The 60948-nt window shown below is 43.9% G+C and overlaps 3 protein-coding genes across 9 annotated transcripts; all 3 read left to right on the top strand.

The window, feature by feature from the left end:
- Positions 1-475: 475 nt before the first annotated feature.
- On the top strand, positions 476-14460 carry LOC309345977 (sulfotransferase 2B1-like). Of its 3 annotated transcripts, XM_081869517.1 has the most exons (8): positions 480-656; positions 2499-2644; positions 9772-9980; positions 10332-10458; positions 11190-11284; positions 12144-12324; positions 13106-13257; positions 14257-14460. In XM_081869517.1, the coding sequence occupies exons 2-7, from the start codon at positions 2515-2517 to the stop codon at positions 13213-13215; spliced, it is 852 nt and encodes a 283-aa protein (XP_081725643.1). In that variant the 5' UTR covers positions 480-656; positions 2499-2514; the 3' UTR covers positions 13216-13257; positions 14257-14460. The 3 variants fall into 3 exon arrangements, with proteins under 3 accessions (XP_081725644.1, XP_081725643.1, XP_081725642.1); XM_081869518.1 differs by lacking the exon at positions 13106-13257 and having other exon boundaries at positions 476-656; XM_081869516.1 differs by lacking the exon at positions 14257-14460 and having other exon boundaries at positions 481-656; positions 13106-13319.
- Positions 14461-22727: 8267 nt separating this feature from the next.
- On the top strand, positions 22728-39869 carry LOC309345938 (sulfotransferase 2B1-like). 4 transcript variants are annotated; one of them, XM_081869445.1, is made up of 7 exons: positions 22764-23015; positions 25260-25397; positions 28368-28576; positions 28934-29060; positions 29685-29779; positions 30241-30421; positions 30919-31131. In XM_081869445.1, exons 1-7 carry the CDS (start codon positions 22919-22921, stop codon positions 31026-31028), a joined length of 957 nt encoding a protein of 318 aa, XP_081725571.1. In that variant the 5' UTR covers positions 22764-22918; the 3' UTR covers positions 31029-31131. The 4 variants fall into 4 exon arrangements, with proteins under 4 accessions (XP_081725572.1, XP_081725571.1, XP_081725574.1 ...); XM_081869447.1 differs by having other exon boundaries at positions 22767-23015; positions 25252-25397; XM_081869446.1 differs by lacking the exons at positions 28934-29060; positions 29685-29779; positions 30241-30421; positions 30919-31131 and adding exons at positions 37328-37454; positions 38087-38181; positions 39534-39869 and having other exon boundaries at positions 22728-23015.
- An 8964-nt stretch (positions 39870-48833) lies between these two features.
- LOC309345976 (sulfotransferase 2B1-like) lies at positions 48834-56044 on the top strand. Of its 2 annotated transcripts, none has more exons than XM_081869514.1 (7): positions 48834-48956; positions 50171-50319; positions 51537-51745; positions 52394-52520; positions 53215-53309; positions 54887-55067; positions 55830-56044. In XM_081869514.1, exons 2-7 carry the CDS (start codon positions 50187-50189, stop codon positions 55937-55939), a joined length of 855 nt encoding a protein of 284 aa, XP_081725640.1. In that variant the 5' UTR covers positions 48834-48956; positions 50171-50186; the 3' UTR covers positions 55940-56044. The 2 variants fall into 2 exon arrangements, with proteins under 2 accessions (XP_081725640.1, XP_081725641.1); XM_081869515.1 differs by lacking the exon at positions 48834-48956 and adding an exon at positions 49281-49299.
- Positions 56045-60948: the final 4904 nt, after the last annotated feature.

Genomic DNA, 60948 nt, shown 5'->3' with positions numbered 1-60948 from the left:
GCTTAATTGTGCACCCTTCCTCAAATTGCCTTTATCCTGTGGTGTGAGAAGGACGGTAAGTTTCTTTCACGTATGAACTGACAGAAACAGCAGCTTCATGTCACCATATATGTCATCTACTCCATAGTCTGGTACTTGATTCTGGCTTCCCTGACAGGGACCCATTTGCTGAACCTATGAGTTTCTTCAGGGAAAGAAGATCAGAGCGGAGTTGAATCTTTGCACAACAGCTGGTGAGCAGCAGATTTGGCCTGGAGGGCTGCAAAATGCTCCTTCACAAGTGCCTCTCCCAGCAAGATTGAACCTCCTCCCCATTTATGAATTGGGGAGGTGGGGGGGGGAGAGAAAACACATTGCCTGCTGACTCAGTATTTAAGTCTTGCTCTGTGAGCCAGAAAGAGAAGGAAGCTCCAGACTCAACTGTAGTGATCATGGCCTGTGTCTTTCAGAAGAATGCCTGGAATACAAACTCCCCTCTCTGGTTGGCAGTGGTTTCATCCAAAGTTCATTGGTACTTTCATCTCATCTATGTAGGAAGTGCATGCTATGCTGGGTTGTTGATCTTCTGCTGACAGAAAAATATACCTGCTGAAGTTTCCCTCATTCCTCCTGCTTCCTGATATTACTGCAGACTCTTTGCAAGGTTTCCTCACACAGTAAGTATCTTTCCCTGACCCACAGGATGCTCCAGTAGCTGCTGGATAATAAAGACTGCTCCTGTTTCCTTCCTGTATTCAAGGTTGGATTACGTTCTTTCAGATCATCTCAACCTCCTTTTTCTCCCTTTGATGAATTCTTCCCCAGTTGCCTTCTCCCCTTTTCCAGATTCCCTCTTTCCTTTTCCAGATTGGAACATGCCTGGGTTTTAAACTAACTGCTATATTCTATAAATGTAGCAGTGGAAGAAAGACAGGACAACAGGTCCACCCACTGGCTCTCCCCCTGCTCCTTTCCTCCCTGCTCTTTGCAGTCCTCCACATGTTGGCAGCTGTGAGAGAGAAGGGAGAGCAATGCCTCTGCTGAGAGACCCGCTTCATTTCACTTCTCTTCTTCCCAAACAGATTCCATGCAATTTGGTAATCAGTTTCAGATCTTTGAAGCTTTACATATGGGTTTTCTTCCCCCTTCCCCTTTGGATTGTCTTTTGAGATTTTAAGGCTCTGAGTGGAGACTCTTTGTTCTGCTCTTGGTTTACCGCTATTGCATAAAGCTGTTCTGCAAATATTTGCAGCTGCTGAGCAAGTTGAATGCTGTAAATAAATGAGTATCAAGGGTTCCATATAGGGACAAAGGTTCGCCTTCCCTTGCCTCCTAGTCACAGAAGCAGGGAAGAGGAAAGACTATTTTGCACTTCAGGTAAACAGTGTGAGAGTAGCCCCAGAAGCAATTGTGCATGTGTGTGTACGGAGGGGTGTGTGTCTTTTTTTAGGCAGGTGTGGCTGTGATGTAGCACTCCTTTCTTGCGTAAACTGATTTTCCTCCAGTTAATGCATAGTGGCAGTGATCCAGAGGAGGTGAATGGGGCCTATTTACTCATGGAAGTGAAGGTGATTGGAGTTTATTGTGTGACTATTTTGTTTCCAAGATCTTACTGAGATTTGAAATCCTGATATGATGTGCACTCAAAACCGAGTTCATTGGATTTTCCCACCACCATACCTGGAGGCACCATCCAGACACCTATTAATGGCCCTGCAATTCCTCCTGAACTCTTCCTATTCTCTGCTGAAGCAGAGAAGGGGGGGGGGGTCAAGAAGTTGTTGAAGAATCACGGGAATGGCCCTCTCTGGCTGCAAGAAGCTCCTCCCGTATCCCGGTCTCAAAGAACACGCAGAGAAGAAACAAGAGATACACAGAGACTATTGGAGACTGCTTGGGCAACATCCGGGAGAGGAGGCGCCTTAGAAAGTGTGGAAGAAAGGGACATTCAGTCCCGACAACAGCTCTACAGTGGTACCTCGGGTTAAGTACTTACTTCGTTCCGGAGGTCCATTCTTAACCTGAAGCACCAGTTTAGCTAATGGGGCCTCCTCCCTGCTACCGCACCGCTGGAGCATAATTTCTGTTCTCATCCTGAAGCAAAGTTCTTAACCCGAGGTACTAATTCTGGGTTAGCGGAGTCCGTAACCTGAAGCATATGTTCCCTACTGTATAGGGGAAAGACGTACCAGGAAATATTGCTGAGTTGTTTAACGTTTCCTTGAATAAAGCATTCATTTCACTGACAATGGACTCTGCCACTTTGTGCTGAACACTATCTGACCCAGCAATGATAGAAATGACATGTACTCAGAAGTGAGTTTCTTGGGTTTTTTCCACCACACCTGGTGGCACCACTTGAGCATCTACTGATGGCCCATCACCACCTCCTGAACTCTTCCCTTCCTCCTGCTCCCCAGCTATTCCCAGAGTTTTTCTAGAACAGTAGCTGCACGAATGTCCCTAAGGATGTGGCATAATTTTTCTCTCTCCTTCTCTCTCTCTCCCCTCATCTTCAGTTTTTCAGTATCACCAATGCCTTATTTCAAATACAAGGAGACCCCATTTTCTTCAGAATTTTTTTCAGAGGAAACACTCAGCTATGTGGAAAACGACTTCCAACTGTTGGATGATGATATATTGAACGCCACTTACCCCAAGTCAGGTCAGTGTTGCAATTAGGAAAATAGATTTTGGATTTAGTGGACAGAGTGCTAAACTTGCCAGCCATAAGTTTGCTATTGACATAAGTCATGAACAACCACCATGTAGCTGCATAGAGGTAGAATTGTATTGCAGTATATAGGACCATCTTAAACCAGGTCCATTCCTGGATAAAGATTTGTCAAGGAGCAACAAGCAAATAAATTATAAGACATTTACAAATGAAGGAAGATAGACAGAAAATAAGTTGAATATCTGCATAGAACTGTCTACCTCATGTGAAAGTTACATGTTTTTCACTTTCTGAACTACACAAAGTGAAACACAGGCAATCCCTGATTTTTGCAATGAGCTTCTTCAGCTAAGTAATGTGTACAAAAATGCATATAAGTGTACATAAAATGCATACTTTAGTGGAAAAAAACATAGAAATGCATTATATTGGGAGGGGGAAATGTTTGTAAAAATGTGCAAGAAATTTCACAAACTGACATGGAAATATGGAGAACTGATTTTAAGATTGCAATAATGATTATTCAAAATAGAAATATTACACAATCCCTAGCCACTGTTGATGTTCACAGAAGGAAGCAAAAGAACCCTTGAAATTCCTGGGGAAGTCAAGAGACCTTGAAAAAATGTGAGATTTCCAAATCATTCTGTCTTTCTAGAATATCTTAATCCAAATATTTACAGCGCTCATGAGCTGAACTGAGAATATTCCCAGGAGAATCTTATATGTAATGGCATGCTTCTGTCATGTCACTAGGAAGGCTGTCAGTGCTGGATATGGGTGGTGTGGGTGGTTCCCTTGCAAAGGGTCCCAAGCCGAGGGGGTGCATAATCATAATCACAATCACAATGAAACCTATACTTATATGGTTACCTACTGATATTTATTAAAAAAGAAGTTGTACCTAAATATATTATTGTGAAAATATTTTGCGGAGGTGAGGGGAAAATTTTGTCCTTGGTCAGGACACTACATTACCAAAGTCTATCTCTGATGCTGTGTCAGGATAACCATCTCTACAGGTTGATTGTATATAGACGAATAAGCCACCTTTCTGGTATAGTCATTTTCCAAAAATCCTCATAATTAACACCCAGTTAATTTAATGACTGAATTAAAACAACATGGATTGACAAGGGCACAGCAACGTGACTGTCCACCAGGATAAAGATTCTGTGAATACCCACAACGCAGGAGCTAAATCCTAGGGCTAGGAAGTCCATAGTAAAGCTACTTAGCAGGAGAATTCAAGGAACCACAGGAATCTAGACTAAGAGCCACACAAGTACATCACAAATCTAGCAAGCAGGAAAGTCAATGGGTAACTAAGTTAAAAGAAGCAAATTATCAAGACCAGCAGGGGTGTGGGGTTTTTGCATTGTTTTGCACCCTCTGCCATTTGTATGAATATCTCCCCATGTGTATGTCAGAAGTGCCATGAGTTTCAGGCTCTCAGGGAACAAGTTCCTTCCCTCGAAGCCAAGGTTGTAGAACGAGAAAGTGTAGGAGCCAGAAAAAGTGGCCAAGGAGACCTTCAGGGATGTGGTAGCTGGGTGGCCCTCCCACAATGACAGTTCTCCTGCCGTCAGGAAGAACGAAGGTCCTGAGAAAGGAGAACATCACTTTGAAGAAGAGGGAGGCATTCCCTTAGAAAGGACCCATTTCTTGGAAGTTGGTATAGGGACCTGTGCTTTTGTAACTTGTTCATAAGTGATCAAGTAATGAGGTGGCCAGGTTTGCTGACACTAAAAATAGATGGTCAGTAAAATGGTGAATGAATTTAATGTAAACAAGTGTGAAGTGATGGATGTTGGAGCAAAACATCTCAATTTCCCATACACGCTCATGGGGTGTGAAATGGAGGTGATGGAGCGAGAGTGAGACCTTGGAGTCATCTCAAGGAAGATCATAGAATCATAGAATCATAGTGGTGGAAGAGACCACAAGGGCCATCGAGTCCAACCCCCTGCCAAGCAGGAAACACCATCAGAGCACTCCTGACATATGGTTGTCAAGCCTCTGCTTAAAGACCTCCAAAGAAGGAGACTCCACCACACTCCTTGGAAGCAAATTCCACTGTCGAACAGCTCTTACTGTCAGGAAGTTCTTCCTAATGTTTAGGCGGAATCTTTTTTCTTGTAGTTTGGAGCCATTGCTCCGTGTCTGGTTTTCTGGAGCAGCAGAAAACAACCTTTCTCCCTCCTCTATGTAACATCCTTTTATATATTTGAACATGGCTATCATATCACCCCTTAACCTCCTCTTCTCCAGGCTAAACATGCCCAGCTCCCTTAGCCATTCCTCATAAGGCATCGTTTCCAGGCCTTTGACCATTTTGGTTGGCCTCCTCTGGACACGTTCCAGTTTGTCCGTGTCCTTCTTGAACTGTGGTGCCCAGAACTGGACACAGTACTCCAGGTGAGGTCTGACCAGAGCAGAATACAGTGGCACTATTACTTCCCTTGATCTAGATGCTATACTCCTATTGATGCAGCCCAGAATTGCATTGGCTTTTTTAGCTGCTGCATCACACTGTTGGCTCAAGTCAAGTTTGTGGTCAACCAAGACTCCTAGATCCTTTTCACATGTACTGCTCTCAAGCCAGGTGTCACCCATCTTGTATTTGTGCCTCTCATTTTTTTTGCCCAAGTGCAATACTTTACATTTCTCCCTGTTAAAATTCATCTTGTTTGTTTTGGCCCAGTTCTCTAATCTGTCAAGGTTGTTTTGAAGTGTGATCCTGTCCTCTGGGGTGTTAGCCACCCCTCCCAGTTTGGTGTCATCTGCAAATTTGATCAGGATGCCCTTGAGTCCATCATCCAAGTCGTTGATAAAGATGTTGAATAAGACCGGGCCCAAGACAGAACCCTGTGGCACCCCACTAGTCACTCTTCTCCAGGATGAAGAGGAACCATTGATGAGCACCCTTTGGGTTCGGTCAGTCAGCCAGTTACAAATCCACTGAGTGGTAGCATAGTCAAGTCTGCATTTTACCAGCTTCTTTACAAGAATATCATGGGGCACCTTGTCAAATGCCTTGCTGAAATCAAGGTAGGCTACATCCACTGCGTTCCCTTCATCTACCAGGCTTGTAATTCTGTCAAAAAACGAGATCAGGTTAGTCTGACATGACTTATTTTTCAGAAATCCATGCTGACTATTGGTGATCACAGTATTCCTTTGTAGGTGCTCACAGACTGTTTGCTTAATGATCTGCTCCAGAATCTTCCCTGGTATTGATGTCAGACTGACTGGGCGGTAATTATTTGGGTCCTCTCTTTTCCCCTTTTTGAAAATAGGGACAACATTTGCCCTCCTCCAGTCTGCCAGGACTTCGCCTGTTCTTCAGGAATTCTCAAAGATGACTGCCAGTGGTTCTGAGATCACATATGCCAGTTCTTTTAATACTCTTGGATGCAGTTCATCTGGCCCTGGAGACTTGAATACATCTAAACTAGCCAAGTATTCTTGTACTATCTCCTTAGTTATTCTGGGCTGTGTTTCCTCTGCTGAATCATTTGCTCCAAATTCTTCAGGTCGGGCATTGTTTTCTTTATCGGAGAAGACTGAGGCAAAGAAGGCATTGAGGAGTTCAGCCCTTTCTGTGTCCCCTGTTTGCATTTCACCATCTTCTCCTCTGAGTGACTCCACTGTTTCTTTGTTCTTCCTTTTGCTACGAACATACCCACAAAATCCTTTTTTGTTGCTTTTACCGTAAATTTCGCTCCATAACACGCAGATTTTTCCTCCTAGAAAGTAAGGGGAAATGTCTGTGCGTGTTATGGAGCGAATGCCTACAGATGGCGGGGGAATCTGCTGCAGTTGTGAGCAGTCCGTGGCTCGCTTTGAAACAGCAAAGCAGGTGTAAGCGGCTCCTGTCAGCGAGCCGAGCTGGGGAGGAGGGAGAGAAGCAGAGCGGGGTTGGCTGCTTTAAAACAACCCCATGCTCTCTGTCCCTGCCTGCAGTTTTTTGCTGTCCGATTTTGGATTAGCCACTGTAGGGGCTGTGTGTGTGTGTGCTTGAGCTATTGTTCTCCTCCTCCTGCTTCCCGTTCACTCTCCCTGATCTCTCCCTCCGACTTTAGAATTGACACTCTGTGTGTCTGTCTGTGTGTGAGAGGGCTCCTTCTCCTCCTCCTGCTTCCCGTTCACTCTCCCTGCGCTCTCTCTCCGACTTTAGAATTGACACTCTGTGTGTCTGTGTGTGTGAGAGAGGGCTCCTTCTCCTCCTCCTGCTTCCCGTTCACTCTCCCTGCGCTCTCCCTCCGACTTTAGAATTGACACTCTGTGTGTCTCTGTGTGTGTGAGGGCTCCTTCTCCTTCTCTTGCTTCCCGTTCACTCCCCAGCGCCCCTGCGACTTCCAGCGCCCTGCGACTTTAGGGCCAGTTCTCTCTCTGCGTGTGTGTGTTTTGACCTCACTGCGCTTGTTGGGGGAGAGTGTTGGTCGCAATTTTTCTTGATTTGTCTCAGAGTGGTTACTATCATGGTTTCCTTGCCAGGGAGGAGGGAGAGACGCAGAGCCTGCTTGTTCTAAAGGAGCAAAGCCGGAAAGGAGCCTCTCCTGCATTATCAGCAGCATCCTTCTCCACCCCCCCCACGCGTGCTCCTTGTCCCTTGAGTTCTTTTCCTTCCCTCCCCACTTAAAACGTGGTTACAAAGCACAGATCCACATGGATCCTCAGGATTTTTGCACTAGGTCACCCCAAATTCACCATCAGATCACATAGCATATCCATGACTACAGCCTGCACCAAAAAACACACGCACCCACTGTTTCATGGGGCCGCAATGGCACAAAAACGTGGTTACAAAGCATGGATCCACATGGATCCTCAGGATTTTTGCATTGGGCTACCCCAAACTCACCGTCAGATCACATGTCTGTGGCCACAGCATGAACCACAAAAATCATACATCCACTGTTTCGTTTAGAATATTTTTTTCTTGTTTTCCTCCTCTAAAAACTACGTGTGTGTTATGGTCAGGTGCATGTTATAGAGCAAAAAATACGGTAACCTCTCTAGCAAGCCTGAGTTCATTCTGTGCTTTAGCTTTTCTGACTTTGTATCTACACGTGCTGGCTATTTGTTTGAATTCCTCTTTGGTGGTTTCCCCCCTTTTCCATTTTTTGTACACATCCTTTTTTAATCTTAACTTAGTTAAAAGTTCTTTAGATAGCCACCCTGGCTTCTTTAGGCACCTTCCATGTTTCCGTCTCATTGGTATTGCCTGAAGTTGTGCTTTTACTATCTCCCTCTTAACAAACTCCCAGCCATCATGAACTCCCTTTCCTTTTAGTATTACTGTCCATGGGATCTCACCCAGCACAAGTTTTATGAAGTCGGCTTTCTTAAAGTCAAGAAATTGAGTCCTAGTATGCTTGGCTGCTCCTTTCCGCTGTATAGTAAACTTCAGAAGAGCATGATCACTCGTGCCTAATGATCCTTCCACTTCTACCCCACTAGCCAGGTCATCAACATTAGTTAGGACCAGATCTAAAATGGCTGTTCCTCTTGTTGCTTCTCCCACTTTCTGGACAACGAAGTTGTCTGCAAGGCCAGTGAGGAATCTGTTTGACCTTATGCTCTTGGCTGAGTTTGACATCCAGCAAATATCCGGGTAATTGAAGTCCCCCATTACTACTATCTCCCTTCCTTTTGCATGCTTGGCCATCTTTTCCAGGCCATCTTTTCCAGGAAGGCATCATCTATGTCCTCCGTTTAGCTTGGGGATCTATAGTAAACCCCCACAGTGAGGTCACTGTTATTCTTCTCTCCCTTAATTTTGACCCAAATGCTCTCACTTTGGCTTTGAGGTTCTCTTCACAGGTATACACATCCCTGACATATAATGCCACTCCTCCTCCTTTCTTGTCTGGTCTGTTTCTCTGAAATAGATTGTATCCCTCCATTATTACATTCCAGTCGTGGGACTTATCCCACCAGGTTTCAGTGATGCCTATTATGTCATATTTAGTTTGCTGTACCAAGAGCTCAAGCTCATCTTGTTTATTACCCATGCTTTGCGCATTAGTGTACAGACATTGAAGTCCATTAATCATTCCCCTGTGTCTCTTATTTAAGGATTTTTTCCTCCCACCACTAGGTCTGCGTGCTGTTTGCTCCATTTGGTCTATGACATTTGGATGATCATCTTCATCAATTGATAGACTCCTACCTTCAGGAGCACTGTCTCCCTCCCCCACATTAGTCAGTTTAAAGCCCTCCTGATGAGGTTTCTGAGATTTTTGGCAAAAACATTCCGCCCAACTGTTGTGAGGTGCAGCCCATCGCTTGCCAGAAGTCCATCTTCAAGAAACTGCAGTCCGTGATCTAAGAATCCAAACCGTTCCTGTTTACACCATTTGCAAAGCCAGCTGTTCACTTCCACTATTTCCCCCTCTCTCCCTGGGCCACGTCGTTCAACTGGGAGGACAGATGAGATGACAATTTGTGCATTTAATTGCTTCAATTTCCTGCCCAGAGCCTCATAGTCTCTTTTGATCTTCTGGAGGCTATTGCTTGCAGTGTCATTGGTTCCCACATGAACCAAGAGGAAGGGGTATTTGTCAGTGGGTTTTATGATTCCTTGCAGTCGTTCAGTTACATCTTGGATCTTAGCCCCGGGGAGACAGCACACTTCCCGAGACATCTTGTCAGGCCCACAGATCACTGCTTCTGTTCCCCTCAGTAGGGAATCCCCTATCACCACTACACGCCTCCTCTTAGATGTTGACCCAGTGTGCAGTGGTTGTGAGAAAAGCAGATTCCATGCTGGGGGTCACTAGGAATGGAATGAAAACAAAACTGCTGGTAACATAATCTTTCTCTCTAGCTTCCCACAGGCTTCTGGGAGAAACAGGATGCCAGACTCAATGACCCATTGGCGTCATCCAGAAGGCTATTCTTCTGTTCTCACTTGTGCCACACTCAACGAAAAAATATAGTCAGTTTCACCACAGTAAACCGTTCCCGAATCTGGGTGTCTTGCCCCATAGGAGGGTGCTGAATAGGTAGAAGAGGAAGAAGATTCATTGAAATTCTTATGTTCCTCTAATTGCTTTTCAAGGGCCAGGTATTAATGCACAATGATGGACTGGTGGATTTCCTCCTAGGTACCCATTGGATGGCAGAGGTCTTGAGCTTAATCCAGAGCCAAGGGGACCCCTCATGGGTTCAGAATGTACCACTGGGGGAAAGGGCACCCTGGATTGAGATTGATGAACATTTGAAGATTGCCTTGAAAAATCCTCCCCCCAGACTGTTGACAACTCATCTGCCATTCCAGCTTTTCCCCAAGTCCTTCCTCCACTCCAAGGCCAAGGTAAAAGAGGAACAATGGACACATCAAGACTGCCTTTGACGCTTGTCTTTTTGGCACACAGATGTGGGGGATTCTGGAACACTTGACACAGCCTCTTTACAGGAGGATGCCATTTTCTGTACTAGAGAATGCGGAGAAGTACTGGGAATCTCCTTAGCAGTTTCCTGATTGTGGAAGAACTTTAAGTGTACATGGTCCACATGCATGGTCAGCCCAGGTTCTCCCTGGAGGCGTCCCCTGTTCCCATGTCAGGTTTTAGTTATCATGCCTTCAGTTTGCTGCCACACTCTGCCTATTGATAGTGTTGGGCTGCCTGGACCCTTCTTCAATATAACTCTTCCTCTGTTACAGGTAGTCTATACTCTGCGTAACCCCAGAGATGCTATGGTTTCAAGGTACCACTTCATCAAAGGCTTTAAAGTACTGAAGGACCCTGGAACTGTGGAAGAGTTCATGGAGAGATTCCTGAGAGGGGAAAGTATGGAAGGAGGCAAATCAGCCACTCTTGTTTGCTGTGATCCAGCACCAGTGATGTCCACCACCAGAAAACATTTATTATTAGCTAACTCTACAGTTCTATCAGAAAACTATAATTCCCAGTGGGATACATGGAGAAGGGCAGAAATGTGGCAAAGTCCTACATTTGTCATTTGCTTTCAAAGAAAATCAATAAATGTCCTTTCAGATGGGTGAGATTGGCATTAAATGAGAATAGGGTGAAATTTAAGGAAAGTCCTTAACAGCTGGGTGAGATTAGCACCAACAAGACAATAGATCAAAATCGAAGATACTAGACATTCTCACTGCTGGCAGAAAGAAAAAGAAACCTTAATGGAGAAAGCCCAATAAGGCGTAAGATTATTGACTCATTCAAACCTCTACCTCTTCTGTACGTGGATTATGTCAGTAGATAGATCAGTCAGCAGGTCGCATTGGACTCAGGGTAGCATAGAAGTCTCCTGTTACTGATTTTGTTTTTAAGGGATAATGCAGTTATTTTCCAAGTTCCTGACTGGTGTTTCCTCTAATGTCAGTACACAGAGAAGTCAGTAGGCACTGGACATAGGATAGCGTTGAAGTCTCCTGTTACAAGCAACTCATTTTGTTTTAAAGTTCCGGACTGGTGTTTCCTCTACGTCTACAACAGCATTCTCTGTTCCCTCCCATAACTCCTTACATTTCACCATTGCTTCCTCTTTGCTCTTTCAGTTGATTATGGTTCCTGGTTTGACCATGTGAAAGGCTGGGTGGAGATGAAGGAGAGAGCCAACATCTTCTTCATCACCTATGAAGAACTACGGCAGGTAAAGGTCCAATTTTAACTGTGTTGACCTGCAGCCCCAATTCTGACATTATTCACACATGAAGCTGGCTTCTTTTTTGAAAGATTCTACTAATATCTGCTAGAAAGGGATTCTGAGCATGTGCAAAATTCGGTGCTGTATTGGGATAAAGGGTTTCTTGTGCGTAAGCGCCAAACCGCTCCAAGTTGATTAGTTGGCTAAAACTTTCCCTAACCGGACAGCCCTTACTTCGTGGCTGTCTTAATCACTGGCAGAATCCGTCAGTGAGCTTTCCTGAACTTTTTTCAACATAAAAGCTCCTTGACAGAGAGTCTCCGCCTGGATTCCCTGCGCAACAGCTTTCTGCGCAGAGTGGGCGTCCCAAGGGGAGGTCCTGAGCTCTCTCCACTGGTCTCTCTGGAAGCGTCCCTGAGCCTTTCCTTCGACTCCTCCTCCTTCCCTCCTTCCTCAGCGGAAGCTCTCCCTCTTTCCCTGCTGGTTCCCTCCCCAGCATCCGGGAGCCTCTCCACCCCCCTGAGCTCCAATGGCAATTCCCTGACAGGTGCTACCTCTACATACACAGCATATCATGTGCAGAGTACATTTCCTTTCTTCTGCATTAGAGCAGATGTGCCAATAAGCTGCTTTTCTGCCTCAAAAGCAATGTCTAAAATGCCCCTGGGTGCTTTGCTGGCTGAGGGGAGGTGGAGACACAGTGGCTTCTGCATGGTGATAACAGCAAATTCTACATCTTCAAGGCATCCATCTGACCCAGTGCACATTGCATACTGGTACTCATGCTCTCTGTGTGCCTCCTGATGAAGGGCAAGTTTTCTACATCACATGAGGATTCACAGCCATTTGCTTTTGCTTTCTGCAGGACCTTCAAGGCAGTGTGCAGAAGATCTGTCATTTTCTTGGCAAGGAGCTAAACAGCCAACAAATTGAATCTGTGGTGGAAAATGCCTCCTTCCACAAGATGAAGGACAACAAGATGTCTAACTGCTCTACAATGCCAGAGAACATTTTTGACCATACAAAAGCAACGCTCATGAGGAAAGGTAATAACATTGGAGTGCCAAGGAAAAAAGCCACAATGCTGCATGCCAGAGGTGAAGAACCTCTTCTTTTTCTGTGGATATTTGAATGTCTCACAGAAAAAATCTATCAGCAACCAGTCAATAGATCGTGGAGTCAGAGCTAACTGTCAACACAGTTTGCAGGTCCAGAAGGGGGTACAGTTTGCAGGATTGTGTACCTTCCTCTCTGTGCAACATTCCATCTAAGTCTATCTATTTCATGGGTGTCCAGATCTAAATAAGAAATTATTCTGAAAGAGGCAGTCTGGAGAACAAAGGTGTTTCTGCACAATTTTGAGACCTGGATAATGCTGGGGACTCCCTGAATATAGGTTGCAGGTTCTCCGGGGCATCAACACACAGTAGTTGCCTCAGAGTTGTTTATGCTAGATTTGGCAGGTTCTGTGTCTTTCACATTGATTTGGAAAGCAAGCAGAAATTCAGCAGACAGAGCAACAGACACACAGGTCATGGAGATCTCTATGGTGCAATAAGAAAACATGTCTGGATGAGACACCCAGCTGGTCCAGGCACCCAACATGCATGCATTAGTGCTGCTGGAAAGCCAGATCAGGAGGGTGGGAATGGTTGGGGAGGGGCTCAGGGCAAACAGTCAGGGGGCATGTTCTTTCCCCCCTAACATCAGCTACCTGAGGGGTTGCCTGCCTCACAGCTGAGCACGAGGAAGAAACGTCCCAATTTAAGTTTACGTAATTTCAGGTGAACATCTTGGTGGTTGCCACTTGCTCTTGTCTTGTTCTAGGGATCTGCGGGGACTGGAAGAATCTCCTGACAGTGGCACAGAGTGAACGCTTTGACCGTGTTTACTGGGAGAACATGCGTGGTGTGAATATGACCTTCCCTTGGGAATGAAGAATCCCAGATTGTTGCTCCTGATGTTCTCCACATTCTTATGTATCATATGGCTTGGCTCTTTTCTGCTACCACTGTGCTAAATAAACACACTTGATCAGGAACAGTTGTTCTTTATTTTTTACCAAATCACAAAGTGTCTTTAGAGCTTGAAGGTCTCATTGCAGCAGCTACAGGAGAAATGCTGAGACCGAGACGCCCCTTGAACATCGCCTTCATAGACCTGACAAAGGCCTTCAACCTCGTCAGCCAAAAGGGACTCCTCACACTGCTCACCGTAGCTTCACGAAATGATTGTGTTCTTTCATGATAACATGCCCGGCAACTTCCAATATGACGGCACATCCTCAGATGCTTTCCTTGTTCGTGTTCTTTTCTCAAATGCATGAATTGCTCTTATGAAAGTTCCTCTTTGAATGCTAAAGTGCAGGGTAAAATTAATAAATTTACCCTTAATGGCCTTGAGGAAAGCTTTTATATCATGTGCAGTCTGAGGTGGTACCATCCTCTAACAAGAATGGACCATGCCAGAGACGGCATGTTTGCCTCATCATCAGAAGTGGTAAGTGCGTAGAGAGCAAGCAGGACCCATTGCATTTTCCTGCCAGATGTAGAAGGCTACAGTTCTTCATTCCACATACAGATGCTGACAGGATTTGCTGCTGCATCTAAACAGTGAAAGAACAGTGTCCTCCATTTCACCTGAGGGCAACAGGCTTTTAAGGGGCAGACATTGTAGCTTTACAGCTCAGCACTGCTTACTAACGGCTCTTTTTGGACGCTCTCTGTGATGCAATTGGAAAAAGTGGCTGGAAGAGACACCTAGCTGGGCCAAGTCACCAACACGCAAGCATTAGTGCTGCTCGAGTGCCAAGTCAGGAGGGGGGCAAGCAGTCAGGGGGCATGTGCTTTTCCCTCTAACGTCAGCCACCTGAGGGAGCTGTCGCATGCCTGAGCATGAGGAGGAAAAGTTCTAATTTGAGATAAACTCATTTCAGTCAGACTTCTTTGGGGTTGACATTTGCTCTTGTGTTATTCCAGGGATCTCCGGAGAGTGGAAGAACCTGCTGACAGTGGCGTAGCGTGAACGCTTTGACCATGCTTATCGGAAGAACATGTGTGGTGTGAATATGACCTTCAAATGGGACTGAAGAATCCCAGATTGTTGCTGTTCTCCACATTCTTATGTATCAGATGGAATTGGTATTTTCTGCTGAATAAACAGATACCTGATCAGGAATGGTACAGTTGCTTTTATCCTGCAGTGTGAGAAGTACGGTAAGCTTCTTTTGTGTATGAACTGACTGAAACAATGGCTTCATGTCACTAGACACATATATGTCATCCACTCCATAGTCTGGTACTTGATTTTTGCACCACTGGCAGGGACCCATTTTCTGAACCCTAAGTTTCTTCAGTGAAAGCACTGGGGGAGCAGATCTGAGCAGAGTTGAATCCTTGCATAACAGCTGGTGAGCAGCAGATTTGGTCTGGAGGGCTGGAAAATGCCCCTTCTCAAGTGCCTCTCCCAGCAAGATTGAACCTCCTCCCCATCTATGAATGTGGTAGGTGTGTGTGTGTGGGGGGGGGAGAGAACACGCCTTCCCCCCTGACTGAATGTTTAAGTCTTGCTCTGTGAGCCAAGAAAAGAAGGAAGCTCCAGACTCAACTGTAGTGAGCATGGCCTGTGTCTTTCAGAGGCATGCCTGGAATACAGACTCCCCTCTCTGGTTGGCAGTGGTTTCATCCAAAGTTCATTGGCACTTTCATCCTATCTATGTAGGAAGTTGATCTTCTACTGAAAGATTTTTTTTTTAAAAAAAATATTTATTACTTTTAAACACTACAAAAAAAGGAAAGAGAAAAGAAGAAAAAGAAAACAATACAATACAATATAATATATAAACATTGCACAACACAACACTAACACAATAAGCTAAACAAAACCAAACAAAAACAATTTAAAACACACATCTTACCATTTCAATTTCTTACCTTTCATTCACTTGTTTCAGCGACCTCCTCACACCTCCCTTTTTGTATTCCACTTCTATTATTTGTTTCAGCAAATCCTTTTCATCTTCCTCTATTTTCTGTCATATAATTATCTTAACATATTTTAACCTTATTTTCCCTTTAATACTCTAATAATCTATTTATACTTAATTCCTTATAACATTTCTACTAGAGCCGTATAACTTCATTCCAACATTTTTCTAACACTCATTAATTTAACATTATTTCTATAAATAGTCTTTAAACTTTTTCCAATCTTCTTCCACCGTCTCTTCTCCCTGGTCTCGGATTCTGCCAGTCCCTTCCGCCAATTCCATATAGTCCATCAACCTGGTGATCTTCTTTCCGAGGCTCTTAACTCTTTTCCAAGTCCCTTCTGCAAGTCTTCTTCGTGCTTATACAAGAACTTTGCTTTGTCTTCTACTGATCTTATTTTTATTTTCCTTCCTTTGAGGCTGAAGAGTAGATCTCGGGGAAACTCCCTCCTAAAGATGATTTTATTCCTTCTCGACAGGGCAACCAAATCTCCATAGTTAAATCTAAGATCCAAAAGGTATTTCAGGACGTCATTAAAAATTTCCTCTCTTGACTGTTGTTCTTCTACGTTCTTCTGGTAGTTCCAACAGTCTCTTATTTTGTTCTTCTCTTTTTTCCCGCCTCCTCCAAGTCCAAAGGCCCTCACAATTTTAGACTCTTCTTGACCCAAGTCCAGGTCCCAAGAAACAGCAAATTCCTGTGTGAGGAAGTCCATCAAACCTTCCCTCTCCAGTTCAGGCAGGGCTCTGATACTCAAAATCTGTTTTTCTTTAGATTCAATCATGACAGGCATCAACTTATGATCATCAAGTTGCGTCTGTGAGGCTGGGACTCTTTCTCTCTCCAATTGTGTTACTTTAGGTTCAACGACAACAGCTTTCTCCCTAGCCTTCTCCGCAGTTTGCCATGTCAAAGTAGATTCCTGTGTCAATTTCTGGATAGTTTCTGTATTGATGTTCACCTTTTGTCCCAAATTATATATACTTTCTATATTTAAATCCAGCTTCCTGTGAAGCTGTTCCAGCGAGTCATTAATCTTACATAATGCAGCCACCAAGGCCTCCTCTGTCAACATTCTTGACCAATTCAAGGTCAGTCCCAAAATCTCACAGCCCCTTATCTTACAGCTGGAAATTCCCCCAGCTCAGCTCCCACAACAGTTTCAAAGGCTTCCTCTAGAGGGAAACAGTTTCCATTAGTATTAGTCCTTTTAAGCACAGTTCAAACAATAAAGTTAGTTTCAATTTTTAGTTACTTTTACTCCTTTTTAAGAGCAGACGGAGAGAATGGAAACAATGTATCTCTCTTATTTAGCTAGCTGTCAGCAAACGTTCTATTCACTATCAATGAACAATCCAAAAACGTCAGTCTTACTAGCAGCCCATTTCCAGGTTCGGAATGGTGGTATTTTAACTTTCTTCACTCTCTCCTGCAGGCACACACAATCCAAAACTTCCCCCCTCTTCTCCTGCTTCCAAGGGGGGTTTAATGTTTTCTACCGATGGAAATTAAGTCCTTTACAGTAGGCTTTCCAAGACTTTAGCTTACAGCCTCTTTGCTTCAGTCTATTTACAAAAGGGGAAGGCGGACTTCCTGTTTTGAACCTCCCCATTTCGGTGCCAAATTAAGACATTTGAAAATCCAATTCTCCCCTCTACTCACGGGTAGTTGCTTTAAGATCAAATTGTCCACAGGAAAAAGTCAGCACTCTCCGGCAACAGCTATGCGGCTTCGCTCCGTGGAAGAAGCAGTCAATTCGAAGCACCGCGCCACTCACCCCACATCACTCCGGAACCCCGGAACTGGGTTTCCCCGCGAGTGGGGGAAGCGCAAAAGGTGCCAGCCGAATCCCACGTTCACAGGCTTCACCTGCCTGTGATTTTTGATGGGTCTCCACCTTTGCTGTGGCGGCCAGACCCAGATTTCCACGAGGCAAATTCCTCCCGAACAGAGGAATTCAGCCATTACTGGAGGCGCCAACCCGGAAGTCCCTACTGACAGAAAAATATACCTGCTGAAGTTTCCCTCATTCCTCCTGCTTCCTGATATTACTGCAGACTCTTTGCAAGGTTTCCTCACACAGTAAGTATCTTTCCCAGACCCACAGGATACTCCAATAGCTGCTGGATACCGGTAATAAAGACTGCTCCTGTTTCCTTCCTGTATTTAAGGATTGCTTACGTTCTTTCAGATCATCTCAATCTCCCTTTTCTCTCCTTTATGAATTCTTCCCCAGTTGCCTTCTCCCTTTTCCAGATTCCGTCTTTCCTTTTCCAGATTGGAACATGCATGGGTTTTAAACTAATTGCTATATTCTATAAATGTAGCAGTGCAAGAAAGACAGGACAACAGGTCCATCCACTGGCTCTTCTGAGAGACCTGCTCCTCCTGGCTCCTCTCCTCCCTGAACTGTCTGCTCTTGGCAGTCCTCCACCTGTTGACAGCTGTGAGAGAGAAGGGAGAGCAATGCCTCTGCTGAGAAACCCGCTTCATTTCACTTCTCTTCTTCCCAAAGAGATTCCATGCAATTTGGTAATCAATTTCAGATCTTTGATGCTTTACAAATGGGTTTTCTTCCCCCTTCCCCTTTGGATTGTCTTTTGAGATTTTAAGGCTGTGAGTGGGGACTCTTTGCTCTGCTCTTGGTTTACAGCTGTTACGTAAAGCTGTTCTGCAAATGTTTGCAGCTGCTGAGCAAGTCAAATGCTGTAAATAAATGAGTATCAAGAGTTCCATATACGGACAAAGGTTTGCCTTCCCTTGCCTCCTAGTCACAGACTAGGGCAAGGCCACAGGGCAAGGCCAATGACACTGAAAGCTCAGTTTCTTGTTGTCAAATGAGACACACCAACTTGGGGGACAACTGAAGATGCTCTTGCAGATGATCTCAGTGATTGGGCTGGACTAGAATTCTGGACTCAAAGAAAAAGAAGAAAAGAGGGAGCCTGTGGCGGAAAGTTCCTCACAAGTTGAATTGCAGACTGATTCAGGCCTATTTCAGTGATGGTGGGGGCAGGGATCTAGGCTTAGGCTGAGTCAGGTTGAGGCAGCCCAGGATTTCAGAGAGCTCCATGCCTGTTACAAGATGTGGCGTTGGGTGGGGAGCCTGAGGGGTCTGCTTTGCTAGTGTGTTCCTTGCAGGAAATTAGAGGCATACCTAGGGCCCCTTATGCCCTTGGCAAAGAGCTTCATTGTGCACCCTTTCCCAAAATTTCCTTTATCCTGCAGTGTGAGAAGTTTGGTAAGCTTCTTTCACTTATGAACTGACAGAAACAACGGCTTCATGTCACCAGACACATATATGGCCTCCACTCCACAGTCTGGTACATGATTTTTGCTCCATTGGCAGTGGCCTGTTTCACCAACCCCTAAGCCTTTGTTGGGAAAGCTGACATCATGGTGACATCATGAGGGGGGTGACAGTTGGGGTGCTGTCTGCCTGCGGGTGTGGGCGCTGTTGCCCCTGCTCCTGGCTGGAGGAAGCAGGCAGGGGAGCGTACAAGCTGCTTGGCTTTGCTGGCAAACCGTGCAGCTCCTCCTCCCTCCTCTCCATGGCTCTGTGTACCGGCTCACGAGCGGCAGCATGGCTTTTCTCTCGGCTGCGTGCAGGAAGCTCTCCAGTTTTCTCACATATTCTTCTTTGTAACTGTACTAGGACGGTTGCTTTTCATTGTCTCTGTTCCAGTTGCTTTAACACAGAGATTGGCTGAAGTTTTCCCAAAGGTGGAGAAAGCTCAGGGCACCTTTGAGCCGCCCTTCCCCTTCCTTAGGCTCGCTGTAGGCTTGGGGGGGATGACGTTACCCCACCCCCTCTGCCCTAGGAGGAGGCAGGCAGGGGAGACGGGTGTCATCCCTGTCTCCAGCTGAGCACACCTCTGCACAGAAGTGAGATCCTCTGGTTTCAATAGAGCTCACTCCCAGCAGGGGACTGCACTTGGTCCACTTTACTAGCCGGCACAGTAAAGGTTTCACAACCAGTTAGAATAGCTGGCGATTTGCTTGACCATATGGTTTTTGGGTTATCCAATCCCCCCCCCCCCGTCTCTTAACTGTGCTGTTTCCCTTGCCCCCTCCAGCTAATCTCTGCCCTGCTTGCCTCATTTCTTTTGTGTTGCTGCTGCTGATTGTTTATGGGTGCAACTTTGTCTCCTATCTGCGGGCATTAACTTGGAAGGAAGTCTCTTTGCACTTCGTGGGGTGTGCTGCTGAGTTGGAGTGCCTGAGACTAAGGAACACAGGCTGGAATATCCTTTATTTACTTGTAGGATCGCTGATCGGCAAACGCATTTGCCTTGCCCACTTTCCCCCTGGGCAGGAATCCCTGAGCAGCGAGGCCACATAAGGGTTAAGGGGAGCGAGAGAGCAGCCCAGAAAAGGCCCCCCTCTCCTTCCCGTCTCCTCTCCATGCTTTTCTCGGGAGGCCTCTGGGGCGATGAGAGTTTTGGGCAAAGGGGAGGCTGTGGGGCGATGAGGGGGGTGCAGAGGAGGCTGTTGCAGGGCTGAGAGATGAATGGGAGGATCCCCTGGGTGGGTGGGGGGAAGGGAAGCCATAGGACCCAAGGCCTCTGAGGTCCCAGCACTCCCCAGCCACCCACGACCCCCCCCGGGGGAGAGGGCTCTTTGGGGGGCTCAGAAGTGGGCACCCCTTGAGAAGGGGGGGAACTCCAAGTGGGGAAAGAGTGTGGGCACCCATCTCTGTCAGATGCTTTCATTGCGACCCCTGCATTGCAGAGGGTGGACTAGATGACCCTCGGGGTCCCTTCCAGCTCTGTAGTTCTCTGGTTCTGTGGGGTGGAGCAAAGGAGGCAATTCCTTGAGGCTGTGAGGGCTTTAGCCTCCAACATGTGTGCACTCGCCCTGGCTGAACGGTTCATTTATCCAGTCTGTATAACGTTTATTGCACATGTAACTTGTTAAGATACAGTTGTACATTTATCCACTCCATGTTTACACTATTTCCAGGCTTTGTTTTGCACATGGCACCTTAGTATGTTTGTTGCTTGAATGGTTACAAGTCTATCTCTATTCTAGCTATTATTCTAGTAAATTTGGTTTTATACTTATAAGCCAGTTTGTGGTGTTGTTGTTTTGTTGCATTATTATTACTGTCACCACATTTGATACTTTGTGTATATACTTTGCACTCACCATGGGCCTTGTTTGGTCCTTACAACCTCCTTTCTCTCCACCATACTGTCCCTCTCCACTGTGATAGGAATTTTATGGTCTTAGATATATGGTAATGTTCATAACCGCACGTACATAGATCAGCACAGGAAGACCAACCTGGAACCATTTTGATTCCTAAACTGACCAAATGTTTTCTCTGCAAGGTCAAAGTGGAAAAGCCTCCCCATTGTCTTTTCCTTCACAAATCCTGTCTTAAGGGTATGCCTGTGTTTGAATAAGGGTGTGAGCCTGTGACCTGGCTCAGGAACTAAGTATTTATCATTACAAAAGACTGGCCAGGCTCCTCAGGCAATCCAATCAAGTAACCTGCCAGACAGGAAATAAACAAGGACAGGAGAAAAACAATATTGAAATTTCTGTTTTAAGACCACCTTTTCTGTGATGTATCTGAGGGGTGGTCTTAGGTTACACCCCTTCTGTGATGTATGTATGATGTTTCTGGGGGGTGGTCTTGATCTACAGGATGGGAATTTCAAAAGCCTTTATAAGCCCTTGCACAGCATTTTTGTGGGTCCTCCTCCTTTCCTGCATGTGAGGGGAACACCCTGTTGCAACAGATCAATAAAGATCAAGCTTACTAGCTGCTTTGCTTCTCAATATTCTCTGGTTGGCCTCTGTTATTTTCTCCTACCAATAGGGAACCTATGTGAGGACTCTATATGGGCTCTGGGATACCCCATAAGGGAAAAGGGCATATTTTTATTTACAACACCACCATACTGTCCCTCTCCTGGGTGACTGCGTAAGTCATGCAGAAGCTTCCTGGGCTTTGGGAAGGAGGCGACAGGGGAACATTTAGGGGGCTAGTCCAGTCCCCCTAGTCCACTGGGCCAGGGCAAGTACCATTATGTGGTGGGGAAGCTTACACTTTGATAACTGGGTGGTGGTCTTTCTGCTTACACCCCCATGCCCCTTTTAAACTTTAAACCAAGGCAAGCTACTCACTTTAGAAATCTCTTAAGAAAGGTCCTGGGAAATACTCTAGGTGGTGATTTTGAGGTGCCCAGTGACACTGACCGCCGGGGACAGATTTTAACTGGAATTTTTGTTAAGCAGGAAAATGTTCCTTGAAATAAAACAACACATTTCTGCATTTCTTCTGGGGGGCCCTGATTTTGAAAGTGCGGCGGCTTAAGCAGGGTTGATTTCCAGCCACAACTCACCTTCTGGCCCCTCTCAGGTGGGTGCCATTGCCATCTGGAAAAATAGCACGGGCTCAAGTATTTAAAGGCACACCTCATTTCTTGCTTTGAGGAAAGATTTATGACCTCCCTTTTCACATGTTTCCAGGAACTGAGGTGTCTTGGGATACAAATGTACCACACCTTATTCTTTTCTTGCTTTAACCACTTGGAGACACTCCCCGATTTAAGGAGAGAGGCTACCAAATGGCAAGGCTGTGGGACGCCCCCTCCCCCTTGAGGTGTGTCTGACCCCCATCATTGTGTACATTTTGCTGTTTAGCCAAGGGATATCTTTTTGCACATGCCTTGGGGTGGAATGTGAGTCCAATGTACCACTCCCCCTGCAGAGTTGCCTGCTGGTTTTGCCTGCTGTTTGACACACTTTAATAGTAGGATAGTTTGGGGTTGCTACACACTGGGATCCCTTGTGCCCTTGGAAAGGAGATTTATCGTGCACCCCCCCCCCAATTGCCTTTATCCTGCAGTGTGAGGACGGTAAGCTTCTTTCACATGTGAACTGACAGAAACTGTGGCTTCATGTCGCCAGACACATTCCGTGTATAACATGGCCCCATGTATAACATGCCCCCCCCTATTTTGGGGGACTCAAACTTAGGAAAATGGGGGGAGATTGCCCAGACTTGTGAAGCTTTTCCCTGTCAGCTGTTGCCTCGCCGCCAGAAGTCGTATTGACAGCAAATGCACACTAGCACTTGTTGCAACCACCAATAACACAACTCCCATCTCAGCCTAGCGGAAGCAACATTTTTAAATGTTAGTTTTGAGGACAAAAACTTGGTCTATTACATGGACAAATACGGTATATGTCATCCACTCCATAGTCTGGTACATGATTTTTGCACCACTAGCAGGGGCCTGTTTCCCCAACCCCCTAAGCCTCTGCAGGGAATGTGCTGGGGAAGCAGATCTGAGCAGAGCTGAGTCTTTGAAAAACAGCTGGTGAGCAGCAGATTTGGTCTGGAGGGCTGCAAAATGCTCCGTCACAAGTGCCTCTCCCAGCAAGATTGAACCTCTTTCCCATCTATGAATTGGGGAGGTGGGGGAGGGGAGAACACACATTCCCCCCTGACTGAATGTTTAAGTCTTGCTCTGTGAGCCAGGAAAAGAAGGAATCTCCAGACGCAACTGTAGTGAGCATGGCCTGTGTCTTTAAGAGGCATGCTTGGTCTGGAATAGAAACTCCCCTCTCTGGTTGGGAGTGGTTTCATCCAAAGTTCATTGGCACTTCCATTTTATCGATGTAGGAAGTTCATGCTATGCTGGGTCGTTATACTCCAAATATACCTGATGAAGTTTCCAACACTTCTTACTTCCTGATATTACTGCAGACTCTTTGCAAGGTTTCCTCACACAGTAAGTATCTTTCCCTGACCTACAGGATGCTCCAGTAGCTGCTGAATTATAAAGACTGCTCCTGTTTCCTTCCTGTATTCAAGGTTTGCTTACGTTCTTTCTGATCCTCTCAATCTCATTCTCCTCCCCTTGAAGAACTTCCCTAATTTCCTTCTCCCTCCTTCTGATTCCCTCTGTCCTTTTCCAGACTGGAACATGCCTGGGTTTTAAATTGACTGCTATATTCTATAAATGTAGCAGTGAAGAAAGACAGGACAACAGGTCCACCCACTGGCTCTTCTGAGAGACCTGCTCCCCCTGTTCTTCTCCTCCCTGAACTGTCTGCTCTTGGCAGTCCTCCACCTGTTTGCAGCTGTGAGAGAGAAGGGAGAGCAGTGGCTCTACTGAGAGACCCGCTTCATTTCACTTCTCTTCTTCCCAAAAAGATTATTTGCAGTCTCGTCATCAGTGTCAGATGTTTGAAGTTTTACAAATGGGGTTCCCCCCTTCCCTTTTGGATTGTCTTTTGAGATTTTAAGGCCGCAAGTGGGGACTGTTTGCTCTGCCTTTGGTATACCGCTGTTACGTAAAGCTGTTCTGGAAATGTTTTCAGCTACTGAGCAAGTGAAATGCTTTAAATCAATACATGAGTATCAAGGGTTCCTAATATAAAAAATACAAAGTGAGACATTAAGGATATCCAAAGGGAAAAATATGAAGGACAGAGGTTCTGACGAACAGATTATTAAAAACACGTGAGGCAAACAGTGGAAGTCTTTTTTTCTTTTCTTTTCCTTAAAAAAAAATATTTAAGGTAGATAAGGACAAGATGAAATTCTACAATTGAATATAAATATAGATGGGAAATGGCTATGTATTGTGAGTACTTACCGTATCTACTTAAAAAAAAAATCACGTATGATCTTTTTCCTTTACTTCTTTATTCTTTCTTTGTTCTTTATTCTTTTTTCTGATATCTTATCTTTCATTTCACTGCTTTACTATGAATAGCATTTTATAGAGGTATAAAGAACTGTAAATATGAAAAGAGATAAAATATTCTCTAATTCTTTTTCCTTGGTTAGTTATATTTTCTTTTTCTTTTGTTTTTTTTGTTTTGTTGTGAATATGTATGTTTTCTAATTTGTATTTAATAAAACTATTAAAAAATAATTAAAAAAAAAAAAAAAAAGAGTATCAAGGGTTCCATATACAGGCCAAAGTTCACCTCACCTGGCCTCCTATTGGCAGAAGCAAGGAAGAGGAAAGACTATTTTGCACTTCAGGTAAACAGTGTGGGAGTAGCCCCAGAAGCAGTTGTGCATGTGTGTGTGTACAGAGGGGTTTGTGCCTTGCTTTGGGTAGGTGTAAACCGACTTTCCTGTAGTTGATACATAGTTGCAGTCATCTAGAGGATGTCTTTGGACCTATTTCCTAATGGAAGTGATTTGAGTTAACGGTATGAAAACATGTGCCCATGACCAAATTGAGATTTGAAAGCCTGCTGTTGTCAGGATCTGGCTGCAGTGTGGTGAGAGGCACCAGTTGAAGGCTCAGAGTCAGGAGTTTGGTGGTGGGACACTGAGGAGAGGTCAGAAGGAGAGGATTGGGAGAAGGAGAAGGATGCTGAGAAGGTTTACTGAGCAGGGAAAAGTGATGACAGCGAGCAGTTCAGACTGAAGCAGATAAGGGGGGCGGGTCAAGGAGCTGCTGAAGAATCATGGGAATAGCCCTTTCTGGCTGCAAGGATCTCCTCCCGTATCCCGATCTCAAAGAACAAGCAAGATCATGAGGAGGGCAAAGAAGAGTCAAGAGATATGCAGAGACAGTTGGAGACTGCTTGGGTAACATCCGGGAGAGGAGGAGCCTTAGAAAGTGTGGAAGAAAGGGACATTCAGCCCCGACAACAGCTCCATAAAAGAAAGACTGACCAGGAAGTATTGCTAAGTTGTATGCCATTTCCTTGAATAAAGCACTGATTTCACTGACAACGGACTCTTCCTCTTTGCGCTGACCAGTATCTGACCCAGCCTTGATAGATATGACATGTACTCAGAAGTGAGTTCCTTGGATTTCCCACCACCACACCTGGTGGTACCACTCAACCATCTATTGATGGCCCATCACCAACTCCTGAACTCTCCCCTTCCTCCTGCTCCCCAGCTATCCACAGAGCTTGGCTCTAGAACAGTAGCTACCTGAATGTCCCTAAGGATGTGACATAATCTCTCTCCCTCCCTCTCTCTCTCATCTTCAGTTTTTCAGAGTCATCAATGGCTACTTTCAGATACAAGGGGATCATTTTTACTCAACAGTTTAACTCAGTGGAAAAACTCAGCTATTTGGAAAATGACTTTCAACTGTTAGATGATGATATGGTGAACGTGACTTACCCCAAGTCAGGTCAGTGTTGCAATTAGGTAAATAGACTTTGGATTTAGACTTAAAGTATCCATTAAACCTGCCAGGTATAAGTTTGCTTTTGACATAAGTCATGAACAACCACCAAGTAGCTGCATAGTCCTAAATTTTGGCTTAATCCGTGGAAACCCATGAAAAATGAATGTGTTTAGTTTTTCAGATGTTGCGATATATAAGACCTTCTTCAACCAGGTATAAAGGGGAAAAGTCAGGTTAGTTCTGCATCAGTGGGTAACGATTAGTCAAGGAGCAATAAACAAATAAATTATAAGAAATTTACAAATAAGGAAGGTGGACAGCAAACAAGTTGAATATCTGAATAGACCTGTCCACCACATGTGAAAGTTACATATTTTTCACTTTTTGAAGTACACAAAGTGAAACACAGACATTCTCTGAATTTAGCAATGAACTTCTTCAGCTAAGTAACGTGTACAAAAATGCATATACTAGAATAGTGTGCATAAAATACATACTTTAGTGGGGGGGGGTGAAGAAAAATTTATTATAGTAAGGGGAAATGCTTTGTAGAAATGTGCAAGAAAATTCACAAACTGACATGAAAATATGGAGAATTAAATGTAAGATTGCAAAAAGGAGAAATCAAAATAGACGTATTACACCATCTCTAGCCACTGTTGATGTTCACGGAAAGAAGTGAAAGAACATTTGAAATTCATGGGGATGTCCGGAAACCTTGCAAAAAATATATATATCAGAGATTTTCAAATCTTTCTTTCTTTCTGGGATATTTGAACCCAGATATTTACAGCGCTCGTGAGCTGAACTGAGAATATTCCCAGGAGAATCTTATGCGTTATGGCATGCTTCTGTCATGTCACTAGGAATGCTTTTGGTGCTGGATATGGGCAGTGTGGGTGATTTCCTTGCATGGGGTGCCAAGCCGAGGGGGTGCATAATCACAATAATAATGAAACCTATATTTATTTGGTTACCTACTGAGAAGATTTATTAAAAAAGCAACTGTACCTAAATGTATTATTGTGAAAATAATTTTTTTGGGGGGAGGGGAATTTTTTGTCCTTGCTCAGAGCGCCATATTACAAAAGTTGTCTCTGATGCTGTGTCAGGATAACCATATCTAAATGTTGATTGTATATAGACAAATATGCCATCTGTCTGTTATAGTCCTCATAATTAACACGTACTTCACTTAATGATTGAATTAAAGCAACTTGGATTGACAAGGGCATAGTAAGGTGACATTCCACCAGGATAAAAATCCTGTGAAAACCCACAAGACAGGAGCTAAATCCTAGGGCTAGGAAGTCTATAGAAAAGCTACCTAGCAGGACAATTCAGGGAACCACAGTAAACTAGACTAAGAACCGCACAAGAAAACAGAAATCTAGCAAGCAGGAAAGTCAATGGGTAACTAAATTAAAAGAAGCAAATTATCAAAACCAGCAGGGGTGTGAGGGTTTTGCATTGTTTTGCACCCTCTGCCAATTGTATGAATATCTCCCCATGGCACAGAAGTCATGTGTATGTCAGAGGTGCCATGAGATTCTGGTTCTCTGGGAACAAGTTCCTTCCCTTGAGGCCAAGGTGGCAGAAGTAGAAAGAGTAGGAGGCAGAGAAAGTGGTGGATGAGGCCTTCAGGGATGTGGTAGTTGGGTGACCTTCCCACAATGACAGCTCTCCTGCCGTCAGGAAGAAGGGAGGTCCTGAGAAAGGAGAACATCACTTTGAAGAAGAGGGAGGCATTCCCTTAGAAAGGACCCATTTATTGGGAGTTGGTATTGGGATCTGTGCTTTTTAATTTGTTCATAAATGATCAAGTAGTGAGTGTTGGGATATCAAGCCCTTTATCAGAGGAACTGGCAACAATCGTAGACATCCGGCTTGATTCCCTGATGACCTCCCTGGCTGCATTCCCCAGCAGGCGCAGGCAAGGTCTCGATCGGCGATTCTTCTCAAACGTGAGAAGAACACACCCCTCTTTCCTGCCCCCCCCCCAGGCAGGGGAAAGAGATAGACAGAAACGTATTTACATGCCTTTATTTCTGTCTTTGCAGTGTTACAAAAGCATGACTGCTCTCTTCAAGCTCCAGCAGTAAAGTAACAAACACTTCCTGGACAGGAATAAACGGAAGAGCTCATATTACACTCTGAGCTAATTCCGGTGCTTCGCACTGTGAATAGACTGCCCCTCTGATTCCCACGGAACAGTCCCAACATTTCCATTATGTTTACCTCTCAAGCTAGCAGTTTGCAGCTGCATTGCATCCATATCGTAACAGTGAGGTGGCCAGGTTTGCTGACACTAAAAATACATTTACAGATAGGTAGCCGTGTTGGTCTGCCATAGTCAAAACAAAACAAATTCCTTCCAGTAGCACCTTAAAGACCAACTAAGTCAGTTCTTGGTATGAGCTTTCGTGTGCATGCACACTTCTTCAAAAATACATGGTCAGCAAAATGGCAAAGGCAAGTCAATGTAAACAAGTGTAAAGTGATGCATGATGGAGCAAATAAGAGGAGGAGACAGATTCATGGAGCAGGCTATTAGTGGCTACTAGCCATGATGGCTGTGCTCTGCCTCCACAGTTGAGGCAGTAATGCTACCAAATACTACTGTCTGGTAACCACAGGAGGGGAGAATGCTCTTGAGCTCATGTTCTGCTCTCTGGTTTCCCACAGGCTTTTGGGAGAAACAGGGAGCTGGACAGGATAGGCCATTGGCCTGATCAAGCAGATTTGAGTCTGTTGTCATCTGCGCAACAACCAGCTAAATAATATAGTCAACTTCATAACAGTATACCACCCCTGATGTGTGGAATCTTGCCGCATAGGAGGATGCTGAATAGCTAGCAGGGGACAAAGATCCATTCGATTGTTTAAGTTTCTCCATTTGATTTAGCAAGGGCCAGACATTAATGTACAAGTGGTTTTATAGAAGAAGCCTCTGACAGGTGGACTTTCTCCTAGGTACTCATTGGATGTCGGAGATCTTGAGCTTAATCCGGAGTCAAGGGGACCCCACATGGGTTCAGAATGTACCACTGACGGAAAGGGCACCCTGCATTGAGTATGCCGATCATTTGCAGATTGCCTTGAAAAATCCTTCTCCCAGGATCCTGACTACTCACCTGCCATTCCAGCTTTTCCCTAAGTCCTTCCTCCACTCCAAGGCCAAGGTGAGAGAGGAACGACGGACACATCAAGCCTGTCTTTGGCTTCTGTGTTTCTGACACACAGATGTGTGGGATATTGGAGCACAAACACTTGGCACAGCTCATTTTTAGGAGGATGCCATATTTTGTACTAGAGAATAGGGAGGAATATCAGAAATCTCCTTAGTAGTTTCATGATTGCTCGAGAAATTGAACTGGCCATGGTCCACATGCATGCTCAGCCCAGGTCCTCACTGCAGGCTTCTCCTGTTTCCAAGTCAGGCTTTATTTATTGTGCTTTCAGTTTGCTGCCACACTCTGCCTAATGTTAGGGTAGGGCTGCCTGGGCTCTTCCTAAATGTGGCCCTGTCTTTGTAACAGGTAGTCTATACTCTGCGTGACCCCAGAGATGCCATGGTTTCGGGCTACCATTTCATCAAAGGCTTTAAAGAATTGAAGGACCTTGCAACTATGGAAGAGTTTATGGAGAGTTTCCTGAGTGGGGAAGGTATGGAAGGAGGCAAATCAGCCACTCTTGTTTGCTGTGACCCAACACCAGTGATGTCTACCACCAGAAAGTATTTCTTTTTACGTAACTCTAAAGTCCTATCAGAGAACTATAATTCCCAGTTGGATACATGGAGAAGGGGAGAAATGGGGGGGTGTCCTACATTTGTTATTTGCTTTCAAAGAAAATCAATAAACGTCCTTTCAGATGGGCGAGAATGGCACTAAAATGAGAAGAGGGTGAAACTTAAGGAAAGTCCTTAACAGCTGGGTGAGATTGGCACCAACAAGAGAATAGATCAAAATCGATGATAGCAGACATTCTCACTGGTGGCAGAAAGAAAAAGAAACCTTAATGGAGAAAGCCCATTAAAGCATAAGATTATCTACTCATTCAAAACTTTGCTTCTCTTGTATGTGGAAAATGTCAGTACATAGAGCAGTCAGTAGGTTGCATTGGACCCAGGGTAGCATAGAAGTCTCCTGTTACTAATTTTGTTTTTAAGGGATAATACAGTTATTTTCCAAGTTCCGGACTGGTGTTTCCTCTACGTCTACAATAGCATTCTCTATTCCCTCCCATAACTCCTTACATTCTATCCTTGCTTCCTCTTTGCTCTTCCAGTGGCTTATGGTTCCTGGTTTGACCATGTGAAAGGCTGGGTGGAGATGAAGGAGAGAGCCAACATCTTCTTCAACACCTATGAAGAACTACGGCAGGTAAAGGTCCAATTTTAACTGTGTTGATCTGCAGTCCCAATTCTGATATTATTCACACATGAAGCTGCCTTCTTTTTTGAAATATTCTAGTAATATTGGCTAGAAAGGGATTCTGAGCATGTGCAAAATTCGGTGCTACCTCTACATACACTGCATATCATGTGCAGAGTACATTTCCTTTCTTCTACATTAGAGCAGATGTGCCAATAACCTGCTTTTCTGCCTCAAAGGTAATGTCTCTTGCTAACTCAGGTGCCCCCTGGGTGTGGTGCTGGCTGAGGGGAGGTGGAGACAGAGTGGCTTCTGCAAGGTGACAACAGCAAATTCCACATCCTGAAGACATTCATTTTGCCCAATGCACATTGCATACTGGTCCTCATGCTCTCTGTGTGCCTCCTGATGAAGGGCAAGCTCTCTACATCACATGAGGATTCACAGCCATTTGCTTTTGCTTTCTGCAGGACCTTCGAGGCAGCGTGCAGAAGATCTGTCATTTTCTTGGCAAGGAGCTGAACAGCCAACAAATTGAGTCTGTGGTGGAAAACGCCTCCTTCCACAAGATGAAGGACAACAAGATGTCCAACTTTTCCTTAACACCAGAGAACATTTTTGACCATACAAAAGCAAGACTCTTGAGGAAAGGTAAAAACATTGGTTGCCAAGGAATAAAGCCATAATGCTCATGCTAGGGGTGAAGAACCTCTTCTTTTTCTGTGGATGTTTGATGCCACACAGAAAAAATCTATCAGCAACCAGTCAATAGATCGTAGAGTCAGAGCTGACTGTGAACACAGTTTGCAGGTCCAGAAAGGGGTACAGTTCGCAGGATTGTATATCTTCCTATCTGTACAACATCCCATCTAAGTCTATCTATTTCATGGGTATCCAGATGAAAATAAGAAATTATTCTGAAAGAGGCAGTCTGGAGAACAAGGATGTATCTGCACAATTTTGAGACCTGGATAATACTGGGGACTCCCTGAAAACAGCTTGCAGATTCTCCAGGCCCTTAAGACACACCAGTAACATCAGCTACCTGAGGGGTTGCCTGCCTCACAGCTGAGGACGAAGAAGAAATGTCCCAATTTAAGTTTACGTAATTTCAGGTGAACATGCCACTTGCTCTTGTCTTGTTCTAGGGATCTGCGGGGACTGGAAGAACCACCTGACAGTGGCACAGAGTGAACGCTTTGACCGTGTTTACTGGGAGAACATGCGTGGTGTGAATATGACTTTCCCTTGGGAATGAAGTATCACAGATTGTTGATCCTGATTTTCTCCACATTCTTATGTATCATATGGTTTGGATAGTTTCTGCTACCACTGTGCTAATAAACACACCTGATCAGGAACGGTACAGTTGTTCTTTATTATTTTTTTACCAAATCACAAAGTGTCTTTAGAGCTTGGAGGTCTCATTGCAGCAGCTACAGTAGAAATGCTGAGACTGAGACTCCCCTTGAGCATCGCCTTCATAGACCTGACGAAGGCCTTCAACCTCATCAGCCAAAAAGGACTCTTCACACTGCTCAAGATAGGATGCCTATGGAAGCGTCCCAAGATGATTGTGTTCTTCCATGATAACATGCCTGGCACCTTCCAATATGAGGGCACATCCTGTTTGTGTTCTTTTTTAAAATGCATGTACTGCTCTTAGAAAACTTCCTCTTTGGATGCTAAGCAGCAAGGTAAAATGAATAAATTTATAATAAATAATATAATATAATAAATTTATATAATAAATAATAAATGTTATATAATAAATTTATATAACAGGTTAGAGACTGGGTAAATGAATATTTATCTTTTCATTCATAAAAATATTTATATACCACTGTATCATAAAACTAAACAGTAAAATCACAAAAAGCTAGGAACAAGTTAAAAAACAAACAAAAAGCAATTAAAAACAAACAGCAACAGACCTTGCGGGAAATGTACTCTTAATGGGCTGGCAAAACAGAGAATTTTCAAGCAGGTGTTTAAGAGGTGGTACAGAAGGCTCCCACTGAATCTCTGTTGGCAAAGTGTTCCACATGGCAAGGCCAATGACACTGAAAGCTCAGTTTCTTGTTTTCTAATGAGACACATCAACATGGGGCACAAATGAAGATGCTCCTTTGTAAATCAATGCAAGTACCTTGAACCTGGCTCAGTAGCAGATAGCAGGCAGTGCAGCTGTTTTAACAGTGGTGTCACATGTTCTTGACCAGAAGCTCCCGTTAGCAATATGGCTGCAGCATCATGCAGCAGCTGGAGTTTCTGAACCAGACCCACAGGCAGGCCCACAAGGAACACATTACAGTAATCTAGCCTCAAGGGTGCCAGTGCATGAACTACAGTGGACATGCTATAGATTGGGGCAAAAGCTATTCTCAGCTGGCATGTTGCTTGAAGAAAAGTGGGAAGAGCAAAGACTAGAAGAAAAATAAGAGAAGAGGCAGCCAGTGGTGGAAAGTTCTTCACAAGTTGAATTGCAGGCTGATTCAGGCCTATTCCAGTGATGGTGGGGGCAGGGATCTAGGCTTAGGCTGAGTCAGGTTGAGGCAGCCCAGGATATCAGAGAGATCCAGGCCTGTTACAGGACGTGGCATTGGGTGGGCAGCCTGAGGGGTCTGCTTTGCTAGGGTGTTCCACGCAGGGGATCAGTGGCGTAACTAGGTTCCCTTGTGCCCTTGGCAAGGAGCTTAATTGTGCACCCCTCCGCCCCAAATTGCCTTTATCCTGCGGGTGAGAAGTACACACAGTGATTTTTGCACCACTGGCAGGAACCAGTTTCATCAGCTCCCAAGTTTCTGCTGGGAATGCCCTGGGGAAGCAGGAACTGCAAGAAGCTCCTCCTGTATCCCGATCTCAAAGAACATGCAAGATAATGAGGAGGGGAAGAGAAGAGACCAGAGATGAACATAGACATTTGGAGACTGCTTGGGCAACATCTGGGAGAGGAGGTGCCTTAGAAAGTATGCAAGAAAGGGACATTCAGTCCAGACAACAGCTCTATATGGGAAAGACTGACCTGGAAAAATTGTTGAGTTGCCATTTCCTTGAATAAAGCATTAATTTCACTGACAACGGACTCTGCCTCTTCGTGCTGACCAGTATCTGACCCAGCGCTGTCAGATATGACATGTATTCAGAATTGAGTTTTTTGAATTTTTTCCCACCACACCTGGTGGTACCACTTGAGCATGTACTGATGGCCCACCACCACCTCGTGAACTCTCTCCTGCCCCCAGTTATCCCCAGAATTTGGCTCTAGAACAGTAGCTACCTGAATGTCCCTAAGAATGTGGTATAATCCACCCCCCTCTCTCTCTCATAGCTTTAGTTTTTCAGTATCATCAATGCCTTATTTCAAATACAAGGGGATCCCATTTTCTCCAGAAATGTACTCAGAGGAAACACTCAGCTATGTGGAAAATGACTTCAAAGTGTTAGTGTTGGATGATGATATAGTGAATGTCACTTACCCCAAGTCAGGTCAGTATTGCAATTAGGTAAATAGATTTTGGATTTAGTGGACATAGTGTCCACTAAACCTGTCAGCCATAAGTTTGCTTTTGACATAAGTCATGAACAACCACCATGTAGCTGCATAGTCCTAAGCTTTGGCTTTATTCCTGGAATCCCAAAGAGAAAAATGAATGAGTTTTTCAGATACAGTCATACCTTGGATCCCAAATGTCTCTGAAGCCAAACCTTCTGGCTCCCGAACAATCAAAAATGGGAAATGAGTGTTCTGGTTTTTTTTTTTTTTTTTAATAATATTTTTATTAAGTTTATGAGATACAGAAAAAAGAAATAAAGACAGATATAGAAAATAAAGTAGAGAAATTACAAATTTCCATAATCCTTTTTTCCAGCACATCTAGTGGACTTCCCCACATCCTCCAAACCCTGCGTTCTCTGTGATACAAAACATCAGCAATTTGTTAACTTATTTCAAAGCTTATTGTATCTTTCATTTTATCATGTTGCCTAGTTTCAAAAATGTTGTAACCCAAATCTTATACGTTTTAGCTTAAACACAATAAAGTTATTTCATTATTCCACTTCTGACTTCTTGTACCTTAATTTCCATTTCATTAATTTACAATTGCTGAAGCTAGAATTTCTAAAAAGTGCATTTTTTAACATTCATACAACTTGTAATGTTTTTTCAGATAGTCTTTAAATTTTTCCCAGTCCTCCTCGATTGTTTCTTCTCCCAAGTCTCGGATTCTGCCAGTCATTTCAGCCAGTTCCATATAGTCCATCAACTGCGTCTGCCATTCCTCCAGCGTGGGTAAATCTTGTGTCTTCCAATGCTTAGCAATCAGGACCCTTGCTGCTGTGGTAGCATACATAAAAAAAATTCTATCTTTCTTAAGTACTCTCTGGTCCACAATGCCCAGAAGAAAGGCCTCCGGTTTCTTAGGTAAAGTAAATCTAAGTACCTTTTTTAGTTCATTATGAATCATCTCCCAAAAGGCCTTCCCTTTCGGGCAAGTCCACCAGAGATGAAAGAATGTCCCTTCCGCCTCTTTACATTTCCAACATTTATTGTCAGACAGGTGATATATCTTAGCAAGTTTGACTGGGGTCATGTACCACCGGTATATCATTTTCATAATATTTTCCTTCAAGGCACTACATGCCGTAAATTTCATTCCGGTGTTCCATAACCTTTCCCAGTCTTCAAACATAATGTTGTGCCCCAAGTCCTGTGCCCATTTTATCATGGCGGATTTGACTGTCTCGTCCTGTGTATTCCATTTAAGCAGCAAATTATACATTCTCGAAAGTAGTTTATTTTTTGGCTCTAACAGTTCTGTCTCTAATTTCGATTTTTCCACCTGGAATCCAACCTTTTTATCCACTTTAAAAACCTCCTGGATTTGAGCATAGTGCAACCAATCTCGCACCTTGTTTTTCAATTTTTCCAAGCTCAGCAACCTCCAATTGTCTCCAATTTTTTCAATTATTTCCCAATATTTAGGCCAGTAGGCTTCCATGTTAAGTCTCTTACGTGCCTTGGCCTCCACCGGTGAGAGCCACCTCAGAGTCTTACTCTCCAATAAGTCCTTATATTTTGTCCAGACCATCAAAATTGCTCTTCTGACAATATGGTTTTTAAACAATTTGTGAACTTTAACCTTGTCATACCACAAATATGCATGCCACCCAAAAGCATTATCAAACCCCTCCAGATCTAGGACATCAGTGTTTTCCAATAAAATCCAATCTTTCAACCAGCAGAAGGCTGCAGATTCATAATATAACCTCAAGTCTGGCAGGGCAAATCCCCCTCTTTCTTTCGCATCAGTTAGTATTTTAAACTTTATTCGGGGCTTTTTGCCCTGCCAAACAAACTTGGAAATATCCTTCTGCCACTTTCCAAAACATTCCACTTTGTCCACGATCTGTAGGGCCTGGAACAGAAATAACATTTTCGGCAATACATTCATCTTTATAGCTGCTATTCGGCCCAACAAGGAAAGTTTCAATCTTGACCATATTTCCAAGTCTCTTTTAATTTCTGACCGGCATTTCTCATAATTATCTTTAAACAAATTCAAATTTTTGGAGGTCAGATACACCCCTAGGTATTTTACTTTTTTAACCACATTTAATTCCGTTTCTTTCAGGCACTCATCTGTTTCTGTAGTTGTCAAATTTTTTGCTAGAACCTTAGTTTTTTGCTTGTTCAGCTTAAATCCCGCCACCCGACCAAAGTCAGAAATTAATTCTAACACTCTTTTAGTACTAGAGACTGGCTCCTGTAATGTTAATACCAAGTCGTCTGCAAAAGCTTTCAGTTTATATTGTTTCACTCCGACCTCAATTCCTTGTACAGACCGGTCCTTTCTAATCATGTTCAGTAGCACCTCCAGGACTGAAATAAACAATAGGGGGGATAGGGGGCACCCCTGTCGTGTCCCTTTTTCTATTTTGAACTCCTCTGTCACCACATTGTTAACAATCAATTTAGCTTTTTGCTCTGAATAAATTGCTTCTATTCCATTTTCAAACCCCCGCCCCACTCCCATCCCTTCCAAATTTTTCTTCATGAACATCCAAGAAATGTTGTCGAAGGCTTTCTCCGCATCAATGAAGATTAAAACCGCTCTAGTATTGAGATTTGTTTGTAGGAGTTCCAAAATGTCAATAATATTTCTTGTATTATCAAACAAATGCCTACCGGGGAGAAAGCCGGCCTGGTCCTTATGGATCACTTCATTAAGTACTTTTTTAAACCTACTTGCCAAAATATCCGCAAAAATTTTGTAATCCACGTTTAGGAGTGAGATGGGGTGGTAGTTCTTAAGCTGGGTCTTTTCAGTTTCTTGTTTAGGTATCAATGTGATGAAAGCTTCTTTCCACGTCTCCGGTGCCTTCCTCCCCTCCATAATCTGATTGCAGACCTCCATCAGAGGTTGTATCAAATAATCCTTCAAAATCTTATAGTATTTGGAGGTAAGTCCATCAGGACCTGGAGATTTGCCTAATTGAAGGTTCTGGATGGCACTTTCAATTTCTTGCTGGGTGATATTACTATTCAGGATGGTTCTCATTTCCTGAGTTATTTTTTGTAATCCATTAGTTTTAAGGAATTGATCCATCTCAAAGTCTTTCTGTGGCCCTTGTGAATAGAGTTCTTTAAAATATCTCTGGAAACACTTTCTAATTTCCTCGGGTTTCTGAACCATTCTCCCTTCAATCTCTAGATTTGTAACTGTGTTAAGTTTTTGTCTCTTTTTCAACTGCCATGCTAGCAGTTTCCCACACTTGTTTGCTGATTCAAAGGATCTTTGTTTCATCTGTTTAATTTTCCATTCCACCTCTTGATTTATCAATTTCAAATATTGTGCCTGGAAAAATTTCACTTCTCTCAGCACTTCCACCGACTTAGGCCTAGATCTTAATTTTTTCTCTCCTTCTCTTATTTTCTCCAATATCTTCTCCTTCTTTTCATTCCAGAGCTTTTTCTTAATCGTATTTTGTTGTATTAGAAACCCTCTCATGACTGCTTTACTTGCGTCCCAGATTGTTCTTTTTTCCACAGTGGTGTTTAAGTTTATTTCAAAACAGTCCTTTAAAGTTTTTTGGGCCTTCTTAACAATCTCCTGATCCCTTAATAAGGTGTCATTCATTTTCCATCTAAAGGATCCGGTTATGTTTAGTCTCAATTCCACTTTCAATGCATTATGGTCGGAGCAGGTTTTTGGGCAGATTTCCACTTTTCTAGTCTTAGGTGCCAGTCCTCTAGTTGTCCATATTTGGTCGATTCGTGTCCATGTCAGATGAGCTTCAGAAAAGAAAGTTCCTTCTTTTCCTAAGGGGTTCTTAACCCTCCATATGTCAATTAAGTCCATATTGTCAGTCATTTCAAAAAAAGTTTTGAGTGTTCTGGTTTTTGAACTTTTTTCGGATGCCAAACAATGGAGGCTTTCCCTGTTCCCATGTCAGGTTTTATTTATTATGCCTTCAGTTTGCTGCCGCACTCTGCCTATTGATAGTGTTGGGCTGCCTGGGCCCTCCTTCAATATAGCTCTTCCTCTGTTACAGGTAGTCTATACTCTGCATAACCCCAGAGATGCTATGGTTTCAAGCTACCACTTCACCAAAGGCTTTAAAGTGTTGAAAGACCCTGGAACTGTGGAAGAGTTCATAGAGAGATTCCTGAGTGGGGAAAGTATGGAAGGAGGCAAATCAGTCACTCTTGTTTGCTGTGACCCAGCACCAGTCATGTCCACCACCAGAAAATATTAATTTTTATGTCACTCTACAGTCCTATCAGAGAACTATAATCCCCAGTTGGATACATGGAGAAGGGCAGAAATGCAGGGAAGTCCTACATTTGTCATTTGCTTTTAAAGAAAATCAATAAATGTCCTTTGGCAAGACTGGCATTAAATGAGAATAGGGTGAAATTTAAGGAAAGCCCTTAACCTCAGGGTGAGATTGGCACCAACAAAAGAATAGATCAGAATCGATGATAGCAGACATTCTCACTGGTGGCAGAAACAAACAAACAAAAAAACCTTAATGGAGAAAGCCCATTAAAGCGTAATATTGTTGACTCATTCAAAGCTTTACTTCTCTTGTACATGAATAATGTCAGTACATAGATCAGTCAGTAGGTGGTATTGGACACAGGGTAGCGTTGAAGTCTCCTGTTACTGATTTTGTTTTTAAGAGATATTAAGAGATATTGCAGTTATTTTCCAAGTTCCTGGCTGGTGTTTCCTCTACATCTACAATAGCATTCTCTATTCCCCCCACAACTCCTTACATTTCACCCTTGCTTCCTCTTTGCTCTTCCAGTCGGTTATGGTTCCTGGTTTGACCGTGTGAAAGGCTGGGTGGAGATGAAGGAGAGAGCCAACATCTTCTTCATCACTTATGAAGAACTACAGCAGGTAAAGGTCCAATTTTAACTGTGTTGACCTGCTGCCCCAGTTCTGACATGAATAAAACTTTCTTACGGTCACAGACCGGCATAAGAGGAACATATGAATAAAATAGCAGTTAGGATTTAGACAGGTGATTGCTAAGGTATATAAGAACAAAGAAACAAGCATAGGATAGGACACTTGAATAGAGTATGAGATTAAACACAAATAATTGATGAGGAAGAACTGATAATTAAAACTGATAAAGACCAAAAGGCATGCAATTAAAAAAACTATAAGGGGTGGAGTTTATGGGAATAATGGTCTTGCAATATGGGCCTTCAGTTTAGGACTGGTTTATAGCACAAATGGGTGAATATCCTTTGGTGACTATCCATAATGGCAGCACAAAATCTAGCAACTGAATATGTAACATCTGGGTTTTCATCCTGGAGTAGTAGGGAAATGTTAAGTTGTTCTGTGCATCCTTGGAAGTTAAGCAGGATAGGCAGAATAAACCTTGCTTGTATGTCTACATAGTACTGGCAATGGAAAAAGACATGTTTCGTTGTTTCCTGCTGCCCAGAACCATATGGTGATTTCCTCTCCTAATATGGTGTCTTCCTATAACAGCCTTCCTGAATGGCTATGGGGAGGGCCTAACAACGGGCCAGATTGAAGGCCTTTGATGTTTTGAGATTTCAAGGTTGGTTATATATGGCATTTGGGAAGTGAGGTATCTTCTGGTTTCGCTGATTAGAAATTTTGGGGACCTGGCTAGGTCTGCTTGGTGTTCTGTGTTTTCCACACACTGTTTAATGTTTTTGTTAGCTTGTTCATGCCCCGTGTTGAAGCCTAGATTAGTTATATTTTTCACTGCTCGTTTCCATGTAAATTGGAAATTGCCCTTAATTGTTAGGGGAGCAAGGCCGCTCGGGAAGAAAGATACAATTCTGACATTATTCACACATGAAGCTGCCTTTGTTGTTGTTGTTGAAAGATTCTGGTAATTTTGGATGGAAGGGGATTCTGAGTATGTGCAAAATTCATTGCTACCTCTACATACACAGCATATCATGTGCAGAGTACATTTCCTTTGTTCTGCATTAGAACAGATGTGCCAATAACCTGCTTTTCTGCCTCAAAGGCAATGTCTCTTGCTGACTCAGATGCCCCATGGGTGCTGTGCTGGCTGAGGGGGAGCTGGAGACACAGTGGCTTCTGCATGGTGATAACAGCAAATTCCACATCTTCAAGGCATCCATCTTACCCAGTGCACATTGCATACTGGTACTCATGCTCTCTGTGTACCTCCTGATGAAGGGCAAGCTCTCTCCATCACATGAGGATTCACAGCCATTTGCTTTTGCTTTCTGCAGGATCTTCAAGGCAGCGTGCAGAAGATCTGTCATTTTCTTGGCAAGGAGCTGCTAAACAGCCAACAAATTGAGTCTGTGGTGGAAAATGCCTCCTTCCACAAGATGAAGGACAATAAGATGTCCAACTTTTCTTTAATACCCGAGAGCACAAAATCAAAGTTCATGAGGAAAGGTAAAAACATTGGTTGCCACGGAGTGTCAAGGAATAAGGCCACAATGCTGCATACCAGGGGTGAATAACCTCTTTTATTTCTGTTTTTCTGTTTGATGCCACACAGAAAAAGTCAATCAGAAACCAGTCAATAGAGTGTGGAGTCAGAGATGACTGTGAACACAGTTTGCAGGTCCAGAAAATGGTAAAATCTGTCAGTGCCTCCATTTCCTCCCCTTCTATTTGCCAGGATGTGATGGGAACAGTAGCCATGATTTTAGTTTTTTTTTATGTTGAGCTTCAGACCCTCATTAAGAGGTTCTTTAATTCCTCCCCACTTTCTGCCATCAAAGTTGTGTCATCTGCATATCTGAGGTTGTTGATATTTCTTCCAGCAGTCTTAATTCTGGCTTCGTATTCATCCAGTCCAGCCTTTCTCATGATGTTTTCTACATATAAGTTAAATAAGCAGGGAGACAATACACAGCCTTGTTGTACTCCATTTCCAATTTTGAACCAATCAGTTGTTCCATATCCAGTTCTAACTGAATTACTGAACAAAAAACAGTAGTGTAAGTTATTTCATGCACAGTTTACCCAAGTATATGCATTTTTGTATACATTACGTCACTGGAGAACTTCATTGCAAAAGTTGGCGAACGCTGAATTTTGAAGAATTGCTTTATTTAAGTTTGCATATTGTTTTGGAAAGTGTGGATTAGGTAGGTTCACCTTTGAATGTGAACTAGATTTTATTCCCCCCCCCCACTCAGAAGTAAGTTCCACTGAGTTCATCAGGAGTTACTCACAGGTAACTTTATATAGGAGCACATCACTGAGAAATTACAATCTGAAACAGGTGTTGATTTTCAAGTTTTGTTTTATTTTACCTACATTTGTGAAATGTAAAATACTAATAATAAAACTGCAGGATTACTTATTCTGACAGCCAATACTTCAAGAAAGTTGCAATTCCTTTTGCAGAAGTCTGTCTGATGAACTTTAACAGAAACATGTACCCTATTTTTCTGTGTATTGGATGCCCCCATGTATAGGACACCCCCTATTTTTGGGGACACCAAATTAAGAAAATGGGGGGAGATTGCCCTGATTCGTTGAGCTTTCTGGACGGGGGGCAGAGCGGTTGAGCTTTTTTAAGGGGAAATTGTTAACGAAAATTGCTGAACCGCCGGACCAATGCTGCCAGCTGCATGTGTCTAACAAGCTGTCTATCAGCTGTTCCCTTGCTGGCAGAATCAGCAAATCGCCTGCACAAATACAGCAACACCAAATCAAACCAGCCCTTCCACAGCCAAAAATAACATGACCAATAGCCACCGACAATCTCCAGCTACTGCCAGCAACCATGTCCCCCCTCTGCACTACCTATGTATAAGATGACCCCAGATTTTGAATTATGTTTTACGGTAAAAAAAACTCATCTAATACATGGAAAAATATGGTATCTGTGTCTGCTCCTCTAGCTGAGGTGCAATGAGAGACTGCCAGAACTACACCTTTCATCACTTTACCTCTCCACAGCTCCTGGCCCTGCTTTCCTTCTCCCACACCATTCCCTCAACACCCCGCTCTGCTTCTCTTTCCCAGCACAGAAAGGGTTGAAGGTGAAGGAACTTCAGGTGTAGCCATGCTGAGGAGTCACAATGCCTCTGCAGCTAGGTGGGAGTGAGATTCCTGCCATCTAGTCCTGATAGGTGGCAAGAAATTTTGCATAGTAGGCTCTGGCAACTGCATGGCGGGTGTGGGTGGCACCACAGTTCCATTAGGGCCTAACTGCATACTGAAAGCAATACCGTCATACCTCGGGTTACGAACACTGCGGGTTGCATGTTTTCAGGTTGCAGACTGCACCGAACCTGAAAGTACCGGAACGGGCACCTTCCGGGTTTTGGTGCTCGCGCATGTGCAAAAGTGCAAAATGACATCATGTGCATGCGCAGAAGCGCCAAATCACGTCACGTGCATGTGCAGACGTAGCGCTTCAGGCTGCGAACGCTGCAGGTTGCGAATGTGCCTCCCTCACGGATCATGTTCACAACCTGAGGTATGACTGTAATGATTTGGGGTTTACATATAAAGTTCCTACCTGCTCTTTCATGTTTTACAGCTGTTTCTACATTCCGGATATTTTACAGCAAAAACCTAAACAGAAAAACGCCAAAACATTGCTAACTCTGATATAAACACCAAAACACTTTAAAATAAAATAAAATAAAATAAAATAAAATAAAATAAAATAAAATAAAATAAAATAAAATAAAATAAAATAAAATAAAATAAAATAAAATAACACTTTTCAAAATTAAGAAAATCCACATTTTTTAATTAAAAAAAGAGGAATCCCCTCAGCACGCCCAGGTTCATATTTTAGACTCACTTAAAGCATAGCACCAACTTGACTACAGTAATTAAACAGAATTTGCTTCCACTGTCCTGATGCTAAACACACTGGATTGGAATAAGAACATTTTTGTGTGTGTGGTAGAAAAATGAAGTAAAAACAGTAACATGCTCCTCTGTAACCACACAGATTAATACGCAGCCGGCCTCCCCCAGCTATAAAATGTTTAATAAGAACAACAACCGAGGAAAGCTTTCTGCCACAACCATTTCCAATCAGCGTTCACTAAATTCATTGGGCTGTTTTCTTTTTTTTGAGGGGTGGGTGGGGAGTTACAGTGGACACATTAACATCTCTTAGTTAGATGCTATCTATGGTTAGCCTTCAGAATGGCTGCTGGCGCTAACTGCTCACCGTGGGGAATGAAATTTACATTTCTATAAGCAAACAGAACACCATAAACAGATGAGGAATGGATATCTTGAGGGGGAGCACTTCCTAAATGCTTTCAAATTCTGCAAGAAAACCTATGTCTACTTACCTGGTCTGAAAGGCTTCGGAGCTTTACAGGAGGAAGGCCGCAAAGTCCCACCTCCTCTTTTTCCACAGCAAGTTTACTGCCCTTAATGGCAGATGCCGCAGGCTTCAACTCTCTACTGAGCATGTGCAACAATACAATTTTACCCCCCTCCCTCCATTTGCTCCCCAGAAATAATTAAGGGACAAGTTTCTGATGGTCACAATTCTTCAGTATGGGAAGAAGTTGAAATATTGAGCACTGTTTCGTAGTGTGATAACTGACAGTTGGGATATTGGGTTGCGTGGCGAGTTCCCACCCCCCACCAGGATAAATAAAGACACGAGACACCATAATTAAGGTTAATTGGGTGAATTAGGCCACAACTTTATTGAATTCAGGAATGAGAGGCATTGGCTTAGGCATTGGTCCTATCGACTATCCGGCTCCAGCCCATTTGTTGGAGACACGGGGAAGGGTTAACACTTTATCGGGGGAGTCTCCTGCCGAGGCACGTCGACTAGGAGCTCCCCCGGGTCACCGCTCGGGGGCGTGCCTTTGGCCCACACCTCCATAGGCTTCGGACAGGGCCACGCCCCCTGGAGTCCTTTAACAGACCACCCTTTGCTCACTGGGGGGAGGTGATGGCGTTCCTCCCCCCCCACATCCTCTTAATCCCTTCTTACCAATGCCTACCGCCAATGCCGAAAAGTTGTGACGAGTTGCTACGAGGTAGGCGAAAAACCAAAAGGCTACAAATTGCCAATTGGGAAAAATTCCTACCATGCCCCTTGCGGTGACAGACCAAAGTCCATAGCAAAGTCAAAGACCTACCTAAAGCATACCTAAAGGGAGGGAGGGTGGGAAAACGTGAGGGCTAGCCGGCGAAAAGAGGGCGAGCCCCCTCTGCGCCGGCCCTAAATAGGGCAGGCTACCCTGATTGGCTAGCTGGGGGGGCAGACCCGGCCGGGATTCCCCTGTTCTCGCGGGGGCTGAAAGCAGCCCCCGCTCACGTGGGGGTGGGCGTGAAGCCCGCAACCCCACCTCCTGGGCAGGCCAGAAGTGGCTTTGTGTGGATAGGGTGCAGGGCATTTGCTACTTGAGGCAAAACAAAATGGCTTCCATCCTGCCACCTCCTCCGCACCCCCTGCAGCTGCTTCCTCCTCCATCACTGCCTGAGGTGACTGGAGGCAGCCTGAGGATGCCATGGCATGCTGAAGGCAGTGGCTGGGTATGGGAATGGAGGCCAGAAAGGAGCAGGTGTACAGGGGAGCAGTGTCAAATACAGTGATTTTAACTGACTGAAATTGGAAATGCTTAAATGCATTGCTACGTGTTTAATTCTGGAATGTTCCCCAGTAAACTCTTGTGCGTTCGGTTAACTCTGGTCATATGGGTGGTATCTTAATGCATTCACCATTTTGTTTTGTGCACGAATGGCTTGACTGTAATGGCTGCAGTTCCTCGAACACTGGAGAAGAGACAGCATTAGATAACTTTCTTTCTCTCTATAACCGCAATAGAGATCCTGCCATCTTCCCTTCTGTGGGACACACGACCAAGCCAGTGTAGACATCACTGAGAGAGAAAGTGCAAACATGATGGGAATGTGGGCTTGGGAGAGCACATCTTTGTTTGGAATTCTGTCCTGCCATTTGGTACCCAAAATCCTCCTGATCTTCATCTTGGTACTGGAGGTATTGGAGGCACCACATTCTCCCTCCCACACCCTTTTGGAGAGGTGAGCCATTGCCAGAGCTGCCGTTAGGCTTGTCTGGCTCAGTAACAATGGACAGATTTCTGGTTATGGTGGAACCTAGGTGGACAAAATGGTCTACTGCCTCAAGCATGTAGCCACCAATGCGGATGCATGGAGTGCTGGCGACATCCCGACCCAAAGTGTTGGTCTCCATCAGGCTGATGACAAGGCCAAACTTCATGCAGGCTTGGACAAAACGGTTGATGAGTTTTTGTGAAGCTTCCCTGAATGTGCTCTGCCAAGGCTGCATTGTCCGCAAACAACCTCTCAGATTATGTGTCATAATGCAATGTATGAAAACCACATTTAGGACTTCCGGGTTGGCGTCCCCGGCAATGGCGGAGCTCCTCCAATCGGGAGGAACTTGCTCTGTGGAAAGTTGGGTCTGAACCGCCATGGCGAAGGCGGAGACCCATTGAAATCACAGGCGGAAGAAGCTTGTGAACCTGGGATTCAGCTGGCACCTTTTGCGCCTCCCCTACTCGCGGGGAAACCCTGTTTTGGGGATCCGGAGCGACGTGGGGTGAGCGGCGTGGTGCTTTGAATCGACCGCTTCTTTCACGGAGTGAAGCCGCATTGCTGTTGCCGGAGAGCGCTGACTTTTTCTTGTGGACAATTGGATTTTAAACAACAACCCGTGAGTAAAATGGAAAATTGGATCTTTAAATATCTTAATTTGGCATCGAACGGGGAAGGTTCAAAACAGGAAGTCCGCCTTCCCCTTTTGTAAATAGACTGAAGCAAAGAGCTTACAAGTTAAAGTCTCGGAAAGCCTTATGTAAAGGATTAAACTTCCATCGATTGAAATTATTAGACCCCCCCTTGGAAGCAGGAGAAGAGGGGGGAAATTTTGGACTGTGTATCCTGCAGGAGAGAGTGATTAAAGTTGAATTACCACTGCTCTGAACTTGGGAACGGGCTCCCAGTGATTGACGTTTCGGGAGAGTTCATTGACAGCGAAGAGAACGGATGTTGACAGTCAGTTAAATAAGAGAAATATATTGTTTCCATTGTCCGCTTCTGCATTTAAAAGGGAGGAAAAGTATCTGAAAATTGAAACTATCTTTACTTTTTGATCTGTGTTGGAAAAGATTGATACCAGTGGAGACTGTTCCCCTCTAGAGGGAGCTTTTGAAACTGTTACAAGAGTGGAGCTGGGAAATCTCCAGCTGCTTGATAAGAACTGTGAGAACTAGAGATTGACCTTGGATATTCAAGAATGTCGACAGGAGAAGCCTTATGGACTGCATTTTCTAAGATAAGCCACTTGTTGGAACAGCTTCATAAAAAGATGGATGCTATGACTACTAAAATTGACATTTTGGAACCAAAAGTGAGCACCAATACAGAACTTATTCAGGATTTGGCACAGGAATCTATTTCAACAGGACAAATTGCTGAAAAGGAGAAGGAGAAAGTTGCTGTTGTCTAACCTAAAGTAATACAAGGGGGAGCCTTAGCCTTACAGAGGCAAATTGAGGACTACAAGTTGAGGCCCTTTATCATTGAGACTAGAAAAAGTAAGATTTTGAAGATTGGAGCCTGGCCTGGACTAGAAAAGGAAAGTTGGAAAGATCCCTCTATGCAGGGATTAACTGACTTTTGGAATATGGACTTGGGTAAGGAGGAGATTGGAGTTCTGGGGGCCTTTGGATTTGGAGGAATTTTGAAACATGCCCGGAAATACTTTATGGATCCTAGTTTTAATTATGGAAATCTGGCTGACCTGTCGAGAAGGAATAAAAGTATCGTTGGATTGGAGTTTCCCCGAGATCTGCTCTTCAGCATCAAAGAATATGAAGAAGACTAGCAGAAGGGACGTGGAAAAGAGTTAAGAGCCTCAGACATAAGATCTCCAGGTTGATGGACTGTATGGAGTTGACGGAAGTGGCTGGTAGAGTCTGAGACTGGGGAGAGGAGATAGTGGAAGAAGATTGGAAATTTAAAGTCTATATATAGAAATATTGTAAAATTAATGAGTGATAGAAAAATGTTGGAAGGAAATTTTATGGCTTTAGCTGAAATGCTATAAGGAGTTAAGCTTAAATAAGTATACTAATTTTAATGGAAATAAGATTAAAAATATGTTAAGACATTTGTGTGGACAGGCGGAGTCCCCAGATCCCGTGCGGTCCCCCCGTCATGTGGAATAATGACTCAAGACAACGTGCTATGGGATTAAATTGGCCACAACTTTATTAAATTTCAAATGTGGGTAGACCTTGGCTCAGGCATTGGGCGTTCTCCCTCCCCAGTCCCCAGCCGGGGACCTAGGGAGCATCAGGGTTATCCAGTGTGTGTGGGGGGGATGGGCCGGCTCTGGAGAACATATGTTCAAGCAGAGATAGCCGCCCCCGTTACGCCGCCGCAGGGGAGAGCAATGACGACCTTTCGGCGTACGGTCAAAGCCTCCCTTCAGAAAACCCCTTTAACGGGGAACCCTGGTATCGCCGCCGCAAAGAGGAAGATGGACTAAAGGATTCCGCCCAAGGCCTGATACCGCCAAAGTTGTGACGTTTTGCTACGGGAAAGGCGAAACCTGCCAATGCAGGGAAATTCCTTTCCGGCCCTTTAACAGCGACCTTAACGTAGCAGCGCCCGCATACCTGTGAAGAAAAATTAACCTGCAAAACCTGTGAAGAAAAGTTAACTTGCAAAATAAGACATTAACTGAGGGTGGGTAGGGTGGGAGAAGCTCTGGAGCCAAGTGAGGATTCCCAGGTAAGATCCTCCCTCTATTGTGTGGGCAGGTAATCCCTCCCCTACCTGGCCTGGTCTCCTTGGCAACACTTCCCCCAGGTGGGATTGGACAACTGACTGAGGTAGACGGAGACCTCCAGGTATCCCACCTGGGGGAAGGCAAAGCCAAGCCTATGCTGTTGGGGCTGCTCCAGATCCAGGGGCTGCACGCGTCCACGCAAAGGGCGCCCCCGTTTTAAGCGGGGAGCGGTCATTATATGATAGAAAATAGAGAAAGATGGAAAGGAATTGCTGAAACAATTAATGGAAGTGGAATACAAACAGGGAGGTGAGAGGTCAATGATACAAGGGAATGAAAGATAGAATATGGAAAAGGTTTGATGTATGTTTTTTAAATTGTTTTTGTTTTGTTTGGTCTAGTTTATTGTGTTAGTTTAATGTGTTAAGGTTGTGTTTTGTATTGTTTATGTATTGTATTGTTTTTTCTCTTTTTTGTTCTTTTCTTTTTCTTTTGTCTTCTTTCTTCCTTTTCTTTTTGTTTTTTTTAAAAATAATTTTTATTAATTTTCATAAACAAAAAACACACAAATAAAAACATTCACAAACAACACATGACTTCCCCATGCCTCCCCTTCACTGCACCCTTGTTTCAAATTTTTTAGCAATCCTTCATTCCATTTCTATATTTAACTTCCCTCAAGGTTCTCTTGACTTAAATATTTACAGCTATAATTCTCTGTTTCTTACCCCTTGACATTTTATCAGTCTGAGATTTTACAACAGTTCTTAAGATATATTTTAAATTTTTTCCAGTCCTCTTCCACTGTCTCTCTCCTCTGATCACGGATTCTGCTGGTCATCTCTGCCAGTCCCATAAATTCAGTCACCTTCGTCTGCCATTCTTCCAGAGTAGGTAATTCTTGCATCTTCCAATACTTTGCCAAGAGAATTCTTGCTGCTGTAGTTGCATACATGAAAAAAGTCCTATCTTTCTTTGGTACCAATTGGCCGACCATACCCAAGAGAAAAGCCTCCGGTTTCTTTGCAAATGTCCACTTAAGGATTTTCTTAATTTCATTATAGATCATTTCCCAGTAGGCTTTAACCTTTGGGCAGGTCCACCAAAGATGATAGAAAGTTCCTTCACATTCGTTACATTTCCAGCATTTGTTATTGGGCAAATGGTATATCTTTGCAAGCTTGACTGGGGTCATGTACCACCTATAGATCATTTTCATTATGTTTTCTTTCAAGGCACTACATGCCGTAAATTTAAGGCCTGTGGTCCATAACTGTTCCCAGTCCTTTTCTTTTTTGTAAGCTTTAAAAGTAATAAATATTATTTAAAAAAGAAAAAAAGAAAACCACCATTAGGTGGCGTGGCGGGGTGTTCTTTGTAATTGTCAGTCCTATTTTTTTCTTCTGGGCTTTCTGTAGAGGTTTCCTGTGTGAGATGGCAAAGTCCTCAAGAAAACTCCGTGTATACCTAGGAAGACAATTCCTGCTTCCTTCTGTTTGGCTCCCTTTTCTTTCCTTAAAGAACGATTGCCTGATTCCCCTCTGTCTGATTTCCAGATTGGAACATGCACGGATTTAAAATTAAATGCTAAATCAAATAAATTCTATAATTGGCTGCGGCAGAGGGAGAGATGGGTCACTCCAGTGCCTCATTTTGCTCTTGAACTGGCACTTGAGTTTTGTTTCTTCATCCTGCCTGTCCATTCCCTTTTCCTTTGGAGTTGTGTCTTTTAGATAGGGTCTGTCGGCTTTGTTCCAATGTAAGCTTCCTCTGGGATGTTTTCAGCCACAGAGAAGAATAAAATGCTGTAAATCATTAACTGAGTGTAAAAGGTCATTGTGAACATTCTTCATTTCACCTTGCCATACTGCTGGCAGAACAAGGGAAAGGAAGAGACCAGAAGCAGCCAGTGGTTGTAAGTTTGGTACAGGCTGAATTCTAAGGTGGGTTGGAGGATACGTTAGGGCTATAAACACATCATAAAGCAAAAACAAACCAATACCTCCCCTGCCAAAACACATTTAAAAGGCCATATAATGTTCAATCGGCCAAAGGCCTGGGTCCCCCCCTTATGTTTGATTTGCTAAGACAAAAGCTGATCTGGGAATGTTTCACAGAGCAGAATGAAAAGTTGTGAATCAGGAACTGAGTATCAAACAGCACCTTGAGCAGCAAGTTCATCTCGCATGACATACTGCTGGCAGAGCAAGGGAAAGGAAGAGACCAGAAGTAGGAAAGATCGGAAGCAGCCAGTGGTTGTAAGTATGGTACAGGCTGAATTCTAAGGTGGGTTGGGGGCTTTAAAAGGAGGGGGGTTGTTTCAAAGGTTTATCGTTACTCAGAACCTCCAAGTCCCATAGAGCCAAATGTATACCTCTTTGGTTCATAAAAGCCCTCACTTTTTTACACTTATTCTTTGGGGGGTCCTGATGCAAATTCTCAGGTTCTTGGAATGTAACAGGACCATAAGTTAATGCATATTTTTGCTGTGTTTGTGGCTTTGGGGAAATAGCCATTTAAACTCTGATTCCATGGCCATAGTGTGAGAGTTAGTCCACAAGCAATTACATGTGTATTTACAAGCAATTACAAGTGGAAATATTCCTACCCAGTCCCAACAATAAGGCGGCTGACATTTGTCCATAGCAAGGTCATGTATACCAAAGATTGAAAAGAGGGCAGATGGGTTGGGAGACCCGGCGAGGAGGCGAGAGAAAGAAGCCCCCGGCCGCGAAGCAGTTTAAAACACCTGTGGTCATGTCCCCCAACGGCATAGACTGGCTGAGCAGGTGTGACGCATCTGGGGCAGGCGCAGAAGGGGGTCTCAATCCTATGCCCATGAGCCGGGTCATTGCAAGGGCCCAGATGCCCAGCCACAATGCTGCCCAATGCGAAAGGTGAGGGGGTCCTACCTGAAGGTCCCAAAGGATGTGGCATCAAAACTCACTCTCTCATATATCTTGATAAATATGTTCTAATGAATAATAATAATGTGTTTGTGAGATGGGGTTACTGCTTTGTTTTTGCTTTATTGTGTATTTGTATTTTTGTGTGGCGAACCACACTGTTATCTTTGGCTGTATACAAATTTAATTAATGATGGTGATGGTGATGATAACATCTTTACAGTTTTTCAGTGTCATCAATGACTTCTTTCACATACAAGGGAATCAGTTTACCTGTAGTGGACTACCACTCAGAGGAAACGCTCCGCTATGTTGAAAATGAATTCCAAATGTTGGATGATGATATAGTGAGTGTCACTTACCCCAAGTCAGGTTAGTGGTGCACTTAGGTAATTTTAAACTTGGAGTAAACGGTGTTTCAAAGATGATGATGTCCTATTTCAGAAACATTAAACAATAAAATAGCTAATCTCTCCCTGCATCCATTTTTGATGCTTCATATCTCCTACAGTCTTTGTATGTTAAGACACACCTTTTTCTTTTTCTTTTTTGACAAGTCAGATCAAGAAATTAAAGTTTCATTTAAAACCAATTATTATGGTTCTGTCATGTCTAAAGGCTGTGTGTAACATTCCACTCTACCAGGAGCGCCATGCAACTGACAAATGCATCTTAAACTCGTGATTCAAAACACTGGACAGCTAAGCGGGTGGCTTTCATCATAGATTTTTGTTTTTCTAGATACACAGCCCCTGGAAATGGGGACTCTATTAACACCACCATGCTAAACCTCTTTACTCGGAGGTACCTCAACAGTTAAGGTATAGCTGACCTATAAAAAGATCAGGAAGATACACTCTTGCTTAAGAGAAAGATGCTTAAGGAAAACAGGTCCAAGAATTTCAGATAGTCCATCCAAAACTTCTACAGCTAACTTTAATCAATAATTTCGTTTCCCATTTTCTCTCCCCTCATCCCTCCCCGCCCCCCTCAGTATAAAGCTGTTTTGGATTCCTGATTAAGCAGACAATGTTCTTATCACTGGATGCAGCAAAATCAGGTGGTATTCTCCTTTAAATTGAGGGCCACCTAAAGAATCTGAGGCTTAATTATGCCCTCTTGCGGAATACCTGTTCTTCAATACTGGAATAGCTGGATCACATGTTTGGCCAAGTATAAAGCTGTTCTGCTATATTTTAACAGGAAGATTCTAGAGATGTGCCTCCTGCAGGTATGAGCAACAAGTGATCCATGAATGCTGACTGTATATAGAAAGCTAAGTAATATGTCTGCTATAGATTAGTCACACTGCTAATATCCTCACTGGCTACACCCTCATCAAAATAGTTCATTCAGTTTGGTTCACCATGTTAAACTAGACATGAATTTTTTAAACTAGACAGGAATCTTTCCTGTGTAGGAGGGTGCTGAGTAACTTGCTGTTCACAAATCATTCCAATTTTTCAATTGATTTTGCATGGGGCATACTGGTTCTATTGAGCCATGGAAGGGGAGAGGGAACAAGATAAAGGAAATGTGTTTATTGCAGAATCAAGAGGGGTTGAGAAGACTACCTAATATTCCTCTAGGTACCCACTGGATGCAGGAGATCCTGTGCTTAATCTGGCGTGATGGGGACCCCTCCTGGGTTCAGAGTTTACCAGCGTGGGAACGGATACCTTGGATTGACAGTATTCCGGGCCTACAGCTTGCCTTGAAATATCCTGCAGCCAGGCTCCTGGCATCTCACCTGCCATTCCACATTTTCCCCAAGTCCTTCCTGCACTCTAAGGCCAAGGTAAGAGAGGAACAATTGACACATCAAATCTTCTTTTGGCTCTGTAAGGCAGAATGACCTGCTCAGTGTTTCAAACACTCAACCTATGGCCCTAGTCAAGACAAGTATCTGACCCAAAAAGGGTGGGGAGATAACCCCTGCCCAAATCAAGGATGTAGGAAGACAATTTGCTGCCTGAGGTGTGGCAGAAAACACACATCACCAAACACTAATTCCTAATAGCTTCTGGGGGTATAAGGATGGTATACAAATTTAATAAACAAATAAAGAAACAAATAAAACAACAAAACGAAATAAAAAAATTCCTTCCAGTAGCATCTTAAAGACCAACTAAGTTAGTTCTAGGTATGAGCTTTCGTGTGCATGCACACTTCTTCAGATACACTCAGAAGAAGTGTGCATGCACACGAAAGCTCATACCTAGAACTAACTTAGTTGGTCTTTAAGGTGCTACTGGAAGGAATATTTTTATTTTGTTTTGACTATGGCAGACCAACACGGCTACCTATCTGTAAATAAAACAACAGTAAATTAAACAACAAAGACTTTGCTTCCTTTTCATGAGACCCACCTAAGCTGCCTCGGTCTGTCTCTAGTTAGGGCTGCTTCTGTTGCCTTCCCTAAATATGTCCCCTCCCTCTCTTCCAGGTTATCTATACCGTGCGTAATCCCAAAGATGTGATGATCTCATACTATCATTTCAGCAAGGGCTTAAAAATAGTGGAGGACCCTGGAACTTTGGAAGAGTACATGGAGGAGTTCCTGAGTGGGAGTGGTAGGGAAAGAGGGAAATCAGCCTGTCTCATTTGTTCTACCTCACTGTTCACTATGTTATCAAGGCTCTTTCCTGCCCTTTCCTCTCATTTCCTTTCATTGTATCAGAGAAGTACAATTTCCAGTGAGATAGGTGGGGAGGGGGTAGGATGGGAAAAGGTCTCGCAGTACTCACCTCATTTTCTTTTAAAAAGTAATGAATGTCATTAAAAGGGGAATTGGAATGGCTGCAAAATGTAGGGAGAGGATATTATGAATCTCTGGCTCTAGTGTCGTATACAATATTAGATCTCTTGTCTATGTAAATAGAATCATTAGACAACCCAGTCGCTAGGTGGTACTAGGCTTAGTTGTATCTGGGTGTTATTGAAAGTTCCCTGCTTCTGTAAATAGGTGCCACTGTGGTGGGAAGGTAAACGGTGTTTCCGGGTACTCTGGCTTCCGTTATGGTGTCCTGTTACACCAGAAGTGGTTTAGTCATGCTAGCTGCATGAAAGCTGTCCATGGACAAACGCCAGCTCCCTCAGCCTGAAGCAAGATAAGTGCCACACCCCATAGTTGCCTTTGACTGGACCTACCTTTTACCTGATTGGGTGAATAAAGGCCCTTTGTAGGTTCCTGACTGGTGTATCCTTTATGTCTTTCCTCTTGCCTCTGACACTGTTTACTTTGCTCTTTACACTTTGCTCTTCAAGTGTCTTATGGTTCCTGGTTTGAGCATGTGAAAAGCTGGATGGAGATGAAGGACAGATCCAACTTCTTCATCATCACCTATGAAGAACTACAGCAGGTATTGGCCCAACCTTGACAATATTCACACTTCCAGGTTGTGTCTCCGACTTTATGTCATGTGACATATTATTTTGCCATTTTATTTTATTTTTTGTTCTGAAAAAGTCTTCTACAATTGGCAAGGTGATTCTGAGTTAGAGAGGTACAAATTCCCAAGTAATTCTCACTTTTATCTGGTGCTTTCTGTCCAGTTGCAGTTGATTAGTTCTGCATAAGTCTATGCTCTGTTTCATTGTTTGGTGATTCAGAAATATATGCATTTTTAATACACACTACCATCACAGCTATCTACAGATATTTGCAAATCAATTCATCTTCCCTGCATGTTCCCTTTCAAAATTAATGAAACAGGTAGCCCTCTTAGCCAAGAGCCTTGGGACACCTTAGAGACAAAGCTCATGGTGTGACCAATGGTCCATCACAAATCCACCTGTCACTGCAAACCTAAACATGCCCTTTCAGAAGTAAGTCCTATTGAATTCAGTGGAGCTCACCACCAGGTAAGTGGAATTAGGACTGAAGCAATTCTTGCTACCTTGATTTCACAATTCATTATAAAGTTGCTATCCTGTCTTGTTTCTCTCACGTCAGGAGGGGCAGTTTAGTTATGCTGTAAGTGCAGAAAACTTGGATGGTGGTGGAGATATAAAGGATTTTAAAATTTAATTTCACTATTGAAAGAAACATTTAAGGTGGTAAAAATGGGCAGTCAAATCCAGATGGTTCTCCCCTCTTTAAAAAAATAATAATCTGTGGAGCAGTGATAACACTAGCGATTTTCAGAAGAGATTATTTATTTCCTTGTGAAAAGAACAATAATAATTGATGTGTTCCTTTGGTCTTTAAAATGTTATAGGGGAAAAAATCACGATAGGATTTCATCCTTAATCTGCCCCCTAAAACCATATACCTGTGGATGAGTATCTCTGAATTCTGTGGGATTTGCTTCTGAGTAGACATGGTTAGGATTGCAGCACAATCCTTTAAAAACATAATAACACTTCCGATGAGGCACCTTTATGCATCAGTTGATATATTAGCAACATACTTCAAAGAAATTTATGCATCTATTTATATACAAAGTATGTGTGTTAAAAAAGGAAAGTGTCCTTTGTAGAGAACTAATGTGAATAGTGCTCACAGCAAGTCTGTGCTACAGAGGGGGTTTGAATGAGCAGATGGAATGAAACAGTTTGATAGTCCATTTTCAATTGATTTCTCCAACATTTCTATTTTGAATTCAGAGTTCCTTTCTCCTCCTCCAATATATTTGAAATAAAATAAAAATGACTTAAGGCCAAAGAGCCTGATATTACATGCGTGGTGGCATTCCTTTGTTCTACAACAGACCAGGTGTAGCCTACAATCTGCTGTTCTGTACTTAATTCAACATCTTCAAATTCAATGCTGTCTCCAGTATTCCCTGAGTCCTGTACTAAATTTGAGGTAGCCTTGAATCATTCTTGCTAAATGCTTCCTGCAAGAATGGCCTCTGTATTCTTCTTTCTCAAAGGGCAGATCTCCTTGTGGCAGTGTAAATATGAGAAGTCAGTCATTTGCTTTTTCCTTCTGCAGGACCTACGAGGAAGTGTGAAGAGGATTTGTCATTTTATTGGTAAAGAGCTGAACAGTCAGCAAATTGACTCTGTGGTGGAAAATGCCTCCTTCCACAAGATGAAAGACAACAACATGTCCAACTTTACTCAATTTCCAGATACGTATTTTGATCACACAAAAGGAAAGCTCATGAGGAAAGGTAACAAAATACCCTGTGGTAAACAAAGGCCGTGGCTTGTGCAACCTATGAAAAGTGTGTGTGTGTGTGTCTGTGTGTAAGAGAGAGAGAGAGAGAGAGAGAGAGAGAGTGTGTAGTGGTGGGGAAGAAATTTGATTCAGTTCACATTGAGTAAGCCTACTTACCTCACACTTTCCTGTATTGAAACTCAATACAGGAAATTTACACTTCTCTGAAATTTGTGTGCTATTTTCTGCACAACTGATCAGTGCAAAAATGAAACTGCTAACATAATGTAGGCTGGCTTCACCCTCCCCAGGCTGGATACCTGGAGGTCTCCGCCAATCGCCCGATCCTGCCTGGGGAGGCGTTGCCAGGGGATTGGCCAGGTAAGGGGAGAGACTGCCCTGCCGACACAACAAAGGTGAATCTTACATGTGAAGCATCAGTTATTTAAGGTTTGAAAAAAGAGAGAAAAGGAGAAAAACTAAAATTGACAGATTTGCCCATTCTTACTTGTGAAGCTTTTGGAAAATGCAGTTAAGTAAGTCTAGGCCATTGACATGGAAGCATGACTACTCCTGGGGTACCAGTTGAGGGAGGGCCTGGGAAGAACAGCCAGGGAGGAGGTCCTGCTATTCCTAAAAAAAAGCCACCTGAGGCAGCAGCCTTGCTTCATCCAGTGGAAGGGCAAGTCCTGAGCAAGATGAAATGGGGTCCTGAGTTTTAGTGGATCTTTTTTGTGGTTACCAAGTGGTTTCACACCCTCTTGTGTTGTTCCAGGTATCTGTGGGGACTGGAAGAACCACCTGACCGTGGCACAGAATGAACACTTTGACCGTGTTTATCGTGAGAACATGCAGGGTCTGCACATGACATTTCCATGGGATTGAAGAATGTCAAATTATTCCTCCTGCTTTTCTTAGTCTCATGCTTTTATGTCTCTAGTGGTTCTGGTATTTTTGAACAGAAATTGAATGGTTTTATTGTGATCGTTACTTATGTGCCTCCTTGTTATTATTATTATTAAGCTTCTGGTCTCTCAACACCTACTGGAATGCATTAAAATGTCCCTCTTGGCTCCCTGATGTTTATCAGCAAGGCTGATACTCTGATCATTTCCTTGGAAGGTAGGAAGTGGGTTATCAGCATACTCTTGTACGACCAGTTTCCTTGGATCTGAAGTGGTAAGGTCAATGATGGAAAATCACTCCTTCAAGTCCATCTCTTCCTATCTCTTTCTCCTCTGGAGGGTGGCAGGAATCGTTCTGTGTGCTGTATCTTTCACAGCCACTTTGGTGTGTTCTGAGGTCAGCAACTGCTGCCCTAGCTCCTCAGGCCCAGAAGTGGTGTCTGGGGTGAGAGAATGCAATCAATTTTGCAGCTACAGTGTCACATCATGGCTCCCGACTGCCCTACTTCTCTGCATCGTATTTCTCCAGGGGCTCATCTCTTACAACAGATGATCTTCTTCCTCCCTAAGGGCACCCCACCTATGTTGCTGTTCCAGCACATCCCACTCAGCTCTATTGAGAAACTCTGCATTTTGCCCTGTACTGTACAGGATCGCCCTGCAATTTTTCCATTCACCTCTCCATCCAGGGAAGCAAGAGGCATTATCAGAGTGAAGGAGCACCTCACAGCCAGGCAGAAGCACACAGAGGAAGCTCAGTGATGGTGAAAGATGCAGCCTAGGGAAAGGGGGAATGGCCGGAGGAATCCCAAGGGCCAGATAAGAGAGGTGTGGAGGGCTGCAATCAGCCATGAAGGCCAAGGCTTTCATTCTTACCTTGTGTGTTTATTCAGAAGCAAAATCCACAGAGTTCAATAATAAATGTACATAGGTCTGTCACTTTAGAATGCAGTCCTATGGATATTTACACAGCAATCTGAATCACCCTGAGTAAGGCTTGCTTCCTAGCAATTAACAACCTAAAGTTTTCCTTTTGTCCAGGTGAAGGGCTTCTCACAGTGTGAGAAAAATATCACTTTAGTGCAAGAATGCCAACTTGAATAAAATATGGGATTGGGGAGCAGATAAGCCTCTTCCCGCATAATTGATCACAAGATGCGGCACAAGTGCACCATTTAATTGGCAATGAACATCAACTTTGAGGGGCATGGGCCCCCTCAAATATTATTGAGGGCCCGAAGTGATGTCGGCCCCTAGGAGTTGACTCCTATGCTACAGTGCCAAAGCAGCAGTGATGAAGTCAGGCCTTAAGCCCAACAGGAAAATAACTCCCATCTGTAAAATGTGTTATCTAGGCTCCTGCCTCTTGCATAAGCACAGAATTCAGTGACTTTTGTTATCTGCTCATGTAACTTATTACAACATATCCAAACAAGCTGTGGAACATTCTTTTATCACGAGCACCAAGTGGGAACTGGCCAACTGCAAGAGAAGGCAGATCAGCCTCCAATCTAACAAGCAAGTAGGAAATTTCATGTGCAAAAGTATTCCAGACTGCTTATCAAGTGGAAGTGGAGGGGTGGTGGTTTATAGCAAAGCAAGGAGGGGTGCTGTGAAAAAATTATGTGAGTCGTGTATCCTACACGTTATAAAAAGCACCCCAGTCAATGACAACAATACCACAAATTCACACGTAATCTGCCAATCTTAACACAAACCATAGCCACAGGTTTTTATGCCTTTTATCAGAATTTGCACTGTTACATAATGTCTTTTGTGGGGTTTGTGGGAGTTGCCTGCAAAATGTTGCAATGTTCACAAAGTGATATTTATGTTTCCTGCACAGCTATCTAGCTTATCCTCATATTTAAGAAAATTTTGACCTTGCAATTTGTCCATGAAAAGGTCCCCAAGGCAAAACAATGAAAATAGTAGTAGTTCCAGTTATGTTCTTTTATTATCCATCACTTATCAATACATATCCTCCTTGTTCTTTTGCTACAGGGAGGAGTAGTGTTATTAATCCAGGAGGTTTAATTTATTAAAAAACCAGAGGCATTTCTATTGGGCATTGTGGGAACTGATATAAAAAGAAGTGATTGTAAGTTGTTTTTGTATGCAATGATGGCTGCACGAATTTTAATGGCACAAAAATGGAAGCAAGAAGAACTACCGACGAAAGAGGAGTGGAGGATGAAAATGATGGACTATGCAGAATTGGACAAATTAACGGGAAGAATCCGAAGCCAGCGGTACCAGAGATTAACAGAAGACTGGCGTAAATTTACGGACTATATGAAAAGTAATTGTGATGATTCCATTACATTTGTAGGTTTGCAGGAAGTTTTGTAAGGAGAATTATTATCTTATTGAATGAAAGCGATGATATTGGTTATGAGGTTTAAGGTAATATAAATGTAAGAAATGCAGGAGAAATATTAAAAATGGAAGATCACCAGAGGAGCTGACGGAAGTCCAAAAGATTGTATAAGAATTTGAAATTTGTAAAATGTATGACAATATAAATGTGTTTAAAACGAATAAAAAATTATTTTAAAAAAGAAAAGAAAATAGTAGTAGTTCCAGTTATGTTCTTTTATTACCCATCACTTATCAATACATATCCTCCTTGTTCTTTTGCTACAGGGAGGAGTAGCGTTATTAATCTGGGAGGATTGCTCTTTCAGAGCTCTGCCATCACCGGCGATCTCCGGCATTGAATGTGTTGGTTTCGTGTGGGGCACCAAGGAGAGCTTGGCTGTCTGGCTGGTGTACCGACCACCCTGCACACTGGCAGCCACTCTGCCAGACCTGCTGGAGGTGGTGACGGGCTGGGCCTTGGAGTTCCCAAGCCTACTGGTTTTGGGAGACTTCAACGTCCATGCCAATGCTGCTCCCTCCTCACTGGCTCTGGACCTAGTGACTTCCATGGCAACACTAGGGCTCTCCCAGTTTGTTTTGGGCCCCACTCATCAAGCAGGCCACACGCTGGATCTGATCTTTGGGGCTGGCATAGATATGATCATGCTCCCCCCGTGGAAGTGCCATGGTCTGACCACTACGCTCTGAAAGCCAAGATTGACTTCCCACTCCTCCCTTGCTTGGGTGGCGAGCCTATTTGGGCTCGTCTGAGAAAACTGATGGATCCTGATCGATTCCGTCAAGCCTAGCGGGACCCCGCTCCTCCTGGCGACTCATTAGGTGACCTTGTTGAGGACTGGAATAACTGGCTCTTGGCAGCCATTGATGAGATCGCGCCTAAGCGCCCTCTGCGACCCCGTTGAAACCGGGCCCCTTGGTTTACTGAGGAGCTCCGGAAAATGAAGCGGGATCTCAGACGGCTAGAGCGAGCATGGCGACGGACTCGTGACGGAGCCTCAAGAACATCTTATAGGACACTTATGAAAGCATATGAGATGGCTATGAAAGCTGCTAAGAAATCTTACTTTGCAGCTTCCATTTCATCCGCTAGCTCTCGCCCGGCACAACTTTTTAGAATAATTAGGTCAATAACGTCCTTAGGAGGAAAACTAAATTTAAGCAGAAATTTGACCCACAGCTGTGAGGCATTCACGAGCTTTTTTGCGGAGAAAGTCCTGTTGCTCCGCCGTAACCTCCCTGCCAGTTTAGATACAGTGACTGAACTGGAGGCCCCTCGACTGATTTCAGGTCCAGTGTTGGACAATTTCGATCAGATACTCCCTGCTGATGTGGATAGATTCCTCCAAGTTGGTAGGCCCACCACCTGCCTCCTTGATCCGTGCCCGTCTTAGCTGAGGGAGTGTCCAGATGTCGCGTGGACCCCCTGGTTGAAATTATCAACTTGTCCCTTGGCACAGGGACATTCCCAGGGGAACTGAAGGAAGCAGTGGTATGTCCACTCTTAAAGAAAACTTCACTAGATCCCTTAGACCTATCCAATTACCGCCCAGTTTCAAATCTCCCATATCTGGGTAAGGTAATTGAGAGAGCGGTTGCTGAACAGCTTGGTAGGTTTCTGAAGGAAACATCAGCTTTAGATCCATTTCAGTCCGGTTTCTGTCCTGGTTTTGGGACCAAGACGGCTCTGGTTGCCCTAACAGATGATCTCCATAGACAACTAGATCAAGGCGGGTCAGGACTGCTGATCCTTTTAGATTTGTCAGCAGCCTTTGACATGGTCGATCATGATCTTCTGGACCACCGCCTCACAGATGTGGGGATACAGGGCATAGCCCATAACTAGCTGTGCTCTTTTATCTCTGGGTGGGGACAGAGTGTGGCACTAGGGAGGGAAATGTCGTAGTGCCACTCCTTGGTGTGTGGAGTGCCGCAGGGCGCAATCCTCTCCCCGATGCTTTTTAACATCTTTATGCGCCCCCTTGCCAGATTATCCGGAGCTTTGAGCTGGGCTGTCACCAATATGCTGATGACACTCAGCACTATCTGCTGATGGATGGCCACACCGACTCGGCCCCGAACACACTGACCAGATGCTTGGAAGCTGTGGCTGGATGCTTTCGTGGGAGCCGATTGAAACTAAATCCTTCGAAGACAGAGGTCCTTTGGCTGGGTCAGGATGGCATGGGGATGAGGGACCAACTCCCTTCTTTTGCGGGGGTCCAATCAGTGCCATTGCCTTCCGTTAAGAGTTTGGGTGTAATCCTTGACGCCTCCCTTTCCATGGAGGCGCAGGTTACAGCAACAGTGAAGGCGACATTTTCCCACCTTCGCCGCATCAAGCACTTGGTCCCTTACCTTTCCCGCCCCGACCTGGCCACAGTGATTCATGCGACGGTCACCTCCAGGCTTGACTACTGTAATTCGCTCTACGCGGGGCTGCCCTTGAAGCTGTCCCAGAAACTCCAGCAGGTGCAGAATGCTGCAGCGAGGCTCCTCACGGGGTCTCTGCCATGGGAGCATATTCACCCAGTGCTTTTCAAGCTGCACTGGCTCCCGGTGGAGTACAGGGTCAGATTTAAGGTGCTGCTTTTGACCTTTAAAGCCCTT

The sequence above is a fragment of the Podarcis erhardii genome, assembly GCF_964252035.2.
Source record: "Podarcis erhardii genome assembly, chromosome: 7".
NCBI classification, from domain to species: Eukaryota; Metazoa; Chordata; class Lepidosauria; order Squamata; family Lacertidae; genus Podarcis; species Podarcis erhardii.
Note: the sequence above shows the minus strand (reverse complement) of the source record. Positions and strands in the feature narration are given on the sequence as shown.

Excerpts from the sequence above, each read along its gene's own strand:
- LOC309345977 (XM_081869517.1), top strand. The coding sequence starts at position 2,515 with ATGCCTTATTTCAAATACAAGGAGACCCCATTTTCTTCAGAATTTTTT. Across the intron at positions 9,981-10,331 it reads TCCTCCACTCCAAGGCCAAG|GTAGTCTATACTCTGCGTAA; the intron begins GTAAAAGAGGAA and ends CCTCTGTTACAG. Across the intron at positions 10,459-11,189 it reads GAGATTCCTGAGAGGGGAAA|TTGATTATGGTTCCTGGTTT; the intron begins GTATGGAAGGAG and ends TTGCTCTTTCAG.
- LOC309345938 (XM_081869445.1), top strand. The coding sequence starts at position 22,919 with ATGCTGGGTCGTTATACTCCAAATATACCTGATGAAGTTTCCAACACT. Across the intron at positions 23,016-25,259 it reads TTGCAAGGTTTCCTCACACA|AGTCATCAATGGCTACTTTC; the intron begins GTAAGTATCTTT and ends TCAGTTTTTCAG. Across the intron at positions 29,780-30,240 it reads CCTATGAAGAACTACGGCAG|GACCTTCGAGGCAGCGTGCA; the intron begins GTAAAGGTCCAA and ends TGCTTTCTGCAG.
- LOC309345976 (XM_081869514.1), top strand. The coding sequence starts at position 50,187 with ATGACTTCTTTCACATACAAGGGAATCAGTTTACCTGTAGTGGACTAC. Across the intron at positions 50,320-51,536 it reads TGTCACTTACCCCAAGTCAG|GTACCCACTGGATGCAGGAG; the intron begins GTTAGTGGTGCA and ends ATATTCCTCTAG. Across the intron at positions 55,068-55,829 it reads AGGAAAGCTCATGAGGAAAG|GTATCTGTGGGGACTGGAAG; the intron begins GTAACAAAATAC and ends GTGTTGTTCCAG.